This window comes from Candoia aspera, chromosome 1 (genome assembly GCF_035149785.1).
Source record: "Candoia aspera isolate rCanAsp1 chromosome 1, rCanAsp1.hap2, whole genome shotgun sequence".
In the NCBI taxonomy this organism is placed as follows: Eukaryota; Metazoa; Chordata; class Lepidosauria; order Squamata; family Boidae; genus Candoia; species Candoia aspera.
The window spans coordinates 236,376,051-236,447,421 of NC_086153.1; the positions used below are offsets into that span (position 1 = coordinate 236,376,051).

General features: G+C 40.5%; 1 protein-coding gene across 1 annotated transcript; it reads left to right on the top strand.

Annotated features, from left to right (window-relative positions):
* Positions 1–473: 473 nt before the first annotated feature.
* Positions 474–47,165, top strand: SYT12 (synaptotagmin 12). The gene is made up of 8 exons (XM_063292919.1): positions 474–645; positions 14,552–14,613; positions 15,108–15,301; positions 18,153–18,542; positions 38,750–38,965; positions 39,883–40,003; positions 42,491–42,624; positions 46,905–47,165. The coding sequence occupies exons 2-8, from the start codon at positions 14,580–14,582 to the stop codon at positions 47,076–47,078; spliced, it is 1,263 nt and encodes a 420-aa protein (XP_063148989.1). The 5' UTR covers positions 474–645; positions 14,552–14,579; the 3' UTR covers positions 47,079–47,165.
* Positions 47,166–71,371: the final 24,206 nt, after the last annotated feature.

Here is a 71,371-nt window from a genome sequence, read left to right on the forward strand (position 1 = left end):
GCATATGCGCTGCGCAGGCAAAGCGCCGGTTCCTACGCGCTCGGGTCGCTATTTTTAATGGTCGGGGCTCCGCCGGTGGCAAGTAGTTTTACCAAGGGCATCTTTTGGTGCAGGGACGGACCACGCGCCTGTGTTTCTCCAGCTTCCCCCTTTGACCTCGTGCATCTACCTCCTCAAGGGATCTCCTCCACAGAGCAGAGCGGAGGGTGCTCTGCTGACGCGCTGAGCGGTCTTTCCAGTCATTGCAGGGGGACGCGGTGGCGCTCCCGCAGTTAGCAAGGGCAGGCTTCAATTAATGCACCGAAGCCGCTGGCCAGCGCGAGGTTAGCTAAACCGCTGAGAGCGGCAGGAAAGAAAAGAAGGTGCCAACACATTTCCCCCGCGAACCGCCAGTCCTTGACTCCCTCTCTTGGAAGGGAGCCTACGGCTTCTTTCCCAGCTGGAGAAGACGGGGGGCGGGGTAACTCAAGCTGCCGCCGCCGCCGCTCCTCCATGGGAGGAGCCCCGCCAGAAGAATCGTGCCTCTGCCTCTTCTCTGGCCGTCGCCGGCGCAAAGGCAGCATGTCGGTGAGGGGCTGCTGAGAGCCCGAGCCGAGCTGCAGCAGAGTTTGCAGGTCATTAGTCCTGCACCAAACTCCAGGCGAGGTAAGTGGCGCGGCGGCGGCTGCTACTGCTGCTGGAGGCATTTGGGAACTACGCTCGGGTGGGAACTGGCGGTCGAGCTGGAGCAGCCAACCCGGCCGACAGAACCGTTTTCCTGGAGGAGCGGCTGCTTTGTAATGCAATCCATTCGGCACGCGCGCCGCTCTTTTGCACTTAGCAGCTCTTTAGTTTCGATGCCCGGGAAGGCTTTCGCGCTCCATGTGATCAGCGCCGCTGTGCTGCAGGCTGGTTTCTCCCGGACGGCTCTGATTCACGGACGACCCGGGCTCTGATGGGAGTGGAAGACAAGGAGACTGCAAAATGCGCGCCTTGGTTCCGTGTACCTGTGCCGGGGGGCAGAGGGGAGCAGGTTGCCGGGGGTGGCGGACCGAGCTGACCTTCCTTAGGAAGCGGAACTGTCCGGAGAAGTCCAGCTGGCCTAGCAGTGAGCTATCAGACGGCCATTGAGCGCGAGTAAGAAAGCTAGGAGAGGATTCGGAGCGGGGGAGCAGGTACGAGGATAGGCACTACAAGCAGCCAAGGACGGAGACTCGAAGAAGTGACCTTTGCAATCCCAGACTGGGATAAAGCCCGGGCAAGGGGTAAGATGTACCCTTTAAAAAGTTGTATTTTTTTGCAGCGCAAAGACCCTAGAATGTATAAACCCCCAAATCTCCCCGAGGTTATTGCACATTTCCGAAGGTCGGCAGAAGCTTTCCCCAGCCTCAGCTTCCTTTTTCAGTGAATCTCCGTTTCAGTGTTGTGAGCGAATGGGGTCGGAGTTGGCCGGCAGCTTAGCGTGCCCCGCAGGATGCTTTAGGCTGTCCACGCGCTCGGAAGCACAAAAGGTTTCTTTTTACGCGGCAAAACCGCTTCGTGTGCAGGAACGGTCTCCACGCAGATCTTTCCTGGAAGTTTTTTCCTCCTGCCCCGCAGGACGGCCAGGGAAAGCTTGCAAGCTTCGGTATGTGGGTCGGGGAGGGTAAGTTGCCAGGGATTAAAGTGGGATTTCCCTCCTTCGCCAACGGACGGGCGCTCCGGGGCATTTGGTGTTAGCGTAGCAGGAGCGAGGATACGGGAGCGGCTCGCTCCCAGCCATTTCGAGATCTCTGGTGGGGGGAGACGGCGGGGGGCGGGGGGCTGCGGACTGACGCTGAAAGAGGATGAAGGGCAGAAGAGATGGCCGCTCCTTTCGCTTGGCTTTTGGAACAGCTTCACTTCAGAGCTGCCTTGGGGTTAAGATGTTTCGAGTTTCTGGATACAGATAAAGTATCTTCGCTGAGCCCGGGTCATGTTGGAGTAGGACTCCCATAAATGACACTCAGCAGGCGCAGATAAAGACACTCGGGTTTATTTTCCCTCTAGAAGCATCTGAGTGTTTCATTTCCTTCCTTCCTAAGAAAACTGTCTGCTTTGTAGAAAATAGGATTCGTAATACACCTGAATAATGAAGGAATACATTTTGCATGTGTAAATCATGCTATTGATCGGCAGCAGCTTCAAGAAAGCTATTAGGTAGAATGTGAGATAGACTAACAATTTGCATGGGGAAATACAAGATCTATTCAGGATCCTCAGAGTGGAACAGAATTTATTTTACTAATTTGCTTCCAGTATTCCCACCCTCTGAAGATGCATTCATTAGCAATACTTATTTTTCCTTATTAGCACCTAGCCTTTCAGTTAGGTCATCACAGTGGGTAATATTATATTACCCTTTGTGTTACCCTTTGAGGATGAACACTAAAACTGGCTGAACAGAGATTTTAAAACACTTCTTCTAGTCATATTCCAAACTCTGTTTACTGTCCTGTATTGATTTTACAACACATGCATTAATATTCAGTAATATAAAATACAGTCAGAATCAGAGAATCTGTAGGGAACTATACTATACGATACTTTGGAAATTGTGGCCTTAGAGATGGAAACAATTTGTTTCTTCCCTCCTACAAAGTTTTATGAGAAATCCATGTCACTTCCCATAAATGACCTGTAAGTACCATTGCTACACATTTTCTACAGCTATTTTTTATAACTAGTGTTTCCACTATACACAGATCAAAATTATACCAATCCTTGTGGCATCAGAGTGCAAAGCGTAGGCTAAAGCAAGATTCATTTTATACCCACCATATTCCAGAATTGTTTTAATGCTATGTGAACAACAAAGGGCTGCAAACAGAGTAGTGTCCTAACAGCCAGGAACCACACTGAGACAAGGAATAGGTCTCTAGTGTTTTATTACTGCTACATTAGACGGAAAACCCTAACAAACTGAAGAAGCGTGGGAAAAACCCAGACATATAAACCCCAAGGTTAAGGCGGGCCCGATCTGTGTCTCTTTGAACGGCCGCCTAATTCCTCAGTGCTACGCATGCGCTTTACAGCCTGGATGGGAGCCCCCTGCTCGCCATCCTTACTCATGACAGTAGTTACATTAGAAAAAGGTAGCTGCATATTTTAATAGAGGTTTAAAAATTCTCCATATCACTTTAATTCAAGGGAGTCAAGTTACATACTACTGAAGCATGGTCTATACATTACTCAGTATGATGTTTGATCAGGATGAGTTTCTGCTTATTTTATAGTGAAAAAATGCATTATCGTGTCAGGTTATCTCCTTTCAGAACTGAGTTTGTTTCAGCATACCACATTTACCTCTTAGTTGCCATGAGATGGGCAACAGTATGCTGTCTTTCAAGGTGGTCCCTAGACCAGCCTTTCTCAACTTTTTGACCCTGGAGGAACCCTTGAAATATTTTTCAGGCCTCAGGGAACCCCTGCACATTCAGACTCAAATATAGGCCAAAGGTATAAAACTATTATATTTGTTTCATGTGTAGGCCTGTATATATGCATTAATAGTGTTCTTAAACTAAATAATTAAACTTACCTCTTTAATATGAAGTTGCCTAAATTTGAAATAATTTTTTAAATAAATCATGATTTCTCAGGGAACCCCTAGTGACTCTTGTGGAACCCTAGGGTTCCACAGAACCCTGGTTGAGAAACCCTGCAGTAGAAATCCTAGCTTGCATACACTTTGGTTGCAATTGTGGCCATTAACAAGTAATGCTGCAGGTAGCCTCAGTGTAACAAAAGCTGGTAACTTTGTTTACTCCTTATCTTTTTACTAAAAAGCATTCCATAAATTTTTTCCATGCAATTTTTACCTGAGGGACTGCCTCTTCCCTATTACATTAGCCCATTCCACCCGATCATGCAGAGAGGGCATGTTACAGACCCCATCTGCAAGAGAACTCCATTTGGCGGGGTCCAGGAAGTGGGCCTTCTATGCAGTAGCTCCCACTCTGTGGAACACGCTGCCCCCGGAGATGAGATTGGCCCCATCACTCCTGGCCTTCTGGAGGAGCCTGAAGACTTGGCTTTGCCGCCTTGCTTGGGGCGGAGAGGGGAATAGTTCCACAGGGGGATGGCTGGTATGTTAGACCACTCCTCCCACATACGGGCTGTATCAGATTCTTCTGCCACTTGGACTTTTTAACTCTTTTTTTACTCTTATTTTTATATTTATTTATTAAGAGTAATTCTATATTTATATATCGTATTTATATTGTCTGTTTGTTGTTTTAATTGATTATTTTATCGTGAACCATCCAGGTCCCCTGATGGGAGGAGATGGGTGGGGACAAATTAAATAAATAAATGAAAGCCTCCACAGTGGGTGGCTGAGGTCAGAATTTATGCCCCTGTCTGGTGACCATGGCCTATGGAAGATTGTGACTTGTAATTTAAGAGGATAAATGATAAAGAGCATGAATTAACAAATGAAAAGCAATAAATACAAATAGTTGTGCTATGGTCTAAGAGGAAAGGGAAAGGATGTGATGGATCTGAATGAAGAATTTTGATCTTCTGCAGTGGAGCTGATGAGTATATGTGGGGAATGAAGCTGCAGGTTGAATTAGGAATGAAAGGGTTAATATACAGTACATGTCAGAAAGTATGACTTGGAGTCATCTAGATTATTATAAATACATACACAAATAGGAATTTGTAGGTTATTAATAGTTGTGTGTTATACTCCAGTGAGTGATGATAATGGAAGAACTAAGGATGAGAATACGGAAAAATTGTGCAGCATTCTGAATGAATGCAAGAACGTACAGAAAAAAATTAGGTAACAGGAAGGGATTGGTGGGAATGAGATGAGAGAGCACAGTAAAAGTGATTGGGTTGCTTAGCACCCCAAGAATTAATGAGAATTAGGCTTGTTTGGTGAGCATCTGTTAGAAAAAGGTCTCATTTCAATACATGGTTTAAGCACAAGTCTGTTCATCTGTACACATAGAAAAAACAACAGTTTTTTTAAAATTGATTGTTTTGATTGTTTATGATGAATGATTTAGAGAATTAATGGAAGCTACAAGGATGACGAGAGACCATTATCTGGGATTGTCAAGAGGAGTTCCTAGGAAAAAATGGACATGAAAGAAGAGGAAAAAAATGAAAGAAGACTGACTGCAGGAAGAGGAAGAAAGCACAAAACCTGTATGAAAACATATTAGAAGATAAATTAATCTCCTGACAAAATGGAAAGTAGATGTAAGGAAAGAGGAAGTGGAAGTGAATGGAGTAAAAATAATTGTTACTGATGGCCATAAAATTGTGGAGCTACACTAATGGAAAGTATGAAAACGGGTGCTTGGTGGAATGATGAAATGAAGGAGGATCTGGGATGAGAAGAACTGTACTTATGAAAATTATTGCTGGAAAAAGTAAGAGAACAACATAGTCCAGTGTGTATAGATAGCAAAAGATAGTTACTGAGAATGTAGACAGAAAGACCAAGGAATACTTAAGATTAAAAGAGGCAGAGAAAATGTAGAGCAATTATGGTGGAAATTTTAAAATTATTTCACAAATGGGTAAAGGGAACTAAACAAGGAGACTCTAGAAGAGTGAATGGAATTAAAAAATAAAAATCATTTGGGATAAAACTGAGGTGAAGGAATGCTAGAGAAAGTATTTTAGAGATGTATATGGGAATTCATGTTGAAGAGTGTGCTTTCTTTGTTAATAGAAATGAGAGTTTGGCATGTCAGGAAAAAACATAAAAGTAAGTTGAATGCAATGGGGATGCGCTATTTAAGAAGTATCTGTGGTAAAACAAGATGTGATAGAGTCATATTTTAAGGGTGCTCGAAGAATGAGTGACCACTACAAAAGAAGAACATTGAGCATTAAGATGGCTTGATCATAATAGAGAAAATGAATGAGGATCAAATTGCAAGACAAATATTTGAAGGAAAAATGAACTGGTTAAGAGGAAAGGAAGAGCAGGAAAGCCTTTGTTGGATGGAGTTGAAAAGATCCTGAAAAAGGGAAAGGTAAGAATTTTAAAGAATAAAAGGCAGTGTTTGAATTGTACGTGGTTGTGATAGAATAAAAAATAGAGTGTAGTGAGGTATTATCTTACACCTTTCATTTGTTCTGCTTACTGTTTCTTACTTCTTTTCTGTGCTTTGCATGGTTGCCCAACCCAAAAGGGAATAGTGTGGTGATTATTTATATACATATGTTTGTAGGACCTCACTGTTCTGAGACATCAATTGAGAAAATTTCATTTGGTTTCAGGCTCTTTCAAGAATATTTAATCTAGGCTTTGTTCATCCTTTTTGAGCTTTAGTGCTGGGGAATTTTTGGGAAGATTTTGTAATGTCAGGCTCATAAATCTGCCAATGGAAGGCATGCATATAAATTACGTTTTCCATGGAAGTGTTTGTGTGTGAGATAAAGTGTTACCATTGGAATTTGGATTTTTTCATACTGATGCATGATACTAGTATCTTTTTAGGTTTGCTGTTTTACTAAAGCAATAAAAACTGGGACACAAGTAGTTTTGTGTGACATTAAATCTGGGGTTTAATCTGGGATGCCTACTGTAATTTTCACAGATGCTCATTCATCTACAAACATCTGCCTTGGTGACCAACTGGTACTTTTTGCCTTGCCAGACTTTTCATATTAATGTGTGTTTGGGTGTGTTTAGAATGAGGAGCTGCTGCAAAACAAAACACATATAATTTCCAAGGACGTCTTTGGATCCCAAATGGTCCTATAAGATTTCTTGAAGAGTAAGAATGGGTGGCAGGGTGGTGGTGGAGAATAGTCCATTTCTATGCTTTTGAGGATGCCCACATGCCCCCCAAGGGGCAAAGTTAGGCAAGAGTATTATGAAGTATTTTAGGAAAGTATTCTAGGAGAAGGAATGGCAAGTAATACTCTTTCAAATCAGTGCTTTGTGACTGATTGTGTTCCTATGGCACCCTTTTTTGTAAAGGAACAATCACTCCACCAGCAGCTATTTTATGTGCGAATTCCCTCCTTGTTCTCAACATTCCAGATGTGCCCACCTGTCCAGAAAGATTTGGGACATTTGCATTAAGGCAATCCTTCTGTGCACTCTGCTTTAAAATGTGGGATTCCTTTACATAGGGCTTTTCTTCACCCAGGTAGGAAAATTATTTTCTCTGACATGGGTGTTGAGTTTTGTTTATAATACACATGACACATACAGTATATTTGTTGTATTCTCTATACTGAAGGCTTCTGTCAGGGAAACTCTTCTCCCTAAACCCATATTCAGTCAGCCAGTGTAGTAATTTACAGCCCATGCATCAGGGATACTTTGTGTATTCCAGAGCTGATTTCTTTAATCAAAACTGCTTTTTTACAAGATTTTATAATAACCATGAAGATGATACTAGCCTTACCTCTTACCTGTCTCTCTGGGAAACTTGTATTACCCAGGCTCCAGATAGATGTTTTAGGACAACAGCTCCAGAGTTCCACTGACTGAGCTGGCTGGGAATCCTGTGTAAGGGAGAGGTCAACAGCATCAAAATGACAGGCATTTTTACATGCATTGCGTGCACATAAAAGGGGATGGGGCTTTGATCATCCTGGTTGTGCCCACCATTTTTAGACTATTAAGCCACTCTGCAGATGCCCCTGTCCACATGCATGTTTTTCCTTCATGCGGTATGTTTAGATACTGCCTCGAGCAGCTTTAATACTTTCAGGATTTCCTGAAGGATGATACAGATGTAGTTTTACCTTGGTTTTTTTTTTTTACTGCCATCATGTCATCTTCTGCTTAGAATATGCTCCAGAGTTGCTGATAGATTCTGTAGTCAAGAGGAGAATACCAGTGACACACCTCAGGTCTCACCAGAATTAGTTAAAAAGGGAGGCTGTGACATTACTGAGGACAGACTTCTTGTCTTCCTTTACATTTGTCTTCCTTTACATAAAGATTTAACCCTGGTTGTCCTTCTGTGTAGATCAGGAGTTGGAGCTTTAAAATCAAGTGAAGTTTATAGGCCAGAGTGAGTGAGTTCAGAACCTTCCTGTAATGATTTATATTTTTCCTGAAGGTCTTTCAAAGAATCCTAACTCCAATAGTATTATATCTTCATCATCTAGTGAGTTATGAATTAAAAATGCAGTGAAATATTTGGGAACAACGATGATCAAAATGTGTTGGCATTTAATAATAATAAATTAGGGTCTGCCACAAAATACTGACCTGTGTTTTGAGGAATAACTCACTGATGCTGCACTGTGTGGTCTTTTCATACATAAAGACAGCTTCTCGAGCTCCTATCTCTATAGCTTACTGGGGTTAGCTGAGACCTTCTCGTTCATCCTCATTCACAAGCTAGAGTTAAAATGGGTCCAGTGAGAAAATGTGTGTCTACATGCAGTCTTCAATCTTCCAGTTTTGCTTGATGGAAGCAATTGCCCCACCCCGCCACCCCAGTCAAAAATGCTCACTTCTCTGGAGCCAGCGGACATGTGGCAGTCACTACCATCACACAGAATTATCACCTGAGCCCTCTCTTCCTCTCTGCCCCCAATTTGCCTCTTTTCCCTTCACCTGGCAATTCAGTTGAGCTTCTGTTTCCCATCCCATGCTGTGCCTGCTGTTCTGTGCCTCTCTCCTTTGTTTCCTCTCACCTTCCTCCTGAATATCCATTTGCTCTCCCCGTCCTCTTGCTTGACCTCGTTCTACTCAGCTTGCTTTTTAAATATTACTTGAAGGCTGAAGAAGCTTCTGTTGAATCTTGATATACTCCTGTTTTAATCAGAGGTCTGATTGCTGTCCTTTTTTTTTTTTTTTCCCCTTTTGGGTGGGTACTTCTGCAAACCTTTGGGTCTCTTGAGCATTCTACCACATCCCTCTTGTGAGCACGCTAGGGTTGTTTTGGTTTCACAAGCATGAAATTGGGAAATAGAGGGAATAATAATTATTGAAGAGACACTTAGAATTTTGTGCTACGAGGAAGGATTATAGTTTCTAATAGCATAAGCTGTATTATAAATTATGCACTATAGCTAGGAATTCTGAAATTTGAAGTCCCGGCACACCAGGAGGACATCAGATTAGATAAGGCTGAACTAGGAGGAACTTAGTGGAAATGGCATGTAATGCATCAGTGCCCCTTCTGTGTGTAATCTCCCCTCATTTCCTGTATGTGATACTCACAAGAACACCACTGTTGCTACAATCTGACTGAGTATGGGTAAGAGCCACATTCAGGCTTATGCTATGACAATAAGAGTGATGAAATGTCAATATTTTTCCCCTCTGATGAATCCATAGATTGCCACCTGACAGCCCTTTTTAAAGTGACCCAAACCCTAGTGGGCAGAGACAGGCAAGAGGACCATGTAAGGGCCATTATGAAGCATTTTCTAGGCATCTGAAGGATACAGTGGCTCAGATTTGCTCAGCTTGATAGTAGCTGGGCAGGTTCAGAGGAGATGTTAATTTAATCAAGCTTGTGCTTTTTATTTTGAGATAAACTAAGTGGTCCATTGATTCAGGAACTCTTTGTTCTTTATATATATATTTTTTTCCTTGCCACCCATTTCAAAATGTTTATTATTTCTTTCCAGCAAATGGTGTGTGTTTTCTTCGGCTTCATTTAGCCCTTCCCGTCATCACTCTCTAGGCCAGAGCAACTCATAAGAAAACTAATGAGAATCTGTCTACAATCGCCTTTGTCTTCATTAGATTTTCATCACCCACCACTGGCTCCATCCGTGCTTTAGCGAAACTACTAGTGACAAATTGTCAGTACGCTATTAAATAATGTTGCTCCAGGATATGAAAACAGAACTTCGCCAACAACTCTCAGTTTCTGTTGGAAAGCCAGCTGGGATGTTTACATGAAGCCTTGGAACAGCAACAGAGAAAGATTCTTTTTTAAGGGAAAATAAAATAATGCATGAGCATATGAAATTATCTTATAATGCTTTCAATCATTTTCCCATGTAGCTCTGGAATGTCTCCTCTGACTGGCAGCTATTGGCACCAGGCTGACTAGGTGATGCTGTTAAGATCTTGTCCCACATCTGGAGGGTCTGGATGGGGAGGAACAGATTCAAGCTCAATCTTGACGAAACCAAGTGGCTGTGGGTATTTAGAATAGCCAGGACTGGAGATGTTCCATCTTTAGCCCTGAACACAGTTGCACTTGCCCCTTTGGAAGTAGTGTACAATTTGGGGGTCTTGGACTCACTGTCAGAGGCTTGTCCCAGAAGCCATAAAACTCTTCTGGTTCTTCTCCTCTGTCATGTATTGTACAGGAGGGAGGGGAGTGGATTAATTGCTGCTTGGGAACAGAGACATTGCCGACCGACCCAGCAAAGATGGGGCCAAACTGTTTTGGCTAGTGCCTTATCTGAAAAAGGACACCAGCCTGAGGAATGCAGCTGGGAATGAAGTCATAAAGACAAAAGCAGTTGTAAATATTAAATTTCAAACAAAAGGCAGGAAAACGGGGCAAGATAAGGGAGGGATCCAGGGAATCTGATTCACATGAGTCTTTGAATGGACAGGGACTGTATCTTAATAAATTCTTTCCTGAGACCTGAATGGCTTGCAGTGAGATTTCCTGCTATTGAGATATCTGACCCCACGATCCTCACACTCGCAGATCTTGCTCTAGGAGCAAGTGGCAGCTGTTTCTGGGAAGGCTTTCACACAGAACCTTGTAATACACCAATTGTGCCATTACCTGGGCTAGGAAGCCTTTAAGTCTTTGGTTTCTTTGCATTTGGGTATGCAATGCACTCTACATGGGACTACCATTGAAGACCACTCGGAAGCTGCAGCTGGTCCAGAATGCAGTGGCATGGGTGGCCATAGGGGTGCCATGATATGCCCATGTAACATCTCTGCTTCATAAGCTAAACTAGTTACTCCTGATACTTGTAATAAAGCCCTTCATGGCATACAGCCTGGTTATATGAGGACCATCTGTCTTCCATGATTTCTATCCATTGTGTATAATCAGGTAAGGTTGGCATGCTCCAGTTCCCATCCATTAAATAATGTCATCTAATGGGACCTATGCCTTCTCTGACATGTTTCCTGCCCTGTGGAAGAGCATCCATCCAGAAATGTGTTTGGTCTTACCCTGAACTTGTTTAAAAGAGCTCTTAGAATCTAGTTTTTTCTTCTGGCTCTGGACTAAAGTAGGTATGGACCTCTTGCGTGTATTATTGCTCATTTTAGAGCTTGAGATGTTTTTCTCCTATGCCTGTTCTTTTGTTTGTATTTTTTATTCGTTTTATATTGTATGCCCCCCAGAGTTGCAATGGAGTTGGGCAGCCTTATACATTTAATAAATAAACAAATAAACCACCATTTCAATACATGAATATATAATAAATATATTGATTAATTTGTGGAAATTTATATAAACACAAAAAGCATATGTTCTCTTTGTATCTGTATGGAGAATCTTGACTGTGTACTGAATTTGTATCTAACAGTGGTACTGTACGTGTTTGTCATCTCACTGTAATATGCCTGGATTGCACAGTATTTGTATTTATTTGGTAACTCAGTGTGTAAAGTAATCTAAATTTATGAAAACTTCAAAATTATCATTACCGAAAAGAGATACTTTTTGAGTTGGAAGTATATTTAATATTTATATTACAAAAAACCAGAATTGTACAAGGACATGCCACTAAGTCTCCTACTTCTTTTAATACTGTGATCCTCATGGTTTACACAAAATAGACTGCTACATAAAAAGATTGTGTAAACTGAAACCTGTGTTTAGACTTAAAATATCTTTTATTTGAACTTCAAGTTTTCTTCTCTTTTTGGAAGGTGGGAATGGGCATCTTGATGGCCTGAGCCTAGTCTTAAACAGTGACCATAATTCTAATTCAGAAGTATAGGAGCAGGACAGATGAGATGACATAGTGGTGTAGATTATAAAGGTGGTGGACCCAAACCAAAACTTCGTAACACCAAAATTAAACTGCTCCTTGGGGGAGACAGACCACATTGACCCTCCTGATCCAGATTCATCTGAATGCCTTCTTGCCAATATGCTGCAATGTTCAAGCAGTTGGGAACTGACAAGAGGCCCAAAGACTGTTTAAAAGCTTGGCTCCCATGAGAAAGGAGTAGAGACTGGAAAGGGTAATCTGATTTATCTAGGGGAGCTCTGAAGCCTCAATTGAATGCAAGGATTTGCCGGAGCATGCTGTTACTCGGAGCTGTCCATGGTCCTGTTAATCCAACTTGACTGGACTGATTGGCTGATTATGGCTGGCTCTATTACTTTCCATGAGAGTCTTCCTATGTATGGAATCTCACGTTCAGGATTGTAGCATGATATTCATCCACTTCTGTGAAGTCTCTGCTGTTCCATAATAAGTTGTGTGTGAAGCAGCCTGGGAAATTTTCCAAGATAGATCCAATTAGACTGGTTTACTTTGCCGGAAGTCTTAAGGGGGTGGGGGGGAGGGGAGAGAGAACAAAAGTGTGTGTGTGTGTACTGTACACAGACACAGACATACTGAGATTCAGGAATTTTAGGACACCCTTTTCCCAAGCTTCAGAATATGAAATTGACCATTTAACACTGATAAAAATCTTCATAGAAATTATTGGTATTAACTATTGGGAACTGCTCGAAAGATTATCAGCTAAACAGGAAGATCTCGGGCAAATCCTTACCAAACCGTTCATCAGCCAGACATGAAATGGAATAAGGTAGTGATTCTTCACCAGTAAACAAACAACGAGCCTTCGGGAATAAAAATAAAGCAGACCTTCCCCATTGGCAGGTTACTTAAAATGCTTTTGCAAGGTTTCAGCAATTCGTGACCTCTAATCCTGGATTATCTATTTGAGAATCAAATCTTAATGAAATATTGCCACAAAATATGTACCAGTGACTCATGGAATGCCAAAGACAGGACAGAGTCTTACATAAATTATCAGGACAGTAACTGAGATTTTAAACTGGTTTTGTCTATCAGCATTTCAGGACATACTGGTGCTTGGAAGAGTTTTATAATAGGTTTCAAGATTTAATTAATATGATTGCCACAGTTGCCAATGGAAACTGTTCCATATTAGCGTAAGGGAAAGAACCCTGGTGATAAACTCCATCAATTAAAGCAACTTGTACTAGCATTAGGAACTTAAAATAATACACACATTTTTTTCTCTTCCTCAAAGCTTTTCTGTATTTGTATGCTTGCCTTTTTTTTAAAGGATTACAAACCTCCCATTGGGAATCAAACTACACATTTTAAGTATGACATTGAATCTTTCCTCATTCCCCAATGGTTTTCACTGTTTGGTTACAGTCAGCTTGAAGTGTTTAACATAAGGCTGACTGTGTGAAATGAAACCTCTGTAGTCTGAATTCTCAGCAGCAACTGATCCATAATAGTCATGTCTACAGCAGAATTTTAAAATGCTCTCAAGATGCAGTTTAATCAACCTAGCTATTAACCAGTAGGGCTCCCCGTACATGCCTTTTTTCTGGCACAGATTTATAATACCTGCATGGCTGACAAAAATCAATTTTCTTCCAGCTCATATTTGGGAAAGCTGCAGTCTTTGAATTGTTGGCCATCACACATCCATTAAAGGACCAGTAACTTGTCTGGCAACAAGGTAGCAGCCCTCTTAATCATCTCACGTTTCTGTAAACAGTGGGTTGGATTGACTAAGGCTGCAATGCTATACATGTTTATTTGATGATAAGCCCCATCTGTTTCTGATGGACTGAAAGCAAATAATGCTTTGGTTACACTGATTTGAATTGCATTGAAGTTTAATAGATGATAAATCAATTCTATGTTAACTCATGACTAACTTAACCCATTAATTTTAAGAGTTTGAAGAGTAACCAGTCCAGTGTGAATCCAACCCAATCAATCTTAAATAAAATAGAATGAAATACAAGCAATAAATCAACATACGCACAGAGAGAGAGAGAGAACATCCAAACCTGTGCTTTATTATATGATTGTGTTGGAGTTTAGAATCCTAGAACTGGAGAAGTGAGACCATTTGGCCTTATGCTAGCTTAACAATAATGAGGGATCTCGTACTGGTCTAATACTGAATGGTTCTTTCACATAAGGAGTCTTTTTAGTAAGGAAGATATAGAGCCTATATAGAGCCAGTGTAGCACTGTGCTAGTAGCATAATGGGATGAGGAAATGGTAATGTGATTGAATATTACTGTTCACCTTCACATCTTCCTATCGCCTTCATGGGATGATGCATACATTAAAGGTAGGAGCAAAGGCCTTGGTTGACACTGCAGTTGCCAAAGTAGTATTAGAGGATTATGTCTCCCAGGAAAAAAGGCAGTTTAAATTTGCAAAGGGGTGCTTTCACAGTCTCATAAATGTGTGACAGATTGTGGTGGAATGATACTTCTTTTTTGTGATAATGACACTGGAAGAAGTATGGGGTCAACCAGAAAAAAGATCAATGGTCTTAAGTGACCCTACATATAGGGCAAGACTTGTGTGCTTTGTGGACAATCCTGCATGGTTGCAATACAATAATCCCTTTGCCTTGCCTTCTCTTCATATGTTCTTGCAGATAGCTGGTGTAATTTGAGGTAGTCACCATGGATAGTGACATTGCTGACCAGCAACTCAGTGGTGAGTATCTTGAATATTTAACGAACTGGTTCAGACATTATTTTGAAGTGTTAGTTAAGGTGAATTTCCCCTTGCTTGACAGGGTGAGGTGCCTTCTCTCTAACAAGCATTTTTGAAGTCAGCATCCAAAAATGAGGGAGAACCTACTTTATCCCAAGAATAAATTGGGTATTTAAATAGTATGCCATGTGATGGAGTCTTCAACTTCTGCCCATGTTTTTCTAGTTAATCATTTCAGCTCTAAAGGCCATGTTGTCATTCAGTTTTGAAAATAAAAACATATTTGGGCTTTGCCATATATTCAAGCTACTTTACAACAATTTTCAATAAAAAAAAAATCTCCTTACAATTGGGGCATATCAATTTCCCCCTTTTCCCAACAGTATTAATCCCAAAAAAGGCGTATGTGTGCTATTGTCATGAAATATTTCTGTGTGATGGAAAGGGGCTCTGGCGGGTGCATTTTTTCTGATAAGAACTTTGTTTTCTTCCAGTCATGAGAAATCCATCGGGGTGGGAAATAGGTGTTTATATTACTGGTGCTCTTGCTCTTCTGGGAATAGCTGGAGTAAACCTGTGGAAGTTATGGAAATCGGGTGGCTATCCTGCACCTTCTCCCTTTCCAAACTATGACTACAGATACCTAGAACAAAAGTATGGGTCCACATACTCTCAGATCAAGCAAAAGGTAAGGAACAGTTTATTGTGACAACAGTGTTAAGAAGCCCATCTGTTGCCACATTGATCTCTCATCTTTGCATATCATCAAACATCATTTAATAAACATCCCACTCTTAATTTTGCCTTCTATATTGCAAGTCAAGACAGTGGTGATTGTGATAACAAAACTGTATAAATTTTGAAAAAGATGGGTAGGTTTAACAAAAGAAAATTGTGCGATTATTTCAGCTAGGCGTAAAATGCAGTTGTGGGGGGACACAGCGTCTAGCATTGGTACCAAAGGCTGAAATCAGTTGCCATTTGGCACTTCCTTTCCCAGATCTCTCTCATGTGCTTCCTGAATTAATTTGTTTTTCTCCCTTAACTCTCCCCTCCTTTTTTTTTTCCAACACTGTAGCTGTTACATAGTGAATCCTTGATTTTTCCCTGTGAACTACCCTATGTGCGTTGGAAGAATGGTAATATATAAATGCAAGAAATCAATAGAAAAGGTAGAGGCTTTAAAACACAGCTGTTGTCTAAACAGAAAATACAGTCAGAAGAGACTTCCCAGGATTTTAACCTTTTAGCCACGGCCCTCTTCATTTGCTGATTTACTAGTAAAAGTATGCTGAACTGAGGTTTGACAAATAAGTTTGATCAATTCTAACTTGGTTTTCTGGCCATTTAACAATCTCCTTTCCAAATCTGCAAACCCAGCACTATGGAATGTGGGCTTGAATTCAGTGAAACAAGTCAATGACCATGGTCAGATTTCTTTTGGGTGTCTTCTCATAAATGCCTAACAAGTAATACAGCTATGTTACTGCATGGGCCTCCCTGCCCCCCAATTCATAGTTGAGTAATTTTTTTTTATTACAGTGAACCAAAATGCTTTAAAAGAAGCTTTGGAGCTTTTAATTGGGCAGGATGTTAAAAAAACATGGGATGGGGAAGAAACAAGAAAGTCCCAAATTAGACCAAACATTTCAGCCAAGAAGTCAGCAATTCAGAGTCCCATCTTAAAATGAAAGTTGTTGCTGGAAATGGAATCCATTTGTGAAATCCAGTCAAATAACTAAGATCTGAAAGACTATATTAATATTAAATACTAAATATTCCTGTTTGTTTGATCAGTGAAAATAATTTATCCTTCATTTCTTTTGTGACAGATTACACAGTCCTTTGGGAATAGGTTTTTGGGAATGTTACAAAGTACATTTCCTTCCAAAATCCAAGTTTTGGCTTTTTTTTTTTCCATAGTTACTTGGCTCATAAATGGATATAACATATGTTTTTATCTTCATACCCAATCCACAGGCAGGCAGGGAAGACTGATGGGAGAACGATGAGGCAGGAAGCAGAGGTTAAATGCAGTTTTGAAGCTTTCAGTAGGGTTATTAACATTGGCAAACAAAGGAAAACTTAAGGCCGCATATGTTGGATTATTGATCCTCAGTCAGAGCTAATATAGTGCATCACAGATGAGGGTTTAATAAGGTGAAACCATAATTCTAATTTCACATTAACTAGCACAGTCTAGATTGCCTGCCTGTATACGTGTGCACATGTGTGAAGGCAAGAGAGGTATTTTTATTTTGGAATCTGATTTTTAAAGCATTGTGTGGAAGTTGACTGGAGACTTCCTGCTGATGGCAGTGATTTTTGAATCAAATTAACAAGCACTAGAAAGAGTTGTATAGAGTCTAATAGTAAATTGGGCGTTTTGCATGTGGAAGGTCTCAATGTCAGTTCCTGTCATTGTCAGGATAGGTCTGGGAAAACCCTAGTCTAAATCTCTGAAGAGCTGCTGCCATTTAATGTAGACAGAACGGAGCTATTTGCATCCATCTGACTCTCAATAAGGTGTTTTCCTGTTAGTGCACTTTTAATTAGTACAGACTCTACGCAGTTTCAGACAGTTTAAATAACGTTGCATATATGCAGTTTCTGGTACAGATATGTTTTCTGAAGACTCTCACTTGTTTCCTCCTCTAGAATTTAAATTTAGAATCATTTTTGTCAAAACAATGTATAGATCTCTCCATAAATATTGATAGGATTAAATGCAGTCCATAAAGTTTATGTGTACCACAAAGAAATGGAAGGAATAAAACTGACTTCAGAATTGAAAACAGAAAAGAAATGTGTGTGGCCTGAAAATTCAGAGAAAAAAATGTAGACAAAGATGGGGGGGGGAAGCAATTGTGTCTTGCCTACAAAGGCTAATCTTAGTATATTTTTATTATTTAAGATGCCATCAAAATATTTGTTCTTTTTGTCACTCAGAGATCCTGTGAAGCTAGCTTTAGTTTACACTTTCCCCAAAAAGACAAGTCCAACTTTGATTGTGAATACAGTTTTAAAAATAAATTAGATTTAAGAGAATTGCCATGAGTCCTTTGACACTTTCACGGGACCAGAATTATCAATAAAATTGGCCGCACTCCAGTATCAATAGCATAGCTAACTTCTTGCCACTGCTATTTGTGATGATGTTGTAGTAATGCTAGTAGCAGTCCCTAAAATATAGTGATGCTTGAACCTGCACGCAGCTATGTAGTGAACATCTGCAAGACCTGACTTTTAATTCAGCTGTAATTTCCTTCAGTGACTCTTTGCATTGGAAAAATACCTGTTTTTAACTAACGGAATGTTTTCTGGAAGGAGAGGGTGGCAGTGGCAGCTTTCACAGTGTGAAAACTTATTTGCATGATATGTGGTATATTCTTGTCCACTTTGTTCTGAACATTGTCTTTCTGCCAGCCTATAATTATAAATAATTAGAATTGTATGTTCTACATTCAGCAGTGGGCATTCTAAAGTTCAGGTCAGCCATGGCCTCTGACTGGCTTTCTGTTCTTTCTTATTGTTTGCAGAGGAATACAAGCAATTTCCGAAAGGCAGGAGAAAGAATCTCTCCTGTCTGCAAGCAAAGCCTGAAAATGGATGATGCTTTCGAAAATATTAATGAGCTGGGCACCCTGGAGCTGATGAACAAAGACCTTGAGCTGACTCCCTATGGGCCACTGAAAAAATCAGTCTCCACTGACTCTTTAAGTTCTGTCTCCTCCATTGGGAATAACTTTGGCCAAGAGTTCACAGTGGGACAAATTGAAGTTAACATGGAATACAATGTGAATTCCAATACCTTGCATGTCACCTTGCTGCAGGGAAAAGATCTCATGGAGAAGGAAGAAGTCAATTTTGAATCCTGTTTTGTGCGCATCAGTTTACTGCCAGATGAGCAGATTGTTGGCATTTCTAGGGTAAGTTTCTCCAACACTCATACTTGGTGGCTAACAATTCCTCAGATTGCGTTTTGCTAGGCTTTTCAGTCATGCGTACAAGTGTTTAATCTTGAAGATATGGTGTTCTTCAACTAAATATATTTAGTTGTATAAATAGTTCCATCTTAGGATCTGTACAGATTTTGGCCCCCAGTTACAGTTAATTCCAGAATCTAGACAGATCTCTAAAGTTGAATTGATCTGAATTTCTTTAAGACAGAGAAAGGCTCCTTATTATTTGTCTATTGAACACAGCTCCTGCTATTTACATTGCCATTGCCTTCTTATATTTTCGCTCTAATTTCTATTCCTGGTGGTCTTCCATCCAAGTACTAATTAGACATAACCCTGGTGTGGGTACCAAATTATAATTAGCCCTGATCCTGCTTAGCTTCCAGCCCCAGACAAAATTGGCTGCATACTGCACCTGCTGAAACAGTTCCAGAAGTATATCATAAATAAAGTACTAAATCCTTTATACAGGTAGTCCTCACTTATTGATCATTTGTTCAGCGACCGTTCAAAGTTCCAGCTGTGCTGAACGAATAGTAGTTACAGCTGGTCCTCGAAGTCACAGCCATTGCAGCACCCCCATGGTCATATAATAAAAATTCAGGTGCTTGGCAGCCTGCCCACATATAAGATTAGAGGATACACTTCAGCATCCCCCACCTGCCTATCTCCCCCCCATCTCTGCCCACTTGGCCGCCATGCTCGCCGCCGCCCCTGCAAACCCCCACTGATCTTCGCCATCTTCTTCCTCCCACTGCTGATGAGGCACGCCCAGCCTGGCCCTTCACAAGGAAGCTGCTGGCTGTGCAAGGGTTTCCTGAGGCAGCGGAGCGTAGGGCGGCAGGGGTGCAGGTTGGAGTGCAGGGCGGCCACAAGGGCAGAGATGAGGGGGGAGATTTCTTCAATAGAATTATATTTTTTTAAAAAAGAGATGAGGGAGATAGGCGGGTGAGGGGAGTTGAAGCAGAGGTGAGCGCGGCAGGGAAGAAAAAGCGTGAGGTCCTCACCTAATGACCACAACCAGGACTATTGAAACTGCTGTTACTAAGCGGTGCGGTCACACAATGTTTTGCCTAATGACCGCATTGCGTAGCTATGGAAATTCTGGTCCCAGTTAGGTTTGTTAAGCGAGGACTACCTGTAATCCCAAATTTGCTCTCCTGTTTCAGTAGCATCAGCATGTCTTGATTGCTGAGATTAAATCTTATGCTGCTTATCAGTCTGAGACAGTGTCAAAAGTGTTGTAGCCAAAGGCTCAGCATTTGAGTGGTTGTGTAGCCCTTTCTCAATCTGGCTCCCTCCAGCTACATTGGGATTGCAACATAACGAAAGTTAGGCTACCTGGGAATTCCAGGAGTCGCCAGAGGACTTCTGGAGTGGGCCGAGACTTTTTCTGCTATCTTTCCCCGAATGGTGAATTGTAAGAATGATCTCCAAAGGAGTCACTGTGTTTTATTCATGTTCTTACCAGTGCAAGTACAGATGGATCAGGCTTAATTTTAAATCATTTTACTTTGAAGTTACTTTATCAAATAAACTTTTCCTTTTCTTTTAATTACACATTAAAAAAAAAAAAACATTCTTGCAACTGGTATAATGAGCCGTGGTTATTTTGCTATCCCATATTGGAGCTAGTTTTTAACATTAGCTGCCCCATATCCGCTTAAATGGTTGCATGTCATTTATTTATGGTGGCATATAGAATCACAGAATATTAACCAGGATGCCTTAAAGCAGACAGGAAAATGAGGATTAAACATGATCAATGAAGAGTTTCATTCCTAAACAAAACAGATAATGTTAAGTAAATACGGACAATATTTTCTAATAATATCAGCTGATGCAGGTTCATTGAATTCTCAGCTTTTTGCTTGAAAAGAACAAGACTTTCCCAGTTGATTATGAGCTAGGAAAATAGTTGAAGCTGAAAATTATAGCCCTTTTACACACACACATACACACACGCACTTTTTTCTTTTTGTTTCCATATATTCTCATAGTTCAAGAGATTATGAAAACCATATAACATGATACATTTGCTAAATAGGCCTGTGTTGTTAGCTGCTGAGTGTCCCAGAATCATCAAATGATACAGCAGATAATGATGCTTGAAGTTCAGCTGGATAGTTTTTCCCTTATCCAGTTCCTTGGCAGAATCCATCCTACTGGGTATTGGTCCAACCTGTTGGTCCCAATTACATTCAGGTACTAGGGGTACATTGGATTCAAGCAATCCCTGAAACCAGAGGCAAAGAGGAGTAATTTGGGGATATCTGGTAGGAAGTGGAATCTTCCCAGTCTGACTTTCATTTGGATCTAGATCTCCACGAAGTTCTGATTCCACTTGGAGCTCTGCTGCTTTAGGGCACAATGATAGCTCTGTGAAGGAAAATGCTTTTCTTGGCTAGTAAGGAATATAGTAAAGGGGAATGGTCTTCTCCAAGTGGCTTGTATTATTCTGCAAGTTACTCCAGCCCTTTTAATCTATTCTGCCATGCCTAGCATTGATTGTCCTTTTCATGTTAATACTGTAACCATTTACTTCACAGTTACTTAGATCCTAAAATCCTATGGTGCCTAGAGAAGCCTGCAGTGTTATCCAGAATGATTCCAGAATTCCCTGCAGGGATTCGATATCTGGGGAGTCCTCCATTAGAAGCTGTGATTGCCAGGAATCAGCATACTGTTGAAGCAACTGAAAATTATAGCCCTTTCTACATTTCTTGTGGTCTACCTACCATTTCATCATCTCATCATTCTCTGCAACCAGCATCTGTTTTGAACTGAAAGTAGTAGTGATTAGATTTCAGTGATCCTTCAAATGGCCCTTCAAAGGGGAGTGCATCTAATAATCAGCTGAGCAGAGCCAGCCCACTTCTCAGTATTTTAAAGATGGGACAAGATTGCTTTTAATAGGAATTTGGCCAAAGGCTTCTTCGTGTTTTCAGTCAGCAAATTCGTGGTAGAAATTTTTCCTATTTTAGGCTGGCTGTTAGCAATTTTAGCTTGCTGCATTAAGCAGTTTTTTGGCCTGATATATCTCATTTAACTTAGTGCTCCACTTAATAAGAATGTTTTATTCTGTTTTCTTCTACAGTCTTTTCTAATCCAGATTATAAAGAACCATTGCTTTAAAAGCCCTAAACTGATGTTGATTAAATTTGGCAAGCTCCATTCCATTCTATTTTGCCTGTCAATTTTGTCAGAATCTGCTCAGAAGCAAACAAAAAATAAAGCCTTTTGTGTTTAGGTAATAAGTTGATAAAGCTGTTTTTTAGTAATAATGCTCCAGATGCAAACACAATCAGGTTGGACAGTCTGCAGTTTGGCCAAGAATAAATCAGACCTTTGTAACCTTCTAGATCAGAATTCTGTGGTCTTTTTGCATCCCTACTTTAAAATTCGTGTTAAAGCTGAATTATTGTAACCATTTCCAGACAGGTCTGGTGAGGCAAAAAGAACAGTGTTGTGTCTTACAAAGTGGATGCTAGTTCTTAAAACATAGACTAAGCAGGGTTTTCTCAAATATAGATGTCAAGAAACTCAGATTGACAGTAGAAATGCATTTCTCTACTTTCCTTTTCCTGGGTATTGGGCTACATGAACATTTTTCCAAGTAATTATGCATGGAGGGGGCTATGATATCCAGAGGTTCATTTTTAAAAAACTCTAATGTTCTCTAGCACTCAGGTGTCCTTTGGACCAGCATTGTAGGAGCCCTACAGTCAGTCTTTCCACCTTCTGATCCTTGGTTACAGGACTCATTTCACTTCATTTAATTTCATTTACCATGGTTTACAGCTGGCTGAAAGTTCATCCCCACTATTTGGTGCAGCTCATTGATTAACTACAGGATTGGCTTTTTCTGGCTACCACTACATTGTTGCTAACAAACCTAAAAGAAACCATGGCTTCTTTGTTTCTCTTCATTCTTCCAGTGAGTAGAAGTCACTGGTGGAGTATGTGCAAAACTTTAAACAAGCTATTATCAGGAAGGAACCAGATGGGGGGTTTAGATTAATTTATGACAACCAATAAACCCTGGTGAATGTGTTAAGTGAATACACCAAGTGACACATAATCAGTTAATCACTTACAATAAGTGTCTTTCTATTTCTTATCATGTTAAGCTGAGTAAACATGTGAAGCAGGTTCACATATGTACAGCCACTGTAGTTCAGAAGTACTAGCTTATGGCTTAGCACAGTGGTGTTCATTTTTTTCTGGGTCAGAAACTACACTTGGACTTTGTGTACCTGGAGCTACAAGATGGACATGCCTGTCTCGTAAAAATAATGTTAGATTTCATCATAATAGGCAGATTTAATTGCACCCATTAAAGTTAGAAAACAGATAGGTGGAATCCTAAACAACATTTGGAGATGAAACATGGGCTTTTTGTATGTTCTATTTCTTCTACCCCTACCCTAATTGATCCTTCAGGAAAGGATTCTCTTGTTCTTATGAGCAGAATGATAATGATATGTATTGATCGTGAATCTAAGCCTTCTCTTTGTCCTCAGCTGAATAATGAGATCCATTTAAACAAACATCTTTGCAGTGGGTATTTTCTCATGCTCCCTCACTTTGTCTGTTTTAAGTAGGCTGCCTTGCAATCACTACATGCCTGCTTCACTAGCAGTACAAGTGACTGATTCAGGGCACTGTGAAAAAAACGTTTTTAGGACATCCGTCTTCAACTTTCTGAGGTTTAGGACCTATTTTTCACTCCAACTTTACCCTAGGCCAGGTATTCTTCATCTGGAGTGCTCAGGACATACATGTGCATTTGGCCTGAATGCCTGCTACAAAGCTATTTGTTTTCAAGGCTTGGACTTAATATTGCAGGGTCCAGGGTGATGTGGAAGCCAGCACTCACACCATGTGACAGCTTTACTGTGTGACAGCTTCGTTGTGGCATACCTTCATGCTCAACATTATCAAAGTGCTGTTGGCATGGCAGGTATACAGAGCGCACTGGAGAGTGTACATTTGGGAACCAACTTCTTAAATAATTTATGTAGTTAGATTGCCACTGTTGAGAGGCCATTTATGTCCAAATGGATTATAGTAGAGAGTCCCAAAGTTAAAGACCAATGCTCCAATGTAAGAAAAAGCAAAAAGGGTTGAACCAGCTCTCATAGTATAATTCTGCTTTGAAACAGTGTTGATCTGCAGCACGTGACATCTGGTGGAGCCACCATATTGTGAAAATGTTCTCTTTTTCATATCATTTCTGCAATGGGTCTGCTATTAAAGACATAATAATACAGGCTACTTTGTTGTTCTGATCATTTCACAACTTTACCATTTTCATGGAGATTATTTCCCAAAAAAATCAATTCATCTTTTTGTTCCATATTTAGAATAATGTAAGAACATAAGAATAGCAGTGCTGGATCAGTTGAATGCCATCATAGTCCAGAACATGGCCAAGGAGATGCCTCTGGGCCAGCAGGAGAGGGGGACTTGCCCCTTTCTTGCCATTGCTCCCTTGCAGTTGGTATTTGGGAGTATGCTCTCCTCAAGCCCAAAGGTAATATGGAATCTCCAAAAGTTAGAATCCTCAGTAGACCTGCCCTTTATGAATTTATCCAATCCTCTTTTAAATAATTTAAGTTAATGGCCCTTGCTGTGCCTTTCAGTAATTAATTTCATAGGTTGATTATACAGTACGGGAAGTACTTTGTTCTAAATCTCCTTTCAAACAGTTTCATTTGATGACCTCTGATCCTAGTGCTTTAAGAGAGGAAGAAAAACTTTTTCCTGTTCACTTTCTCCATGCCATGCATAGTTTTCATCATCTTATGCATCAGTAGCCTTTTTCTAACTCTATTGTCTCCTACTTGGTTGATTATCGAAGGTATCAACTATATATTTTATTTTGTGGAATTATACAATATGATCTCCCCATTAATTTCTAATATCAGATCTTAATATTTATTCTTTCCCAATTGTTACTTATTATTAAGATGTCATGCCTTTTTATTGTAGCATGCTTTGAACCTCTAATATCTCCTCATTTTTATCTACTGAATGGGCATACATCTGGATAACGTTAATATTGACAGGGTGTGCTAACTGTAATAGGATTTGATCCAATTCTAGCAAAAACTTTAAGAATAAACTCTGGATTTTCTTACCCACCATTCTTGCTACTCCATTATTGTTTGTATTTTTATTATTTCCATGGTAATATATTCTGATTTTATCATGTTAATCTGCCCAGATACAGTCCAATGCATTTCTTATTCTTAGTATGTAAATTTCTCCAACTCTTGAGCAGCATTCACAAGTTTTCCCACTTTGTATAACTTCGTAATGTTCCAGTTTACAATTTTCAGGACTGACCCAGAGATTCTTTGCATCCTCTGACCATCTCAGATATGCCAGGGACTGACAGCCCCTGAACACTGGTTCTTGAACCACTGATAGTTTTCCTGTTAAAATATAATACAATGATTTTCCATTCCCTTCTGCATTGCTGCTACATTACCATGTGAATGTATTTTATCTCCAACATCTGTGCATGCATGCAAACATACATACATATATTTATTTTTATCCCACCTTTATTTTTAGTTAACACAAGGCAGTGTATGTACCTACTGCTCCCATTTCCTATTTTCCCCACAACAACTATCCCAACAGGTGGGTTGGGATAGTGAGAGTGACTGGCCCAAGGTCACCCAGCTGGCTTTCATGTCTAAGGAAGGACTGGAACTCACAACCTCCTGGTTTCGAGCCTAGCACCTTAACCGCTATACCAAACATTGTATATGCCACTACATCTACTCCAGACTTCCCCTTGTAGTTGCTACTGGTAGAGCAACTGCCCTCTACCAGAGGTATGCTTATCTATTGGCAGCATTACTTGGCAGGTCATAGTGCTGTTCTTGGAGACGGAGAGAGAGATTTACTGTTAGTATATCCAGCTAGTGTCCAGAGCCCCTTATTTAACAAAATTTGTATCTCTGCTATTATATCTAATGGTCATAATATCATCCATAACCTGCTGGATGGTCCCAGGCAAAACCACTAAAAGTTGCAATGAGTTTTTGTATTACTTCAAACCTCCCAGTAATTTTGCACTTTTAAGTTGTCAGGGGTGCAAAGCAGTTTGTTTTAAGATATTTGAAATTTTTTTTTACTGAAATAGTGCTCTAAGTGACTTTTATAGACTGCTAACAGCAGAATGAGATACTTTCTAATAATGTACACTGGTGATTTACCTGGGCTTGTAGGGTTTATTTACTGTTAGTTGCTTCCTCTATGGTAAATCTGTGATGTTTTCCATTTCTTTGCCGTGTATGGCTGGCTAACAGTTTTACTGATCATTTGCAAAATCCATGCTCTGTAGGTCCCTGGTGTGGTGCCAGCTGCAGTTCTGTTTCTCTCTCTGGTAGTTCATTGCTGTCTTTACTTCTGCCCTATTCCCCTGTTGAAAATCATAGTTACCTCCCGCTGCAAGCAGACAAGAGGATTACAGGCAGAGCAATTTGTGTAAATGTTGTTTTTGGACAAGAGCTTGGCAGAAGTGGGGAGCATTTTGGAGCCTGGATGCAAAAAGCATAAGGACTTTAGAAATTTATTTTATTCTTTCACATTTGTTAATTTGGTTTTAAAATCTGGATTTTCCTGCATCTAAACTTAAACAGAACCACAGGAAGAAAGTTCCTGCTATGCGCAGGTGAACAATATACTGTGTTGCAAAATGCTATTTCCCATTTGCTTAGTTGCAGGCAGTGAGCCATGATCTTTTGTTTTTTATTTGGCCATTGCAGCAAACAAACGGATTTAGCTCCAGATGAATGGGCAAGCAACTGAAAACAACTCTTTGAATTGGAGAAAAAAATGAGGCTTACTAGGGAGTGGGAGTCATTGAACACAGTAAGACATATTTTCAACTAAACAGGCATAGAAAGTTGCTGATGCCAGATCAATGAGCAAGAAGCCTGGCGTTCCTGGAAGCCACCTGAAAAAGTCTCTTTTTGCCATAGAAACTTGCTGTTCTCAAAACAAATCTCATTTTCTGAATTGCACAAAAGGACATGTCACGTTCAGTTGCACAAATGGACATAAAATCTTGTTAAAAGTATTCAGTGGAAGAATGCCCTGTAGGGGAATAAAAGAGACTTACAATCTCTGAAGACAAACTCATTTCAATCATTAGCTCTGAGTAGCAGATGCTTTGCTTTGATGAGATTTACAAAGTCAGATAACATTTTGTTCCAAGGTTTGGAAAATGTGGCTATTAACTATACCAGCTATGTTGGACCTCCAGAGTCAGAAGCTCTGGCTCTTTAGTTACCAGTTGAGAAAGAGAGAGAGAGAGAACTGCATGGCAGCCTGTTTGTCACTGACCCCAATTCAAGGTGTTGTTTATATTGTATAATAACAGCTATCCTTGTATGAATCCTTCCCATGTCTTGAGATCTCCGGGGAACTTCTTTTCATTATATCATCACCAAACATGAAAGTTAGACTGGTGCTGATATTAATGTTTGCTAACCGCTCAAGGCAGTGTAACTTGCTTCAAAACAGGATAGGGGATAGGGAGCCTTTTTGCCGCTGGATGATGTTAAATCAGAGTTCCCAGCAATTCCAGCCAATCCAGTAGAAAAGTTGCTAGAAGCTGTAATTCAGATATTTGGTGAGCTTCTTATTTCTCATATACGTACAATTCATATATACAGTAAGTATAGTTCTTCCTGGGAATCGGCTTTGTGGGGGAGGGTCTCCCCCAAAAGATAAGTTCTTCACTAAATAATAGGATCAAGGGTTCCAAAAGCATGTGAAGTACAAAGTGATTTGATAAATATGTCATTATTGCTTTAGTTGCAAGAAAATGTTCTATATTTATGCTCTACACTTATCTATTACTGCGTTCGTAATTCACTGCCACTACTTGCTGTCTCCTCAGTGTCCTCTGACTAGTAATAAAGACTCATTAGTTATTTTTATTTAAAGCACTGGACTTTTAAGAAAATAAGCAACATTTGTAGATCATCCAACATTATGCAGATGTTAGTCTTCTTCATTATTGTTAAAGATCCCAAGCAGAGTTGTCTAGTAATCACATCGTCGTTATGGTATGTTATCCCAGCCTCTCTGATAAAGAACACATCCTGGGATAATACCAGTCCTAATTGTGGGATTCACTTGGCTTCGTTGTCTATGTTTTGAGTTGAGTCATTACACTTCTGGTCTTGTAAACCAAATTAGAAGATTGATTACAGGTTCATGGCCACTTTTGTGCTTCATGAATTCTACTCTCCCTTTCCATGTCAGTATTAATTCACCATAGCAAAGTCTTATACCTGTAGTGGTGCTTGCTATGATAGCTGAATCAATCAAAATTTGCAAACTAAATTGAAATTGTGGCTGCGGACTCTTTTTGTTGTCATTGAAATTTTGGTTCATATTCCACCTTTCTATATTGAGGACAATCAAGAAAGTTAAATTCACTGAGCCAGGGGAAGAAACCCTGGCCCAGCCCACTGGCATAATATGGTCTCACCTCCTCTGTATCATCACTACATTTAACTACTGTTCACCCCCACTCTAGTGTTAAGCTTGACTCCTGGCTTCCACAATGCTGCCCAGCCTTTTTATCAACTTTACATCCTGTTCACTGCACATCTCTTCAGCCAGTCCATGTCCTTGTTTAATGGTGGTATGCAGAAGAGGATGAGGTTTTATCTTTGGGGAATGCAAATATACTTTTCAAGTCTCCATCCTAGACTTCGGCCTCATCTACTCATCCACTGGCCTTGCTTCTTTTATAATCTTCTGCACTTCTATACAGCAGTGTGAGTGGTTTGGGGGGCTGCTCCCTGGACCTTTGCTGGAAGAATAACAGGGAAGAGGGTCCATCCACCTGGCCAGGGGTGGAGTGCTCCATTTGGAGCCTCCCCTCTTTTTTATTTACTGAGTTTCCTTTTACAGCAAGGAAAAAATTTGGTGTGGGATGTGTGGCAAAGCTAACCCTCACATTCTTGAAAGTAGAGGAGAAGCCAGGATGCCACATTGCCTGTATTTCTGGCAGGAAGAGGGAAACCCCAGAAGCTGAAGGAGTGTTAAAGGGGGAGTTCCTGCCAATAGGAAGCTGCTCGCCCCACATCTGCAGTGGAAATGCTAAAAACTGCCCTTGCAGCTTTCCATTTCGAGCAAGAGCTGATCCAAAAGTCAGTAGGCTCAGCTTCCCAAGCTCTAAATGTGGCCCACAGCAGGGTGGGTGCAGAGGCATTTTGTGTTTGTGTTAGAAGAAAGAACGCTTCTGCTAGCCTTGGATTCCAGAATATTCTGTTGTTGGCATATGAGGCTGCTTCCCCTCTATTCTTCCTGTGTGCTCAGTGCTTCATCAGTTGGTTTCCAAGAGTATTTTTTTTAATGGTAAAAGGTTATTCTAGTGTATTCTTACCTGAGATAAAGCCAAACTGAATGCATGGGGCTTAAGTTCTGAGTAAGAGGGCAAGGTCTCTGCAATCCTGTACTTTACTCCCTTTGGTGGGATTTTGGTAGACAGCTTGCTGAAGTTAGGCTTTTGAAGGTTCCTCCACCAAAGCGTGCTATGAATAATGTTGTAGTTCCAGGTCCAGAGCTACCAACCTGTTGCCTTGTGTGTTCCTGTCTTGTTGTTGTTGTTTATTCGTTTAGTCGCTTCCGACTCTTCGTGACTTCATGGACCAGCCCACGACAGAGCTTCCTGTCGGTCGTCGACACCCCCAGCTCCCCCAGGGACGAGTCTGTCACCTCTAGAATATCATCCATCCATCTTGCCCTTGGTCGGCCCCTCTTCCTTTTGCCCTCCACTCTCCCTAGCATCAGCATCTTCTCCAGGGTGTCCTGTCTTCTCATGATGTGGCCAAAGTATTTCAGTTTTGCCTTTAATATCATTCCCTCAAGTGAGCAGTCTGGCTTAATTTCCTGGAGGATGGACTGGTTTGATCTTCTTGCAGTCCAAGGCACTCTCAGAATTTTCCTCCAACACCACAGTTCAAAAGCATCGATCTTCCTTCGCTCAGCTTTCCTTATGGTCCAGCTCTCGCAGCCATATGTTACTACAGGGAACACCATTGCTTTAACTATGCGGACCTTTGTTGTCAGTGTGATGTCTCTGCTCTTGACTATTTTATCGAGATTTGTCATTGCTCTTCTCCCAAGGATTAAGCGTCCTCTGATTTCCTGACTGCAGTCAGCATCTGCAGTAATCTTTGCACCTAGGAATACAAAGTCTTTCTGTCTACATTATGGTAAAATATCAAATTAGAAGGCTTTAAGATTTGGAGAGCATATTATATGCTAGGGTGATTATTACAGATGGCTTGATTCCATCTAAATTCATTATTGTGATACACACAAGAAAAACTATTGTGCAGCACCACAAGGGTGAAATCTGATCTAATGCCTCGGTATGTGTGTGCCATAACATTTCCTGGCACCCCGCATGTCTTAATTCCACACCACATTGGTTCTGTCACTTTGCATACTTCTGGTTGTGCATCCAAGGCCCCTGCTGCAGTGTGGCTCTCTTCGACAGCTTCCAGAAGACTTTAAATTTCGGAAATCTGTTAAGGACTTCAGAGGGGATAGAAGCCATTTGATTTTTAGCACATTTATTTGTCACCACAGCTGAGAAATGCTTACATTGAGCCAGAGAGAAATAGTCAGTTCCCAGTATCATGCAATCCTTTGACAATTTACACATACTGTGGTTGCTGGGGAAACTAGAAGTTTCAAGTTCCTGAAGAATGGGTATCCGAGAGTCCAGGAATGAATAAATAATGTTTCAAAAGAAGTTAATCACCTCAATGGGGAAAGCCTCAGATAATTTAATAGGTTGAAGCATTCACTCTTTCATGATTATATCTTATTTAAGGTACCTAGACTGGCATAGAATCCCATGTTTTCCCAATCATGTTCCATATTCTGCACACTACAAGTCACCCTATTCCTCAGCTGTATTTTTCAGAAACAGGCCAGAGTATTCTCACTAAAGCAGGAAATTCCTGGCTAAAACTCTGTACAGTAATGGTTCTTCATTGTAATGCACAGTAGAAGTTCTCTAATATGAACTTGTCTAAAATCACTGAATTTATTGTAGAACATCTAAGAATCCACATGTGGCAATGAACAGAGTGAATAGGCATGGTGGGGAGATGACTACTTTTCTCATCACAAGAAGCAGAGATCAAGAGTGGAAAAAAGCCAGCCAAATAGGAGCCAGATTTACTACAATATTGTCAGAACTTGGAGGTAGTCCAGACAAGAAACCAAAACCATGAGTATTAACACTACCTTTATTGTAAGGTTACAGAAACAGAATCTTGCAGGTCTGAAAGCACTTCTCCCTTACTTTCAGTTTCCAAAAAACTAGGGAGGGTGTCTTCTGAGATGCTTCCCATGTCCCTTTTCCTTCTGTGGGTGAGATATCTTTTGCATGATGGTTGTCAAAGTGGTGGTTCTTCCTCTTGTCTACCAAGGTCATTCTCACAGCCCATTACAAGTATACTGGTAGAATATTTAGAAGGTTACTGTTTGGTAGCTGTGACCTGTTCTTCTAACATTGTGCTCAGCAAGTATAAAATAGATTTGAGTGGCGGCAAATTACTTCCCTCACTGCCTATTAGCACACCACTTTTGTACAATGTGGGAGACAAACATTTCAAGCAAATTGGTTTTCCACCATGATAAATGTTTCAAAGATGAACATTTGAGAGACCTATAAATTATCCTTTTATACTTATTCCATCTGTGTTACATTCTACAAGGGATGGGCTCAAATAATACACATCCATATTTATGTACAAATTATAACACTCACGTCCATAGCCTTGCTTCCAATTGTCATTCATAAGAATGTAATGCACTTTTTGTATTAACTTGGCCATTTAAACAAGGAAGGCATTCAGTTCCTGGTTCTGTAAGCTTCTTTTTAAAAATGTTCTATAGTCCACCTCCAGACCATAAATGTTCAAGAGAGCTGAAATACTTGAAAGGGGTGTTGCTGATGAGAAATAAGTACCAGTCTACAGTCTGAGTGTCCTTTATAGACTTGTGGCAGAGGATTTTCTTCTGCTTGTTGTGATCCAGTTACACACTAGTCACATCTCTGCAAGGGTATCCAAAGAGGAGAATGCAAGCTTAGGGTGGAACACTTGGATGTTGAAAGTGGAAGCAGACTTGGTAGTTTCCTTTTTATTTGATGTGCTTTCATTAGTCGTTTTCATTTTAGCATTCATATTTCTGTTACTATGTTATTAGCAGCAGTGAGCACTATTTTAATAGAAATATGAATAAATGACCATATTGTGCCTCTGCATGGCACTGAATAAAAATTACTTTTGCAGAACAAGATATGTCCTCTCAGAAATATTGTCTACGCTACAATTTCATATGCAATATTTAATATGCAAGGAGACAATACAGTGTTTGCTAAGCATACCTTACTGAGCTATGGTTCTCTTTCAGATATTTGCAGACATTCATTTCACGTAGGCCTTTAAAATGAATGAAAACAAATTCTCCCACAGCATAAGCTGGGCAGACCCTACTCTGGTACTGATTAGGAATTGAGTATATATGTAGTCAGTGCTTAAAGTTGTCATATTGCTCTTTTACCCACCTCCTTTCTCTTCCTTTTGCCCCCTAGTTTGCTTTGTTCAGAGCCCAGCATGCCCCCCTTCTTTGCACAGAGAAAAAAGGGTGAAAGGTCCCCTGTGCTGGCACCAAGTCATGTCTGACCCTTTGGGGGGATGCTGCTTTCACAACGTTTTCTCTGCAGATTATAGCGGGATGGTTTGCCATTGCCTTCCCCAGCAAGCTGGGTGCTCATTTTACTGACCTCGGAAGGTCAGTAAAATGAGCACCCAGCTTGCACAGAGAGACTATAATATATTCAGATTTTTTTAAAAATCTGCCATCTTTCTCAAGGTTCCTCCTCCTCTGTTTTTCCTGCTCCATACCCATCTGTGGATGATTGCCAATCTTGCAGGATTTTGTCTGAAATTGGGAAAGGTGCCATTTGAAATAGAAAGTTCATCTAGTCAATCTTGCTGTTGCAATGAGTCCTAGCCAAGAAAGTTTTAAATTCTTCCACCTTTATGGTCTTTTTTCTTTCTTTCCATAATTTCTTATAATTGTTCTGAAACATTTTGCATTCTGTCAAATAAAACGCCACATATTTCACTGTGTTTTTGGTACCTCACAGCCAGACTCTGTTTTTTTTCCCTTCAAAAAGTCTTCTGCTGGGGTTAAATATCTCGTTATTATCTTTGTTTTCTTGTCATTGATTTTATCTCCAGGGAATTCACCAAAGCCTTTGATTACTTTCATCAGCTGCTCTTATAGTGTTCTGTGGCTGCTTAAGGCAGTGCCCTCTTAAAGACTTGGATAGTGCGTAACAATAATATGTGGGAATTATTCCTTGATAGAAATAAAAGGAAAAGTAAAAAAGTCCCCCACCAGAAATGGGGTGGAGATACTAAGAATTTGGGAATGAGGTAATTATTGAAGATACATTTTCCTTTCAAATGTAGGATCTTACTGAGCAATTTATTTAGGGCTGGTTGGGATTTTTATCTTTTTCACCCATTTGGGTTTCTTCATAAGAGTTGTTTGATAGACAAGGTCAGATGAATTGGCTGTCAGTTATTATTCAATTTCTATATCCTGGCTTTTCCATAGGGCTCAGAGCTGGGACATTACATTTACTGATGTTTTGTAAAATTCCCAACGTTAATGTTACCCCACAGCCATTCTTAGCTTATTGATGCCCTTCCAAACAGTTTAGAATATATCGGTTCCATTTGGAGGATGCATTTCAGTTAGAATCTCGAATGGATTCTAGATTTGGCTATTGTAACAAGGCTTGCAGAAGTGATATTTCTGCACTTTCAGGCCACAGCTATTTTATGATCTAGTGCTAAATATGGTGTTTTTCCTCTTGGAAAATCTTCCAGATCAGTTTTGGAATCTCTACACTGATAATTCCTGCACTGTCATCTTGTGACAGCAGACCTGGATACACAGAGAAGATAATTCCCATTGCAATGTGACCTGCTGTTGAGAAATTATAAAAGTTTAATCTTTGCTTCATGGTAAACATTTGCTGGGTTCTCTGGGCTAATTCTGACTTTTTCAGGCACTAGTCTATGTCAAGCAGTTGGAGGCCCTACAGGAAACAGAATGGAAGAAGTGTAACCATGTTTCAGGCAGTACACTGGGCCCAGGAGTCTTCATTACAGAAATGCTCCATTTGAACATTGTAGGGGAGAGACATATGGGAGGTTGAGGGCTGTTACCAAACTCAGTGGCAAAGGTCTACAGGAAATATGGTGTGTGTTTGTGTGTGAAGGAGAGGGAGAGAGAGAAGTGTGGTAGTTCTGTGGATAGTAACCACACAAATTGTTTCCCCTTGATTTTTCCCTGAAGGTTCAGCTTTTGCTTCACTGAAGGGGAAACGGATGAAATGAGCAACCCAGTGTAGCTGAGTTGATTGCAGCTGCTCATGGAGATGGAGAAAGGGCTTGTGGGGCAGGAAGCTGTCTTGTGAATGGACCTTGTTTCCTGTACTTTCTTTCGAAGATCAAAAGGTTCACCTCCTCAGCAGAGCACTGCGGACTTAATCATTCTGTTCAGAGACCTCCCCCGCATCCAAGACCGGGAGGCAGTGGGGGCGGGGGGAAGAGCAGCAGCCAGAGGAGCAGGAGGAAGCCTCATTTAATCCGTGCATTTTTGGGGGCAGGCCAAAAGAAGCACCTCGTTTTAATCTAAATTCCCTTGGCATGTTGTGCCTCATGTTGATTGCAGTGGAAAGATAGAGAGGAAGAAGTGTTCCTCTCTTACTGGTGAGGGAAAAAGAGAGCTGTCTCTTTGTCTGAGGCATTCTTACCATTTTGAATATGTGGTTCTGATTCTGTTGAAATCTATTGTGTTCTCTTTGTAACATTTAGTCCTGTCTTTCCTCCCTGGTAGCCCTAATTCCATTCAGGGCTCCCCATCTTTTATTTGGACCACACTCCCTACAAGGGCAGTTGGACTAAGATCACACCCAGTGGGTTACATGCTGAAATAGGCACTTGAATCTGGGCCTCCACAGTCTAACACAAATTGCTACCCCAGGCTGCCGCTGAGCTAGGATCCAGCACTGTAACAGAAAGAACCATAAAAAGTTCTCTGTGTATGTATGGAGGCCTTTTTCCTCAGAGTAGGAGAAACTTAGATAAGAAGGACACCTCTGCAATATGCCCTCGCTTCTTTTTGTTTGTTTGTTTGTTTGTGAGAAACAGCAGTGGGCCCCTCTGGTGCTAGCAAAATGCCAGTGACTGTACTTGCTTATTATGTTTAATTAGGCTGACCATATGTATCGTTTTGAATGGGACAGTCCCATTTTTTAACATTTCCCGACCGCCTTGTCATTCTAATATAAATGTCCATTTTGTCCCTTTTTAAAAAAAAGTTGGAGCCATTATTGGGAAAAGCGGAAAAAAATTGAAATTGAAATTGAAAAGGGGGCTGACTTGGCAGTAGTTCTCAATCCAGTGGGAAACTTAGAGTGGAAACCGCAGGAACAGCTGATCGGCAGTGAGCAAGAGGAAGAGTCGCTGCCACCAATCACTGTGGTGGAAGACGGTCGGAAAAGCGCGCCCAGCGGAAAAGAAGCTGATTGGCTCTCAGGCCAAAATGGGAAGAAAATAAAATAAAAGGGTGTGCCAGAGAGAAACAGGTTGTCGGGGACAACCATTCACTAGACACCCGTCCCAGCTCACCGCCACCCTCAACTCTCCTGCGCTTCTTCAGCCTGCTGCCGCCTCCATTTAACCCTATGACGTTTTGCCATCCCAATGTCCCGTTTTTGTCTCAAGGAAATATGGTCAGCCTATATTTAATTGGTTGTATATCTCCCTAGTATACTATGCCTGACATTTTCCTCCTCTGTAGTTAATACAAAACTTGGACGTGCTTTAATTTGGGGAAATAATGCAGAAGGGAACTACTTAGTTTTGTCATCACAGGTCCTCAATCTCCCCTTCTGCATAACTGCTTTTGTGCAAAGGAAAAAGATTTCTGGAGAGTAGATTATGGATCATCCCCGAACACATCTAGGTTAGCCTTAAGAGATATTAAAAATTTATTTATTTAAATACTCAGTTTGAATCAAAGTACCCTGAAATCTTTTTTTTCCCAAAAACAGAGAGCTAACCCTGTGAATATACAACCACCAAAATGGAATTAATAGAAAGCGAGCAACTTAAAACAAATTAAAGAGCAGTAAAATGAAACCAAGAGCTACTAGAATGAAAGAGGACAGCTAGGGGAGAAGATCTTGCATAAACTCAAGAAAATCTCTCCCCATTGTTGCTTTGGGTTTCTTTAGAATTCTTGTAAGGGGGAATGGTGTCGAAACAGGGTTTTGCCATTTTTCATGCTTACATCAAACTAGAAGATCTGTTCATGTAATGCAGCTCTTCTCTCTGTTGTCTGCATCAAGAGACTGAAAACTCTGCCTGCTGAATTTACCAGAATTTTAATGATATAGGTGCCTTCTGCCAACACAGCTGGGCAACCTGAATAGAGAGCTCTTCTGCCAGTGCTCTTTTCAAAAGGTGATCCTGATTGGAATCAACTCCTGCTGTTTGCAGGGGGAGGAAGGTCCCATTGAGCAAATAGCAAGGGGGGAGGTGTAAAGAGTAAGGGAGATGACCTTGATGGATATATTCAAGAACTGCTACCTAGGCAAAAGGGACTCAAGCATTTTTGAAATCCAGAATTATGATATCCGGAAGCGGCTGAGACAAATGCCTCCCTAATTCACTGAAGTGTGAAGAGGAGGAGGAGGAGGTGGTGCAGGAGGAGGAGGAACAGCACAGGCAGGCTTGCAAGATTCTGTTCTTATAGCCAATCTCAACAAAAAGAGCTTTAGCCTTCCAGCAGAATCGATTTCCTGGTCTGGTCTACCCAGCGGGGCTGATAGGAGGGAAGAGAAGGGTTCCATTTTTAGGAAACATCCTCTTAAACTGCTTAGAGCCTGATTCTGATCATACTTATACAAACACACACACTATTTCTTCTTGTTTATAAATCATGCAAAGCCAGGCCATATGACAAGTGTCATCTCTACCTAAGCTCTTACGAGTGATATCAGCAGAGATCCTAGGTGGCTATCCTAGGAGGAAATTAATCCTGTGAACTGCTCCAGGCTGCTGACTATATTATGACAGCTCTAATGACCTTGTATGGTGTCTCCCTGAAGATAATGATGGGCTCTGCCTCCAGTAGCCATTCATTGACATAATTCTTCTAATTTTGGGAGCTGTTACTGCTTAAGTAGTGAAATTATGACTGACTAAATGCCAAGAGTTTGGAGAATAAGTGCAAGGAAAATGCTCTAATCAGCAAAATGTACACAACATGTTATTCACAGAGGGAACAGACAGAAGTCAATGCTATGGATTTTGCACAATGCCTAGGCCAAAAGTAGGGAATTTTCTCTAACCCGTCTGCCCCAGAACTGGAAAATGCTTTTGGATTAATAGAAAGTGGTGCTGCTGGCAACAGATGGTAGCTATAAACTAGATCTGTCAGTGTGGGGCCAGAAGTCAGAGAATCAGCAAGCAGTTAGAAAGTAATTAGCGTGGATCAACAGTGTGTACATAGAAATTCTGGCAGATGGAAGTACATATGTCCTGTAGATACCTGAGACAAATAGCTGAAGGTGGCAGAGCCTTAACTGATGGTTTAAGTCTTTCATAAAAGCCACCTTTTTCTTGCTTGAATTCCGAGGTTCACCCTGTAATGCAGGGTAACATGTAAAGTGGAACCGCAAAGATGATCCAAATATTACAGTCTGAAAAGATAAGGCAAATTTAGATACAGAGAGCTGTTGTGGTGTAGTAGGTAGCACAGAGTAAAGAGATGTGGTTCAAATCATCATTGATCCACAAAACCCACCTATTCACCTTAGGCCCGGCTATCACCTTTTCTCATTGGATTATTATGGGGGTAAAATAGGAACAAGGGAGAACACTGTGGCCATCCTTGAGAGAATCTGTATATTAGGCTTTGACGCGCATTAGCAAGATTGTGAATGCTCCCTCTGTTCTGGAAGCTGTGAAATGGAGCAGACATTCCAGTAAGTTTCCTTCTGGCTTCTGAGATTCATGGACATAAGGGTTAGAAACAGTGCAGTATGCAAGTATTTTAAAACAGAATTGTACTTGTCTGGGTTATTCTGCATCAAATAACAATTGTGCTTTTGTGCGGTAGGTCCATATATGTGATCACAATGCTGGAATATACTGTATACTGACAGGGTCCATTGCTATTTGATGGCCTTGCAACAGTAAGTCCTCACTGAACCTTCTCTATTCCAGTGCATTAGTGTTTCTGAGAGCTGAGGTTTCCGAGGAATCCCTTTTGCTGGCCTTCCGGCAACTGCGATCCCTGTAGCGTTCACACTGCTGCACATGGTATGTGCATAGATCTTTCATTTTACCCCACCGCAGAAGGGCTGGCTCAGTGTCTTCTGCCTTGCTCTCGGTTTAAGCACTCCCTGGAAGTCTCCTCAGCCCATGCTGTATTTGAAAAGCAGTGCAAATTCAAGATGTGCTGTTGCTGGGAAATGGGCTGTGATTTCCCTCTCTCCCCTCATTATTTTCTAGATTCTGGAGTAGCATGATTCTCATTAGATCAGGATTCAACAGTTCCATAGAGCAAGTTGCAATGCAGTGCAGAAACCCTGCAGTTTCGAATTGGGGGATCATTGCATCCAGAGGATTCATTGCCTCGTTTTAATAATTGTATCTCTGCTATGCGTGGGGATAAGGAACAGTCCCTGCAAAATGATGGCCAGTGGGCTTCTCCTGTGCCTCTGTGGATTTCCGTAGAGGCATTTGTGACTTTTGTTTATTAAAATTCTGTTTGGGGGATTCTTTAGTTTAGGGAACAAGAAGCACAGTGTGGGAAGACATCATTTATACATTTTCAGTTACGGTTTTGGGTAGCTCAAATTTATTTAGGTCTTCTGATCTATTAAGTGGCCACTATTTCATAAGAATTGTTTAAAACTTCTCTTTAAGAAGAAAGACGTACCTATTTCCCTTGCCGTGGGTGACTTTTTTTTAACTAGAATATTTTTAAAATTTTCTTCTGCATCCCCTTTCTCTGTGCAGATCCAAAGAAGTGCTTACTCGGTCTTCTTTGATGAGAAGTTTTCGATTCCCTTGGATCCTTCTACGCTGGAGGAAAACAGCTTGAGATTCTCTGTTTTCGGCATTGATGAGGATGAGAGAAACATCAGCACCGGTGTGGCTGAGCTGAAGTTGTCAGATTTGGATATCTTTGTCCGGCCTTTCAATGCCTGGCTTTACCTGCAGGACATGAATAAGGTAGAAATATTCTTGTGGTACATCCTTCCACTGGACACTGATTTGGAGTCCTAGAAGTAAGGCATATCATTTATGATCATTGCTGTTTTTGTTGTTATCGTACTTTTATTATCATGAAAGGGAAAAAGGCACTTGCAAGGTTTTTCTGCCTCAGGAGCCAAAATAACTTGGCTGTATTTCATCTCATGCCTTCTTTCAGGCAGCAATCTCTGAGCTTCCAGTCCTGCCATTGTTATCCTCAGTGAAAATGAGTTAGTGGTCACAAGAGCAATGGAAGAAAATCTCTATGCTGCTAGTCAGGCATCAGCTAAGCTTCTCATTTCTAAGCCCCTTGGATGAGGCTGTAGCTTTGTCAAGTTGCAGGATAGATTTCTAAGAACTAGATGAAACTGAAGCAGTTAAGGGAGCTTCTTCAGCCTCTTGGCAACTTTCTAGGCCAGGGTTTCTCAACTGGGGTTCCGTGGAACCCTAGGGTTCCATGAGAGGTCACTAGGAGTTCCCTGAGAGTCACAATTTATTTTAAAAATTATTTCAAATTTGGGCAACTTCACATCAAAGAGGTAAGTTTCATTCTTTATTTTCAGTTTAAGAACACTGTTGATGCATATATATAGGCCTACACATGGAACAAATATAATAATTTGGTTTTTGGGCCTATATTTGAGCCTGAATGTGCAGGGGTTCCCTGAGGCTTGAAAAATATTTTGAGTGGTCCTCCAGGGTCAAAAAATTGAGAAAGGCTGTTCTAGATTATCCAAATGCCAAGCTTCAGATTTTAGGGCACCTTTCTCAGTGGCATTCTAATGTTTTCCCCTTCATAGGACTCAGGAGAGAAGAAAATAGATTATGCCATTAGGTCCTGTGCAAGGCTAATAGGATAATGAGTAATGAACATTCTCCTCCTTTTTTACTTACAGGCAACCGATTCGGTGGGTGAAATCCTTCTGTGTCTTAGCTATTTACCCACAGCAGAGCGATTGACTGTAGTTGTGGTTAAAGCCAAGAATCTTGTGTGGACCAATAGAAAAATGACAGCAGGTCAGTAGGATCCCTCTTCCACCTCCCCTCCAGTGCTGGATAAATTGTAAACCTGATGCCTCAGCATTCACTGAATGGATGAGCAATGGCTGAAACTACAATCTGGTTCTCTTGCAAGTTGAGTAGAAAAGTTCAAATAATAATGTATTGTAATCTATTTTATCATATTTTCATTAAGGATTTAGTTTTCCTATAAAACCAGAAAGTTGAAAAAGTGACACACATACTAATGTTCTGAAATGCATTCTCTGTATTGTAGAAGTTTTGCTCGGTGTAAAAATACGATAAGCTCTACTGAACTGTTGTATCACAGAATCCCAAGAACCATGTTGCACATTTTGAAAGAGATGCAGGAATGTTATCTCCAGATCTTTATATTCTTTTTCAGATAGCAGTTGGGGTGTAATTTGGATGGAGTGGGAAGATTGCTAAGCTTGTTTCTTCTTCCCCACTGATAATTATCCAATGAAGCCCTGTCTCAGTAGCAAAAAACAGCCCAGCTACTGATCCTTGTGGGCAGACAGTGGCTTTTTTTCATCATTGGGAAAATATGCCCCAAATTCCTTCATATAGCTTCTCACATTGGTTAGGAAAAATGACAACTTGGTGGGACCTCCATTAAATTTTATTGAAAATTCTCAGATTCCACCTCTTGGCATACTGAATCCTGAGCTGCCATGTAAGGTGTCCCCCCAAGTTACTGACAGTCTACCCCTGTGGGCTAGGGATCTGTCCCTCTCATGTCTCCATCCCCGATCCACTGACAGACTCGCCAGGGAAATGGGAGAGGTTTGCTGATAAGTACTACCCTCTTGCTTCCCCGATTTCTCTAAGGACATGGATATGTTCTTCATCAGACACTCTTAAGGATTCCATTTTAGCTTCTATTACCCTCAGTCTCTGAGGGGTGAGTGAGTCATCTCTCACCTGCTCCTCACACATTCCACTTTTTGAAATCTTTGTGGATTCTCCCTCCGGAGTAATTGGCACTCGATATTTCCATGACAGCCCCGGTTGCAAATCGTCGATGTCATCCAAAACAATGAGTTCACCTGTCGATTCTACAGGAGCCGTCACCTCTCCCAGCGCCTCGCTGGACCCAGATTCATCCGAGTCAGACTCCGCATCTGTAGCCTCACAAGGGGCTTTTGTGATACCGGACAGTTCTGGGGAAATGTAATGACTTTCACTCCCGCTTATTGGTTCAGGACCTGTGCCAGTAGGTTTCCCAGAAACTTTGGTACCTTGTTCCACATCAGCCATCACTATGTGTAGTCCTTCTCAAGAATTGGTTCTTGGTAAGAGTTAGACTTTTAGATTCTCAGCTTTATGTAATGACTGCCTATTCAAATCAACAACCAGACTCGCATAGAGTTCTATGGAAATCCAATTTAATGATGAATAGTATGCAGAATCACAGACAAAGCTGAGAATACCAAAAGCGCAGGATTTCTCCCAATTAAACCACAAGCAATCCCAGACCCCACCCCCCACTGTCAGTAAAATTCCATTCCTCTGCAGGTGTTCAAAACGGTTGCTGGCAATCTTCGGGTAATGACCTTGGTCAGGCAACTTTAGTCCAAACATGAATTCCTTTTCACTCTCATCAGTAGCCTTCCTGCCTGGTATGAACTAACAGCAGCAGCTCCCTCCTGCCCAGCAACATGTGTCAGCACCAGCATGGCATCAGAACTGGTTACAATGTTTTAGGAACATTGGAACAGGAACCGTGACACTGAGATTGAAATTCACTCTAACCACTCAGTAAAAGCTTTGGGAAGTAGAAAGGATGGAGTGCAATGATCCCTGTTCCTCAGTTCTCCAAAGTAGATTTGTATGGCCAAAGGGAACAAACACAGTGGCTGAAAATCTCATTTCTCCCAGCTCAGTCATAAGGTATAGAATAGAACCCCTCCCCCCCAATCCTTAACTGTAGATTTATCACTGATTTTTCCAATAATGTAAGATTCAAGGCAGAAAAGATGGAGATTGGCAGAGGGATGGAGACATTCACCTTGTGTTGCCAAGTTTCTGTGGTCTTTTCCAGAAAGTGATCATAGCAGGACAGCCATTGAATATTCTGGAATGTCCCTCTAAGCATCAAGCTACTTAAATAGCCATTAGCAGAAATTTAAAACCTGTAGGAGGTTATTGTCTTCGAATGAATTAAGAAATGATCCGTTAGTTTCCAGTTTTAATTAATTGGATTTCTTTTGGTTGTGGTCAGCAAGCATGTGTATAGAATTTAACCCACTCTACCCTGAAGAGTCTGAGTAACTATAATGCTTTAAAATGGACCATAATGTGATTTTTCACCATATGGTAGCATATGTTCTATCTGTCCTTGATGTCCAGTGTAAAAAAGACAGAGGCAGTACATAGTAGCAGAAATCGCACCCATTAAAGTTAGTGCAGAGTTTCAAAGATAAAGTCAGCATGGTGAAAGCCATTTCCTTGGATCCATGGATTGTCTTCTTCTCCCTTCAGATCCTTTCGTCAAAGTATACTTGCTGCAAGATGGGAGGAAGATCAGCAAGAAAAAAACGGCAATAAAGAGAGATGATACGAATCCAGTGTTTAATGAGGCCATGATTTTTTCAGTGCCAGCAATTGTCCTGCAGGTAAGAGCCCTCTAGTTCAACTTATGCACATGGTGCCCTCCAATGAACCACTACCGTGCTATAGACACAGGCATCAAGCATGTACAGTGCAGCAACATCCTGGTGGTTCAGGGCATCCATCTGTAGCCCAAGCATTGCTGAGACATTTGGTGCTGCTGTGCAGGTGGTCTTGAAGGACACCACATTCTGTTCTTGCCTGTATCTATAACTTGCCTGGATTACATACTAGATTCTAGATGGATTTATATCTGTGTGACTGGTTCACATTTACATGTGAAAATACAAATGAGCTTGTCCTGAGTCATTACAGTCAGGACAAGCAATAGGTTTTTCCCCAGTGCTTGAGATGCTTTCAGCTGGAGATGCCAGGAACTGAATCTGGGACCTTGTATGTGCTCTCATGTGCTCAGCTAGACAGCTGTGCATTTTCTTCTCTTGAAACCATTTCAGCTTATGCTGAGTCAGGTGAATGGATGTGTGATCATAAGTTAATTTTTGGCATGTTGATTCAACTGTCTTACATGTAAGCCCACCCTACTAGACTTACATCAAACACAGACTGCTTAAGCAGAATCATTGTCATCAGCCTCAGAACTTGGAATAGTGGCTCCCTCTGTGTTTGCTCCAGGGTTTGAAGGACAAGAGCAGAATAAAATAGGTCTGTGCCATCTGCTGGGTTAGATGGTGGCTCTTGGTACTTTCTTAGCAATTGAAGCCAGATCATTGGAACAAAATGCTTATCTATAAAATGTAGCAGAAATGTTAAAAAATGAATTGGATTCAATTATTTTTTAATTTCATCTCAAAAACCTTACTTTGAAACTCTGTAAATAGTTGAGAAGTGGTTTTGCCGACAAACAATTTATAGACCTATTTGGGGCCATGGCAGATGTGAGCACAGGGTAGTTTATGCTATATCCTGTGCTGAATCCCCTGTTTATGTCAGTGATGAAGCTAGGTTTTGCAGGCACCACAGACTGAAATTAAAAGCAGCTTGTTGCAGTGTGCCCCAAATTAGGGGACTGTGATAAATACAGGCAAAAAGTGTTATTTCGCAAAAGTAAATAAACTAAAAAAGAATAGGTGTATAGCATTCACTTCTGCAGACATCTGCAGCCTTGGCTGAGTCCTGATGATTTCACAAGCTTTTCTTGATGGAAAATAGATTCTGCCTTGAAGGATTTGGCATAAAAGCAGAGGTTTTCAAATTAAATCCTGAAGAAAGAAAGTTGACATATGAGATGTAAACAGAATCACCATGTCACTTGGTAGGCTGAATATATAATTCTATTTGCTTTTCAATCATTCAATATCTTTTGTGCTGGAATCTAATGTACCCTATCTAATCTTCAAATGAAAAGATATGAGGAAGTTTTATTCAGCAGTGGCATGGAGACAAGTACTGTAAAAGGATGGGATGTCATAATGACCAAGAAGAGGCTTACTGTTCTTGTTATCCCTCTTTTTCTTGAGGATGAGATGATCAGAAGGGCTAGGACAAAGGTTCTGGAACAAGCATTCACAAAAATAAGCAGAATGGGAACAATGATAAAAATGTATTGTACATAAATCTGCAGGTTGCCTGAAGAACTGTTAGGACTTCATCTGCAAACAGAGCAAAGACTAGCTTGGAATAAGGATGCAGTTGCTAATCGCTATTGAAATGTTAAGGTCATACACTTCAGTTTATAATACAGCAGCAGAACTTTTCCCAAATAATAGGATTTGTGTGGAAGACATATTTTGGCGTGTACTAAGAAATTTGTCCAAGATGAAGCTGCTAAAACTTGACCTGTTCAGATGAATGCCTTTCATTTCTCTCATGCAGTTTTTCAAGCCCAGCATACCTTCAGTTTCAAATGCCTTTTTCCATATTTCCCTTCCCTTCCCTTTTCTGTCCCTCCCATTCCTGATACGTCTTCAACTTCCCCCAAACCCCAGAAACCAGGACTGTAGGTTGAGGGCTTTATTTAAATCACAGGTGAGCAATCTTTGGTGGGATAAGAGCTGAACTTGGTTTTTGAATGCAGTAGTCAGATTCAGGATAAAAAACATACAAAAAAGTTACATAATTGGTTTGGTTTCTTTTTAAAAAGTGTAAGCTATCCCTGTATCACAGCAATGGCTTCTGATAAGATGCTAGGCATGGCTCCTTCCCTTTGTCTTGATGGAGCTCTGTGGTGCAACATTATAGACTGTGCAGTTCATTTTCCACTGCATGGCTGCTGGCTTTTCAGAATACCTTAGGACAAAACAGAAAACTGAGCTTTATAAATGTAATGAAACCATATCCATTGTTTATCATACAGCTTTATCCTTTTTTTTTCACTCAGGCATATGAAATATCTCTCCATAAGAAGCTTAGTATTTAAGTTACTGCTAGGGGTATCTGTGGGAAGGTCAAAAAATGAAGCTGGTGACCAGCTGTGCAATCAAAGCCACACATAAGCTGCATGTAAAAAGGGGTGGGGCCTTGATCATGTGGTCATGGACATCATTTTGACCTTTTGGATCCCCCTCTGGACATCCCGGTTACTGCTTCTGAGGCAAATATTGTCATTCTTTGGCAGCCCTTCAAGGTGGTCCAGACAGGAAACCAAAGCCATGAGTACTAACACTACCTTTATTGTAAGGTTACACTAACAGAATCCTGCAAGACTGAAAGCCCTTCTCTCCTCCCCTGCCTTTAAATTTCAGAGAACTGGGGAGGGTCTCTTCGGAGATGCTTTCTCCACCCCATCCCTCCTTTGGATTTGGCTCTCTCTCATCAGACCGTTGTCTAGGCTGTGGCTCTTCCTCCTGTGTCCCAAGGTCATTCTCACAGCCCATTACATTCTTGTAAGAAACAGTGTGTTTCTTGGTTGATATAATCTTAAAGAACAGAAGTTATGATTTGTGTCATTACATCCAGAACATAGGAAACAATGTCCTAATGTTTTTTAACTTCTGAAACATCACGATTTGTTTATTATTTGGAGCTTTCTGGTTTGAAACTTGGAGAGCTGCATTACCTGCTCTGCATTTTTAACCTATCTACCTATGTGGTTGCTAGAAGTTGAAAACAACTTGATGGCAGATAATCAATTTTAACCTGAATTAGTTATAATAGCCAAGAGGTTACAATCTGATATTGCACATAAAAGCCTGGCAGGCAGGTGGGCAGGCAGATGGACAGACAGAAGTATAGATAGATTCAAGTTTCAATGAGACTTAATTATAATAGGACATACAAATTTCTAACGTGGAGTCTTCTCATAAAATCCTAAAATGTTACAAAAGTCTCCGGTAATCTTGAAAGGATAACCAAATGAATTATACCTCATGTTCTGTGCCAATTTCCTCTGAATAGACGCCCTGCAAAAGTGTTGACTTCCCATTACTAATTACAGCCATTGGCTTTGTTAGTCCATCAGCAGCAGAATAGCTCCAAACTGTTGAGGACAACCACTTAAGGAAATTTTGCTGTACTTTTTGTCTTTTTATTTGGTCTCTGTTTTATATGGGTTGCAGCTCCATGAGTTGAACTGGTCGTTCCACTGCTTAGTAGCTCTCACAGTCAGGAAATTCTTCCTTATTTTGAGTTTGGATCTCCTCCTGAAAGCTTCCTCCAACTAGTTCCTCTTGTCCTGTCTTCAGGCACTATGCAGAATAAATCCACACCCTTTTCCCTGTGATAGTCCTTCGAGTATTGGGAGGCTGCTATTATGCCTCCCCTCAGTCTTCTCTTCTTTAGGCTAAACATACCCAGTACCACATTTGCCCATGATGTTGTGGGGCTTTCATGGCTCTTGAAAAGCTGAAGTGATGATCTGGGCAACATCTGTGCCAAAAGAAACATTGTGAAGATGGTTTTGCTGCAGTTCCTTTAGCGCTGTGGGCAGGTCATGTCCCATTGGTGGGAAATCTCAGCACCGGCATTCTGGAATTCCTCCCTGCCTCCTGCCATCAGAACACAGTGGTATTTCCCCCTCATCACAAAAAGCAAACATGACAAGGAGAGAATGAGGTGGGGTGGCTGTTGGTGGCTGTTTTTTGTGCCAATGGGATGACTGAGCACAGGAATGAGGATACCAGGCCAGCACTGCAGAGCTGTTGCAAAGGGTAAGATGGGCAAGTCTCAGGACTCCAGGCAAGTGCCTTGAATTCCTTTTCAACCTTCTAATTGCATTATTTTATTCAAACTAATCTATATAATTGGCTGTAGTCTGTCAATTGAAGATGGCACAATTCCAATGCACTGTGTGCATCAATGTTGCTAATCATAATTTTTGATTTTACAGGAACTGTCTCTTCGGGTGACTGTCGCAGAATGCTGTGAAGATGGGAAAGCTGAAAATATTGGCCATGTTGTCATAGGCCCGGCTGCAGGAGGCATGGGCATCACTCACTGGAATCAAATGTTGGCCACCTTGAGGAAACCTGTATCCATGTGGCACCCACTTCGACAGAGCTAAAGGCATACTTGCACCTCACTAAAAATAATCCAACATGGTGCCTAAATATTTCCAGGAGGCCAATGCTGTTGGAACAATCAATTTGTAAGACCCTAAGAGTTAAAAAAAATTTTTTTTCTAAATATTCTTCACAAAGCAGAATAGCAGTGACAAATGATGATGATGATGATGATTGGTTGCCAAATGAGACTGCCCAAGCCTTGGGAAAGGATCATAGCTAAACTATAAGAGAAGACATATGTACAGATGGGTGCCTGGTAGCTTGTGGACGAATAAGGTAGTCTTTTGATTCCGTCATTCTAACATCACCAGCTTGGAGAACCAGTCATTCTTGAAGTTCTTTTACACGGAGAACCAGTCACTTTTGAAGTTCCTTTACACTGAGTCTTGCAGTTCCACATTATTTTCCTCTATTCAAGACGACTTGAAAGTTTATGGTATTTTATGCACTTGCCATCACCTGTGTTTTGGACATGTTGACTTGGAAGTCAGATTCCTTGGACTGATTGGGTCCTGCTTTGATATAACTGTGTTTGGATCGCAATTTTGTACTTCATTCCTTGTCACATTTGTTGGGAATCAAGTCCTGATGATTTCAGATAAATTTGGGCAAATTACTTTCAAGTAAAGTTGCTTGAGTCACATATTTTGCAACCATAGTCATATGTGTCTTTATCATGGTTGAGATTCTAGTAATGTTACCCTGTTTGTCTGTTCTAGAGAAGAAACCTAAAAGCCTCATATCTGAATAAATATACAATAGAGGGAACTTTTTCAAAGAAAGATGTGCATCATTAGATATGTGAAGAGGACTACTTCTTGCTATAAAAGCTCAACAAACCTGGTTTGAAGATTCATGAATCTTTCTTCTCTCTTTGAACTATGGTAAAAATGTAATCCCATAGAGCACAGCATCGTCATAGGAAGCACCTCTGCCCATCCAAAACCTACCTGGGCTCTGGTGTAATCCTATTTAATTCCAGTAGCAGCATTATCAACACATAGGATGCAATATTGTGCTTATCTACTGAGAACTCAGTTCACTGGGCCTTACTTCTAAAGACATATAAACAGTACAGAATTGAACAACCAATGGACTTTTCCTTCCTCTTTTCACCAGTTATGAGCAAATGGAGACCACCCTACCTATAGAGCGCAAATGTATTTATTCAGTTGATCTCTGCTTGACCTCGAAAGCAGTTCAGGTCATGCAGGGCAGAGGAAGAGAGGAAGTGATGGGGATACAGGTGTATCATGCATGACGGGTCCATCCTTAGAATAGTAAATTTGGCTAGGTGATTTGTAATTCAAGGCCACATCAGTCATAGGATACTAAGTATTTGTATTTTGAGAAATAAGGAATGGCAGCTTGTAAAATAAAAATGAAATTGATGAAAACAAAGGCTCTGTAATTCAAATGGGACCTTAATTGAGAGTTTGTCTATAAGTAATTCATTTCCCCCCATGGCTTATTATCTGTTTTCATCTTTTATCATAAGCAAAATTAACATGAATAAATTCAGCTGAACGTACCACAGAAAATATATCGCATCTCAGCAAATGCTAGTTGGGGAATCAGCAAAACTGATTAATCTTTTGATGGATGGGGGTGGGAGAAATCATTTATTTTTTTAAGTAATGAGTAGTAGTTTGCCAATCAGCAGGATGAAACTATGTGAATAGTTTTTTCAATAGAAGTTCAAGGGATGAAATATCAGCATAATTTTTCTGGCCAATTCTGCCATTAAATTTGAGCCAGAAAGCTTGGCTTGCAGAGCACCTGCAAGAACTGGCTTTTTTGCTAGGCTGTACACAATTTTTAAAAAGCAATAAAATATCAAGCCCTACAGACTAAAAAACATTATTTGGTATTTTGACCTCACATATTAGCATTTTTAGAAGTAATCCTATTAGAATGTACAATTTAATAACTGCTCCAATTAAAGCACTTACAGTATTAGCTTATGTTTGGTCTGATGAAGGTTAGAAGGCACTTCTTTATTATTTGTTGCCTTTTTCTTTTCTCTTTTTTTCTTTTTCTTACCTTTTTCTTTTTTTCTGCACCTTTTGAACTTTTCTTTTTTTCTTCTAGTTTAGTTTGTACTAATTTTTACTATATTTAAAAATTTCAGTAAAATTATTAACCACACCAAACAGGCAATGAGGAACCAGGTGATCCTTGTTCAGGACAGTGGAAGAAAATACTGCCCCCGGATCCCCCTTAGGGTGGCTGATCTGTAAACTCCCCAGCCCTATTCAGGGGGTAGCAAAACGTCTGCTTCACCCACACATACCTGCCTGTAGGAAAGCAACAAGGACTAGTAAGAAAAATAGTAGGGCTACGATGTCCTATTTATCGAATGCTTTCCACAGGTCTTTTATTTTCTCAGCTGAATTTGGTTTTAATCTTCCCTTCTGTTTTATTTCTGCTGCTTTGTTGATTTAATTCAGATTATTTTGTTGTGATTATTTTATTGTTTTAATTAGCAAAGCCTAATGGGATTCAGACAGTGGAGCAGAGTGCACAAAATTCACACTCAGGTCGTGCAGCTCACTGAGGTCAGTAAACCTTTTCTTCAGTCCTGTCCTCCTCTGGCTGTAGCAGAGTATCCAGGATGAGCACATACTCACAAACTGCAAAACTATTCTTGCCCTTGAGATGCACAAACTCAGTGAATTCAGCTGGCCTTCATTCTGGCCAAGTGCTAAAGCTTCTCCTATGACCATTGTTGGTTGTGCAAAAGGATCGTTAAGTAACTGATTTGCTTTATTAAAAGAAGTGGGAAATATTCTCTCCTCCATCTATGCAAACTTACTGAAACACAACTCTGTTGGATCTTAGTGAAAAATAAAAATTGACTCATGGTGGAGTTTATTAAGCTTGAAGCGAAAAAGGATGTGCAGTATACTAACTTTTTACCCTCTTTTAAAGTTACAAATAAAGCAACTCTTCTCTCCATAGCCTAACTTTTATCTATACACAATAATCATCTTTTCAGTCCTAGTTCAGCAAAAAGTCCATTAGGAGTTACCAGAAATATCAAACAAATAGTTTATCCCTAGTCAAATAGTCCAGCTTTATATTCCTTCTTTTTGCTCTGCACAATCGTGACCTTTAAATCATTCCAATGGCATCACAGGATTTTATCTTTCCTTAATCTTTGGCATTCAAGAGGAGTCTTCAAAGCTTTCACCAGCCTACTCTGTAAATCCCATAAAGAGGCATCATCCGGGATTTCTTGTCACAGATGTCCAGATCCTTTTCTTGATTTGTCTTGTATTTCCATTTTGGTAATCTCAATTTTCTTGTCTTCCATGCCTTCAAACTCTATAATGTCTACATCAGGTAAAAGTTTTTAAAAGTTTTTCTCATCATCTTCTAAAAGTTCATCCATTGAAATCTGTATCCTTTCTGAAATATTAGTTATTACATCAACAAATATTAGTTATTACATCAAAAAAACTCAAGAAAAAGTTACAGCTGACTTAGCTATTTTAACTCTTTTCTGCCTGGCCCTTTAGTTCCCTCTAGTGTCCATTTGCAACCTTCATCAAGCCTCAGTGTTTAATTGGGATTTAGTTCCATTTCAGTTGTTTCCCCACAAGTATATTATTTAATTATATACTTGTTTTTCAAATCTTACAGCAGAAGTAACCAGTATTCCAAATCGCTCTGGTCTCCCAATCCATTTAAAACTTTCTTAAATCAAAATCCTTTTTTTTTTTTTTGCTTTTTGCCAATTGTATATTATTTTAAGTTCTTAATTTCTGTTTAACATTTCTTAAATCTGAAGAAGAAGGTAAAACTTAGCAGGTGTCAAATTAAGCTCAACATTTTGAAGGTCTCTAATATCCGTGAAGTGGTTAAAGTGAACATTTCCCAATGTGATTAGAAAGTGAGTCTGGCTGGCTTAGTGTCCTTCTGAAAGGCTCCGCCGCTGCTGAGAGCAAAGTTGTCATCATCTCCCTTGGCTCCTGGAGCTCAAACCCATGGAAGACCACTATTTTACAGTCTCCTTGTGAGGAGCTGCCATTCAGAGCACTTGTGAGCGATCTCCCAATCACTCCTTCTCCAGAGAGGTTTGAAGGATTGGTCTACTTGCTGGTCTTCCGTTCTTCACAGTGGTAGTCCTCTCCACTTGTTCACAGAGACCACTTCAGTCAGCCATGATTCACATCGGGAGCCATCTGGTTCCTCATTCCTACATCCGATTGTCTTCATTTCAGCTGGGATAAAAGAGGAGCCTCTCGGTTTACCTTTTGTTATACCCAAGCAGAAAATTAAAAAAACAACCTTTCTATGATCATTTTATTTTACTCTGGTTTTATTGACAAAAGTAGCTGGATAATCTGGGTAATCATTATGTGCCAATCATTTATTGCATTTGAGGCCTTGTGCTTATCAACTGGCCTGGGATCTGGGGCAGGCATAATGTGTAAATAAGACCTAATATAATAGAATTTGTACTTAGAACTTAGTATCTAAGTTGCAGACCTCAATATATTTTACCCCTTTAAAATGAAATAGTTGGGAGAGCTCCACAGACAAATCTCCACTTTCAAAGTAAAGAGAAACAGGAAAAATATAAAATGTCACTATTAAAATACATTGCCCTTTCTGGGATTACCAACAACTATTTTTAAATTATGAGCAATATAGTTCAGGCAATCAAAATAATGGTCCCTTGCCATGAGGTTACTCACAAATGTTAACCAAGGAAATACGTCATCATGACAAAAGTGTGTGCAAGGTGTATGACATTATTACGAACATTTTATTATCATGACGTTAAGTCTGCAATCCACTTAATTGGATGGAATGTATTACAGCTGCATATTCACATAAACCTTTCATTCAGACAATGAGACGGCCCTTGAACCTCCCATTTGCTTTTCATTGGCTGGATTCACACACTTCATTGTCATAAATTTGTTAACAGTATTTTATTGAATATAATTACCTGAGTTACTGAGTTACCAGATGAACCATCAAACAGCACAATACACCCTAATCAAGGAACTATTAACTCAGTCCATCAACCAAGCAGCAAACAACAGCCCAATCAAGGAACTCCCAAGATGAGAACAGCACCTCCACCAACACAAGCTGGACAAACCATGGTGTATAAACTGAGAGCAAGGCCCACTCCCTGTTCACACTGAAGATGTTGCCTAGTCTGGCAATGAAATGTCTGCAAGAAAACAACAAGGCTCAGAGAGCACCAAGGACTCCTCACTAAAATATGTCATCAGGAATTTTTCCCTACCGATTTTCTTTTTGCTTTTGTACATTCTAGTGTCCTTGTTTGTGTGCATATTTGTGCTTCAAGAAGACAAATGATACAAAGGAGTAGCATTTTCTTCCTTGTCATGCCCTTAGATATGTGGATGTAGGATTGTGTTCATTATCTGGTTCAACTTGCTTTCAAGTAGAGAGCTATTACTAATGGCAAGGAATTAAATGTAACCCAATTAGAAAGAACATGGGCTTTTCATACATGCTTAGTAATAACGTATTTGAACAAATATTATAGTTTTACCTTGCCAGGTGTGCAGAGAGTGATTGTCTTCTAAGCTGGGTTGCTGCAGTGCAGAACATCCAAAAAAGGAAACAGATCATCTATACAGCATCTTCCAGCAAAACGGATACCCCCTCAACTTTATCAAAAAGTGCCTGACCATTCAACCCACTACAACCCGACCAACAGAAGCTATGAAAAGGATAACACTGCCATACATCAGAAACACCTCAGAAATTACCAACAGACTGTTACAACCACACGGCATCACCGTAGCACATAAACCAACTAAACTCTTCAAAACATCCTAAGTAACCCAAAAGACCCAGTAGCCCAAGAAGAAAAAACAGGAGTCATCTACAACATAGAGTGTAAGGACTGTAGCAGCCACTATGTAGGACAGACAGGCAGAAGACTAGCAGAGCGCATCCACGAACACCAACTAGCAGTCAGAAGACATGATGAAAACTCCTTAATCTCCCAACATATGGACAGACTCAACCATACTTTCAACTGGGAAACTGTGAGCATCCTAAACCAAGCCAAATCCAAAAACGCTAGAGAATTCCTGGAAGCCTGCAACTCAGACAAAACATCCATCAACAGACACATAGAGGTAAACAGCATTTACATACCATTCAAAAGACACAATAGAGAAGCCAAAAGACCAGAACAGCAATCAACACCCAGGTATGAAAAGATTAACATTAGGATTAACACCAGATGAACAATCAAACAGCACAATACACCCTAATCAAGGAACTATTAACTCAATCAACCAAGCAGCAAACAACAGCCCAATCAAGGAACCCCCAAAGAGAGGACAACACCTCCACCAACACAAGCTGGACAAGCCATGGTATATAAACAGAGAGCAAGGCCCACTCCCTTTTCACACTGAAGATGTTGCCTAGTCTGGCAATGAAACATCTGCAAGAAAACAAGGCTCCGAGAGCACCAAGGACTCCTCAGTTCAACCCTGAGCTAGAAATATTCACTTTGATTGGTACATACTTTAGTATATGGCTGGCAAAAACTCACTAGTTCAAAGTTGCCATAATGTCAGATAGTATTCTTAATAGAAATCCTACCATAAAAAATCTCATGGTTACTGAAAACATTGTGGATGATGTATTTGCACTCAGTAATCTCTTCTTTATTATTAATTTTAAAATTTGTAAAATGTGAAACTGTATATCTGTGCATGTATTATTTCTAGTTTAATAATCTAAAAAAATGTATGAACACACACACAGGGTAAGAAAACATCTTAACTTCACAAACCATTTCTGCACTGTTCTGTTGCGTTTTCAAGGCAATCTTTCATCTTTTTGACCCTAGTGTAGTATTTTTGTGAATCTGTGATTAGTTGGCTGGGTGTCTAATTTGCAGTCAATTTAAAATCTCAACAGTGGTACATGTAAGAGGTAGAGTAATTTTCCATTATCTATATCAAGCTCTAGCACACAATGATTTCCCCCTGCCTCCATTGATGTTTGCAACCCTGCCCATCATATGACATCAAAAGCATGCTAGTGGTCACACATGGCAAAATCCCCCAGGCTCTGCCCACCCGTGGAAAACCATTTTTTTTCTATCCTCCCTTGCATCAGGAAACTTAGGTTTCACTGAGGTCATCCTGTCTTTGTGGCCATTCACTTTGACTAGATAATCAGCCTGCCCTGCTCCCTGCCTCCTACTTCTGTTTCACTTAGCCCAGGTCAAAAGATAGCCCAACTTTGAATCAGGATTTGCTGGATACCACACAGAGTTTGCTAGACTGTCTCCCTGGTGAATTCAAGCAATTTGTCTCTCTCTCCTTGTGATGGAGAGCCAGGCTCTTTTTTTAATTCATGGACCACTGAAAGCTCTGGGGCTAACCTTACAACTGGCAACTTTGAAGCAGAGAATGTGAGTGCTGGTTGCCTGGCATTTGCTGAGGTCTCCCTGTGAGCTCCAGAACAAAGCCTTGCTAAATATGGTCAGAATTCATGAGTGGTGAGGAAGAAATGGGGGAATCATGGAAGGGACTGGAAAGGCATCCAGAATGGATTTAAAAATGAAACTAATGGTGGTTTGGCAGAGCTCATTACCATCTATGTAAACAAACTCGTGGCCAACGAGGCAGTGAAATGTACTCTTAAGCTCCCTCCCTCCCAAAATACATACTTACCTACATTTTACAAGCAAGATTTCCCTGAGGCAAACCTTTAATTCTTCTTTCACTTGACAAATATTTGCAGATAGCTTGCTTTTTGATGGATATGCCATGTATTTTATAACACAGAGACATGGCATCTGACTTCTCCAGAAAATATGGCTCTTCCCTTGTTACAAAATAATGGTGAGGGTTCCCCACCCCAAAGGGTGTGAATTCTGGAAAGGTTGCTATCTCTTGTAGCCCAGACAACTAACCCTTTACCAAAGCAGAGGCCAAGCCAGTATGGAACAAGGTGGCATTCAATAAAGGTAATGTAAGCATCTCCTGTGAATAGTATCTAGGGAACAGACTATTTTAGCCCAGAGAGAAGCTGCTGCTGACAGTTTAAAGTTCTTTTCAATGATTAGTTTATACAGACAATGAATCTCTTGGGAAACAGATTTCATACAGCACTCGAAAATGTTTTCTTGAAATAATGCTAGATAGGAAACCAGGAATGGATGCTTTAAACAAGCCACTCTGCTTTGGGTGTCTAGGATACAAATCCCGCATTGCTGACAGCAGTTCTGGGATCAGTTGCTGGAAGCAGTAGCACCATTCCAAGTATCGGGACCTGGAAAAAAAAAACCGAGGGGGGGGGTCGGGGGCTGTGTTCTGTTTTGTGATCGATTATCCATTCTTGTTTCTAGAGAACAAGCAAGTCCGTGAGCAAAATCCTCCACCTCTGTTTATGTGCTTGTTAATAACCGGACTGTCTGGGACGTTTCAGTCTGGATTCTTGTGCTCGGCAGGAGGTTGGACTTGATGCCCTAAACGATCTCTTCCATCTCTGTCATTCTCTTATTGTTTATGGGCAGCGTATTTGACCTGAGGGAGCCTTTACTACTGACATATTGCTAAGGCCTGTACTCTGAAGCATTGATGTGCTGGTGGGTCACAATATCACATGCTTCTTCTGAACATGCAATAAATCAATGAGTGCACAGTATGTTACGTTCTTGCAGTGAAGCATATTAGTATAGCCTTACTAGCATTTGATATGCACAGCTGGGCTGGTGCAAGCAGGCATTCCTGTCCCATTTTCCTTCCAAATACTTCTCCAGACTGCCCTCTCCCTAAATGCTCTGCAATGAAACCAGCAGATTGGGGTAATCTTAGGCAAAGAAATTTTTCAAGGAGAAAACCTATGTGGTCACTGAGGGTCATCACTGACTTGCTGGCACATAGTCAGTTGTCAGAGAGACCCTCTATAAATGGTAGAAGTTCTCTCTGGTAGAGGAAGGGGATCTCTGCCAAAGTTGAAGGATTTTCTCCCCCTCCCCATGTTCCCTCTGCACTGCAATCTACCCAATTTACTGCTGCCCCATCTCCAGTAATACAAAAGCAGCAATACAAAAGCTGGATGACAAAATCAGTAGATTTATTGGAATGCTTTGAGTTTTGGACTCATTTGTTTACAATAATAAAATGGCATAGATAATGGTGTAGGTCGACGATACAAATTCTGCAAGTAAAAGTGCATCCAGGATAGGATTTTTGAATGAATTTAGTAGAGAAAAAATAGTTGTCAGCTTTGGGTGGGGGGAGAGAGAGAGAGAGAGAGAGACAGGGCTGCAACTGGGGGGGGGGGGGCAAGCAGGGCACTGCGCTGGGGAGGTGCCAAAATGGGCGTGGAATCCATGTTTGCCCCAGGTGACACAGACCCTAGTTGCGGCCCTGGAGAGAGGTTAGGTTGTCCCACCAGGTTGGTGGTGTACCTAGTAAAATAAAAGCAGGGTTTCCATTCCCTTTAAGTGATTTCACTACATTTATAGTCTAACCACTCCAGAATGGATTGAAACAGGAGCAGAGGAGCTGCCTTCTGACGAGGATTGTTCCTCTAGTCCTCTGTAGTCACCTCTGGTCAGGCTGCCAAAGATTTCCTAGTTGGGAGGCAGAAAGATCAGCTGCTCCTAACACTTCTCAACTGGAAATGAATCAGGCATATCAAGTCTCAGCTCTACCACGTATTCCTTCCCATGGTTGACCATTGCTTTGACCCCAACCCCAATATTTTTTGCTTTTTGTACAGTCTTCTAAATATAAAGGCCCTTGCAGAGGAGTCAGGATGCTGAATAAAACAAAAGGGAAGTATTAAAAATCATTTTAACATACGCTATACATATTATTTGGCATGTCCAGTAATGCTTTATTTATTCATTCAATTTGGATGCTGCCGAACTCCAACTGACTGGGCAACTCACAACAATAACATAAAAACAACAAAATACAGAGAATTAACCAGAACAAGTATAAAAATAACTACAGAATAATTACATGACGGTAATCCAAAGAACAAAGCAAATGTAAAACATCACAAAAGAGAGTCCCATGCTCACTCTTAAGTGTGCAGGGAACTGTTTGGCAAGACAGAACCAGTGTGGTGCAGTGGTAAAGGTGCTGAATGGCACTGAGGAGACCTGGGTTCTAGTTCATCTCCAGCCATGGGAGCTCGGCCAGTCACACTCTCGAAGTCCAATCTACCTCACAGGGTTGCAGATGTGGGGAAAAATAGGAGAAGGGCGTACTGTGTACACCCTGTGGCTCCTATGTGAAAGGTGATATATAGCTTGCATATATCAAGAAATTTATATTTTATTCCTATTTTCTTGTTTCTATTACCATTTGATTATTGACTGATTATGTGCCATCAAGTCAGTATCAACTCTTAGTGCCATATAAATAGCTTTTTGTCCAGGAGGATGTGTCCCTAACCTAGCCAGGTCTTCTAATGGTGCACCCATCGCTGCTGTAATTGAGTCCATCCACCTTGCTGCTGATCATCCTCTTCTTTCCTTTTACTTTTCTCAGCATTATAGACTTTTCCAGAAAGTTAGGTCTTCGCATGATGTGTCTGAAGTATGATAAATTTGAGCCTGGTCATTTGTGCCTCAAGTGAGAATTCTGGACTGATTATTGATGATCTGTTTGTTTTCTAAGCGATCCATGTGTTCTCAAGAGTCTTCTCCAACACCAAAGTACGAAAATGTCAATATTCTTTCTATCGTGCTTTTTCAAAGTCCACTGTTACCATTACATATATTCATTTCTCTGCTCATGACTCCACCCTTCACCCCCAACCCTCTTGCCCTTTAACAATTAATACTTGTCAAGTGGATTAAATCATGTATATGCAAACAACAAAAAAACCTTTCAGTCTTCAGTAGATAAGAATTCATAAATCTTCCCTGGCTGTCTCACTTCAGTATAGATAGCCTTATTGTGATAAAAGAAATCTTCACAACTGAGACAACTTTTTACTGAAGGCCATGATGAAGTATGGTGGGTGGGCCAATGGTTCCAATAAATCTCTTTATGGATTAGTAACAACTTTGGATATATTTAGTTAACTCAGAAGCTCCTTTTTCTTAGTTGCTTATTCAGGGTGGCAGTTCAGAATCTATTGGATGATCTCAAGAAACCTGCAGTGTATCAGCAAGTGATCACATATCTGACTCCCAGTTGTCTAACAACAGCAACAACTGTAAAGGGGCTTTTTTGCTCTTAAATTAAGTGCTGAATAAGAATGCTAAAGAGAAAATTGGGAATGGATTTCTTTGTGAAAGAACTTATTGGTTTGAGTCTGGGTTTCTGATGACAAATTCTAAGTTGAGCATGTGCTCAATGTCTTGTGAACACCCACCCACATGAGCCCCTATGTTGATCTGGCTCTGGTTGGTGCTGCTCAGAGTTATAGTAAAGTAAATCCCAGATGCTAAAATCTACCTGCCCTTGGTGTTGGCACATCCTTGCAGTCAGTATATTCACTTTATGTGCCACCCCTGCACCCATATAACCATTCTGATAAACCCCTTCAATGGATCTCCCACCTATGCCTGATGCTGAACTGTAATGGCATGGTATTGCAGGAGCCATCCCATCCCCCTCTTTCCAAAAATACAAGGACATTCTCTCTTCTTCCATCTGAACAGATGGTCATGAATAATAAGTGAGTTTCCTGAGAGATGTTGCTAGTTACCAGACATGGGACTCCCTCTCATTCTTATAGAAAAATATGAAATACAAATGCCTCTGTTTCAGATCTGCCTATTTATATGGAGAAGGGAACCGCATCCAACTCACAGGCCTTTTCCAGTTGCCAAGGTGCAACTAGGCCAGATTTAGCTAGGAGTTTTCTAACATGGAAGCCTTGAAGGAACATGCACAAAAGGGTTCTCACAGGTCAAATTCTCTCCAGAATCAGAATGGAGAGAAAAGCTAGTGTTACGTAATGATTGTCATATCAAAATAGAGGGGATTCCTCCAATCCCTACTTGACCATGGGGTTGTGAAGATAAAATTGGGGAGGCATGGATACTACCTTGGGGTTCTAAAAAAAAGGAAGGAAGGAGGGAGGGAGGGAGGGAGGGAGGGAGGGAGGGAGGGAAGGATTTAGATAATTATAAATGAAAACTGATCCAATATAATTTGAGCATTATAATCTTACAATTAGACATTATTGTACCATCTTATGCCACAGTCCATCTCAGGAAAAGGTTGTGGTTACATGAAGCATACAAAACCTCTTTTTCCAATTATAAAGTTTTTGAAGACAGTTTAAATCTTTGAACACTGAATGTGAAGAGGAAGTATGCATATTTCTCATTTTGTATATTGAGTAGATTTACTTTTAAAACAAGATCCATGAAACAATAACATTTTATATTTTTATCTTACTACTAAATGTCAAAAACATCTATTTGTAAACTAGAATGCTAAGGAAGCTTCTGAATAAAATTCTGTACCAAGGAGGCTTAGAAAATTGCTCTACCAAGCAAATCTAATTTTTCTCCCTAGAAGGAATTAAATTGCTTCAATATATGCTGAAATGCTTAGTTTGCATAAATGCTCCCAACATGCATTCTTTACAACTCAGTCTTAAATAAGTTCATTTGGATAAAAGTCCCACTGGTTACATTTGGACTTGCTTACTAGCAAGTATGTTTGTGATAGCAAATTAGGATATTTAAAAATATGCACACGAAGTATGATGTGGGAGAACAGGTATATGAAACTCATAAATAATCTGAGTTATTGAGAAACAGGATGGCCACCTACTTTTTTTGTACTGTGATGTTTGTTTAGTGCTCAAGAGGAGACACCTCAACTGCTTTCACAGGTTCAGTTGCACCGTACCTTTGTGTTGTACCTGGGGCTAGTATGGACAGAACAATGGGCTACTCCTAGTATGGTGATGGGTGTCTTTCCTGTAAAGTTTCAAGCTTACCATGTCTAGACTGACTAATGCCATTGATTCAGGTCATGTGCACACATCAGGCCTCCTGCCTCAGAGCTGGCAAGAAATGATGCTGCCCTAAATTTTGCTAGCCCCACAGTGCACCCTTAATGCATTCCTGAAAAGGGTCTGAGCTGCCCTGCTGTCCACACAGCTTTAACACCACGCAACATTCAAAGGGCCCTTGGTGATGATTCCCTCAGTTGAAATTCCTGCTTTGTCTAACCATGTGAAAAACCTCCTCCAGCTGGCAGGCACAGCACTCTGGTTACTCCATGAACTACATTTTGTTTCTTTTTTCTTTTCTGTCATCTTTGACTGATTGAACTTTTTTCTTTATTTCTTGAAACCATGGCTTGACTGGTCAGCTCTTTGACCCATTGACTTCTAGGCTGCAATTAAGAATGAGAGTTTTATATTTCTTGGCTGCCAGCTAGTGGCCACCTGGATATGTGCATTTGCTGGACAAGTGCTGTTGAAGAGCAATAGTTTGAAAAAGAGGGTGAACTGTGTGGGAGCTTGCAAACTATTATAAGAATCCTACAAACATTAGGTTAGGAGAAGAAAGGAGGAGTCAGGGCTTCTGAAAGCTCCAGCCCCTGGAAAGGGAATTCCCTGCCTGGCGTGCTTTCAAAATACAAGGGTAAAGTTCTTTCAGTTACGAGTCCAATTACTTGCTTTAAGCCAGGGACCCAGTATCAAGCTTTACACTCTGTAGATCAACCAGTTGACAGTGAAGCCATTAGTGGACAGCTAGGACCACTGAATGGAGCAGAGCTTAACAAAGTGAAAGATGCATGCACAGAAAAAGAACATTATCTAAAATAGCATTAATGAACACGTTAGAGAAATATAGGTTATTGATCCTACACATTCAGCCCACCCAAGCATAAAAAATCACACACTTAGACAAAGTAGGTTCAAAAGTAAAAAGAGTCTTACTGATTTATTTGGTCCAGTTACATCCATTTCAGTAGAAAAATGATGATTCTTGTTTTCCTTTCTTTTCCCTAACTGAATTAAACTCTTAGCCCTCATTGCTGCTAAAAGCTGCATGGAAGAAGGGGGAAACTTCTTCCCTAGGCCCACCGTATGGCCCAAGAGACGGGAAGAGCTGCAGCCTCATGCTGCTTCCCAGATGGTGAAGAAGGACAAAGGAATGTGGGAGGGACAATGAACAGCTTCCTCCAGAAGCACATAGATAATTTGCATCCTAGAACGAACTCATCCACATGCTAATGAGGCATGCTGATTTGCTGGGACCTCGAACAGACAGGAAGACCAATTGGGAGAGGCTCAGAAGCCAGGATCCTGGTCTCCCCCATAGCCAAAAGAGGGCTGGGGAAAATCAGGGACTGGAAGGGGATGGTCCCACAGGAAAATGGCAGAACCAATTGGAGCTACAGGTTTGCTAACACAGAATACCTCATTTAATAAAATAAAATAAATAAATTTCAGCTGCTTCTCCCCCTCACATCATCATGTCTTACAAGGTTCACATGCCCAAAGCAAGGATCTGACCAGAACAGCTTGAGCCCATCCCAAGAAACTAATCTGAGTAAATGCCTCAGGCAGGCCTCTCCCTAATTCACAATTCACATGAAGATAAAGTGAGGGAGGGGGGAAGCACATTCAGGCTTGCAAGATCCCGTTACTATAGCTGTTTCAATAAAAGTAACCCTGATCTATATGGCATTGGTTTCTTAGCCTAGTCTACCTTCTAGGGCTGACTTAACCAGGTCTAACCCTGCTTAGCTTTTTTTCCTGACCAGCCAGAGTTGGCTAAGCACTGCCACCTGAGCTGAGTCATTTCATTTAAATTATGTATTTATCTGAAATTCTTTAGATTGCCTTTTAGGGCGAGAACACTCCTGGCAGCTTACGTAAGTACAATCTGATAAACAGCAACTATTAATACAACCTGCTGTTGATAAATTCAGAAAGTACAGGAGTGCCCTGCAAATACCCCACCTTGATCACATCTTGAGATGAAAAGATGAATGCCTCCCGCCACCTCACTCCCCGGCTCCAACTCAAAAGTCTTCCCATGTGAGCAAGTCATCCAGTGCAAATCTGCTTTTTCTCTATGGACAGTCATTATCTGTAAGTGCTTAGTTATTTTCCACACAATCAGCGTGGAACATGGACTTGTATTTTTTGCAAACCCAACCCTTCTTTTCTTGGCAATGTTCTAGGATTTCATTCCACTTCTTCCAAATGGCATCATTTGAACTTTTTTTTTTTTTGCATCCTGGGGAGAAAAGCTATTAGATTTATCAGTGGGACATAAATTAAGATAGAGTTGATTGTAGTACATAATTGCCAACAATGGGGCAGACTGCGGGTGCAGGAGGAGTGTAATGAGTCAATATTAAAGATGAACTGAGGCCTTATACCAGAAAAGGAAGACAAGGAGCGAGACAGCCAGCGAGGGTATGTTTAAATGCCTGGTCTGGTATTGCTAATTGGAATATGATGAGTTCAGAAAGATGCAATGGGTTCCAGTTTAAACTGCACATTTGCTTTAAGATGTTTAAATAAGCCTATGAAACTGGCTTCCCCAGTCTGGAATCCTCCTGTTTTGGCTCACAGCTCCAAAGATCCCTGCTGCAGATCCCCAGGGCTGCAACCCTCTGGAAGACCACGAGAAGTTGGCAGAGATATAGGGTTCTGTGTCTCTTTGCTGCCCTCTCATGGTCATCCAGAATTTTGCAGCCCAGATGTGATAGCTCTATTCCTGACCATTTTGAGCACAGGGAATTGTGGGAATGACTTACTTAACAGTATTATGTAAGCAGATCAATTTTGATTGGGACAGGATTACAAAGCAGCGGCTTTGGGACCATGGGATAATTTCTGTGCAGTCTTGTCTGTTCACACACACAGTGCCCTCTTACTAGAAACCTAAGACACTGGGAACTCAGCAGCTTTGCCTAGTTCTATGTGAGAATGGGCTGCTGTGGGTACTTAGTGGAAGCAACTCTGAATATGGTCAATGATGCCCTTGTGTGATGAATACTCATCTGATTCTAGATTGACTGCAGGTATCAAATCTATATAGGATAAAGACAGAATTAAACTGGATAAACTATGGGAGATAAAGAAAACCTAGTAGGTACAGAAATAAGTATACAAGCGGGGGTGGGGGATATATTTGACCAGTAATCCATTCTAGTCTGCCGCAATTTTATGTAATTGAGCATCATCATACCAGCCAGTGACCTGCCCTGTGTTGATTGCTGAGTATAGTTATCAGGAAAATTTAAACTGATCTAAAATGAACAGGCATCTGGGGACAAGGTTCGGGAAAAATTCTTCATGGCTTCAAGGGTGTCCCAGGCCTGTATTCAGGCTGCAGAAATCAAGACAATCACTAAAAGCAGCAAAGAGATGCCAAAAACTAACTCCATGTAGCAACCCTGAGTTTTGCTGCCCAGATCTGGTAGAACTGTTTTTCGTTTTTTTTAACTCAGGCACAGATTTATTAGCACAGATTAACTAAACATCAAGAGAATTATTGTTCTCCTTCAATTTACTATTGTTGTGCCTTGTATCTTGCTTCTGATTGCTTACATTTTTGACAATAGGCATTGTTAATAATGATTCTTCATCTCTGAAATACTTCAGCACATCATGATACCTTAACCATTAACAGCTCAGAAAGCAGAGCAAACTAAGTAGCGTTGGCTGGTCCTGTGCATTCTGTCGATTAAGCAATGCCATTTAGCAAGACCCAGTTAGCAGGCTCCTCTGTTGCAGCATCTCCCCAAAGATTCATCCAGCTCCACCTTGCCTGCCTTTGAGCAATCTTGGGTTAAGGTCTTTGGGCCAGCCTCTTTCAGTTGTTGGTGAGGTGGTAGGACGTTATATTTTCTTTTGGACAAAGGCTGCTTTTATGTGCTTTTTTTTACTTGTGAAGCTGCCAGAGTCAGCAGAGTTGGGTGACCAATAAATGCAATCAATCAATGAATCAAACAACAAGCAAACAAACACTAATACAGGCCTGTTCAAAGACACCTTAAAAACAGAATTATCCATTTTAAAAGGATGGTAACCATTTTTAAACACCCACCTGATAAATATCCATCCCTACCTCCTGCCTGCCTCACCATTTTAGGACATCAAGCAAACAAAGTGAGCCATGTTTAATTGCACTAAATGCAAACTATCTGAGTTGTTAGGGTGACCAAAAGCATTTATTTCTGTCAGTGCATTTGAGTAGTGGACATTGGCAAACATGGCACAGAATGAAATACTTTTTCTTCTGAAGGCCTGCATAGCTGAGTCCAAAGAAAATCCTGCAAAAAGGGCAATCCCTTTTCGTTCTCTGTAACTGTAATCTCCTGACAGATTTAAAATAAATAAATAAATAAACTCAGGTGTGTCTTTGGGAGGGTAATTGCCTTGGCTGGGTGGGTACTGCCTATTTTATGAATATTTGCTTAAGGTTTCAGCAATGTTGTCTACTGGGTTTTAATTTTTAAAAAACTGTACCATTATGGTTTACTATCTTCAGTTGCCTTATTGCTTAAGGCGGGTTAACATTAAATACAGTAAACAAGCTTGCAGGTTTGCAGACTGAGAAGAATTTTCCTCAAGAGAAAGAAGGGAATTTTCTCAGATAAGAAATTTTCTCAAATCAGAGGGCAGCCCTCTGTGGGAAAAAGAAGCGGAGGGCAGCCCATTTTGCTAGCTTTTCAATGGTGAGGTTTCTCTGTTGATCTTCCCTGAATTTCCCTGCATTTTTTCTTCCAGATTGTCCCAGAGACAATCAGCAGTACCTTGTAGGCAGATCAAGTCAGACTGCAGGCAGTGGACAAGTTTTGCTTCATATGTGTGCATGTCGGTTTAAAGTCATTACATCTTCAAAACATTAATGTGACAGGATGCCACCTGTTAATTTTTCTGCAAGTTGCCAGGTAAATATTCTATCCCCCGCTTGCAGTCTAAGTCTGAGCAAGGTTGCCGATCTGTTGCTTTGCATGGATGAATGAATGAGGGAGCCAGCCAACTCGTTCAGTCATTGGCTCATTGCCCCATTTCTGTCAGCAGGTGCTTAAAGGGCAAGAAGGAAAGCAAAGCCTGGGCCTCTATTTTGGCCTGCTCCCCTCTGAATGGTGACCCTAACCCTTTGGGGCCAATCCAGCTAAGTCAGATGAGTAGAGTTTCCTTGATTTCTTCCCATTTTCCCCTTCCATGTTATATCTGAGATGTTATACCTGCAATCAGGAAAATATCACTGTAATGCCTGGAAAATTTTAGGTCCTTTATGAGATATTACCATTATCATTGTAATAGTAATAAACCACCATTTCTTCTTTACATATTTACAAATATTGTATACTAGAGAGAGCTGTACAACTTGAAACAAAATACCATTACCTACTTACATCTGTACCTACTCAAGAAATTGTAAGGAACCTATCCTGGTAGGTGTAAGATGCAGTGTAAATACTGGCCCTTCAAAAACTTGCCAGATCCTCTACGCCAAGTATGATGTGACCTGGATCTCCTAAAAGTTATAGTTGCTTCAAAAGTTAATCAAGCTACCCTCATTAGAGCCAACTTGGATCCCTCTTAAATCTTGCCTTCCACTTTGTAGCCTGCATTTGCTCTAAAACGTGTCACATTGTGATTTTCTAAACTGAGTACATTTATTTTATGTAAGTCATAATTATGGTAGTTTTCTTTTAAAGAAATCCAATTAATTTTATTATTGCAGACTCAGGTTATTCATAAGTCACATATGCTAAATCCAAGTGCAGCCAAGGTTGAAGCCACACTGTTATTATCATCATCACAGAAATATGAAGCCAGTTTTTTGGATGATAAAACATCAACACCACTTTAATTTCAAGTCAATGAACGAAAAGGAAAGCCAGTAATTCTATGAGTTCAGAAAGGTTAACTGACTCAAGGTTAACATATCAGCTGATGATGAAAGCACAGGTTTTTTTGTGGATCCTCAAGGACACATTGCCTGGCAAGAAAAATATGGCCAAGTACTTTTGAGCCCAAGGCTGCACAATTTCTGCTACAACTACTTTAGAACCAAGGACATCTGTGTCACATAAGTGTAGAAGCTACAATCATTGTTAATAAACTACTGTATTTTTTTGCAATCTGTTCACATAATGAAGTAAAAATCAAAATCATAGTTCCATAAGTAATATGTGTAGTGGTTTCTTCCTATATATTTTAGCAAATCTATGAACAAGGACAATAATATTGCAAGCCCTCTTGAAAACAGACAGCTAACTTTTCTCAATTCAAGTTTAGTTTTGCAGAATAAAATAAATGCAACTATTTTCATAATTGCTTGGTTCTGTAAATTAACAACTTCCATTCAAAACACCTCAAAAAAGCATCAAACATTATTGGACCCTGAGGAAAAACAATGTATCTATAGATTCTGTAGCCCTAAGTTAAGTCTTCTACCATAGCACACATCTCTGCAGAAGACTGGTTAAATTCCACATTTGCAATGAAAAGAATCATGGATTGCAGAGTTGGGAGTTTTCTTCTTGAGATCTTGAGAACTGCAGCCAATCAGAACAGTACCTGTGAGTTATTAGATCAAAGATGAACAAAAACATCTGGCTTTATAGCAGGTTGGAGATGCCACAATGATGTTGCATAAAAGAATGAGGCCTAAGTTTCCCATCCATTTTTGTCCCATGTTTGTGGAGATTGTAAGGTTGAAAAAGGAAGTCAGAGGCCTCTATGCTTTCATCCCACCTTTAAAATTTGAAAAGGTTATAAACAGCCCAAATCATGTCAGTGATTTGGATACCAAACTGGGCTATCTGAAAGGTGAAAATGTTGGGAATAGAAGCAATTTGCTGTTCGGAGACCTGACACTTTTCATCCCTACTCCTTTTTGCACCAATAACAAAATATTGCTGAAAATTGTCCATTTTGCTGCTGAATTTCAGCAGTGTGATCCAGGGATGCTGAGGTGGTAGGTGGGTGTCATCCGTGACTTGCCCACTCCTGTGCTAAATGAACAACTGTATTTGACAACAGGAGGCAGCTGGATATGAACGCTGTGAAATATGCCAGAACCACATCTCTCTATTAATGCTGCAGTAATTTTCTAAATAGATCTTTGAGTTCTGGGTCCAAATTCTTTCACTGCACCAATTTATTTCTCTTCCTGATGCACTAAGCAGCTATTGTGTGTCTGGATCTGCTCCAAATCCCACTGACCACTGCCCAGAATATTTATGGAGTTGGGTGGCCTTCCAAACTTGACAAATAAATGAGTAAGAACTACAAGACTAACAGTGATGAACCCAGGTATTACTGGATTCCAGCTCTCACCAAACCCAGGCAGCAATGGTCACAGATGTGGGAATTCTGGACAGCCACTCTCCCTTCCATCAAGCTCAAAAGAGCATGCTGTTATCATAATGGGGTGTAGATGCTCATATTATGTGTAATTTTGTTTTACAACTTATATAATGATCAGAGAAGCACAGTAATATTCTCTACACGTGGTATGCTTTGCCAACACCCACCCTACTTAAAAGGAGCAATGCCCATTTGGACTTCTATAGTTTGGTTCCAATAGTGGACTAAAATATGTTGCTTCATAGATTTTATAATGGCTTGCTGAGAAAAAAGGGCTGTGTCTTTTGAAAGAAGGGCTATTAGTCTTCTTTATGTATCTTCAAAGCAAACTGCAGTGTTCTTCTTTGAGGCAAGCTGGGAAGAGACAAGACATTCCTGGAGATAAAAAGGCAAGGAAAGGCATAAAGAAATGTGAATCAAAATAGCCAATTGTGGGTTTCATTTAGATTTTTCTCTGCTTGAATGTATGCTTGTATCATGGAAGTCATCCATCCATCCATCTGACTATAACCATCACACTATCACTTTTGGGGATAAGCAAGGCCAAAAAAGAGTAGTAAGTAGAAGACAAAAAAATTAAATGGAGATTTTTTTTTTAAAAAAGGAAATCTAATTAAATGTAGTTTACACCAAACTATTAACTATGCTTCTCTATACTTTTCAATGTTCAAAGCCATTCTTGTTTCTGTCACATAGATACACTGATTAATGCAGTGCCTTTTGTTCTTTAAATTTCTCACCTGTGTCTTCTCAGGTTTCCATTACTTTCATTCAACCGCAATTTTCTCAGTCGTTCCTTCTTATTTAAACCATTCATTTTCTTTCATATGTTTGTTTTGTGATTCAGTTCTCATTCGCTCTTTTGATATGACTAACCCACCTCAATCTAGTTCTTTCATACTGGTCGCTCACTTTTGCATTCAATCCACATTTATCACCCACTCAGGATTGAGTTCTGGTTTTAGTATGCACAGTACTAAAGTACCCTATTCCAACTGCGTTCAGCTTACTGCTGTGTTTTGCCTGACATACCCAACTCCACTTCCATGTAACAATGTGGGCAGAAGGAACCTCTTTTACACAGCCATTTTTGCTTCTTTCAAAAACATTTATTCCTCCCAACACTACTTTTCTATTAACATTTGCACATCTCAACATTTCTCCAGCCATTTTCCCATCTGTAGAAAACTATCAGGGCACACCATTTATGTTCAATTTGCAATTGTTCATACCCATTTTTATAAACCCTACATTCATCTTCATTACATTAATTTTCCTACTCCTTACTACATCATATAATCTATCTAATATTAACCTCACAATTCTTAGCCACCTGCAAACAAAAATACACATTTACATTCCCAACCAACATGCCTCTAAAATTACCACCAATCTTCCTTATACATTTATCCATAAATATATTAAATAAACAATGGGACATCACAATCCTTGTCTTACTCCCTGTTCAATGTTGAACCACTGGCTGAGCATTCCATTTATTCTCACGCATGCTTTAGTTCCATTATACACTGCTTTTATGGCATTCAGTAACCAACTTCGTATTTGTACAAAACATTTCATAATTCAAGCCTATTCACATCATCATATGGTTTCTCTAAATCAACTAAAGTTTAATAAACTTTCTACCTCACATTCATACATTTCTCAGTTAACTACTGAAGAGCAAATATCTTGTCTACCCTTCCTGGCATAAAGCTGCATGACACTTCCCTAATTTTGCTCATTATCACCTCAGGACTTTTTTCAGTCAAAATTCTGCCAAACACTTTTATAGAACCTTTACAAAAAAAAAACCCTGTGATTTTTGCATTCATTTTAGCACCTTCAGAGAATAATGAAATGCTTCCATTCCTTGGGCACAGATGCAGTCTTCACACAAATATTTAAGAAGATACACAGCCACTCCATAAGAAAACCACATCCATATTTTAAATTCTCCAGTTACTCCATCTCCATCTATAGCCTTATCATTGTTAACATTCTCCCAGTATCTAGGACTCCCATTTTTTCTTTCTTTTTATTTGGACACTAACATTCATTTCAATTCCACTCTTCAATATATCACTATATGAATCTCTATAATCCTTTAATATTTTCTCACTCTAGGTTCATTCCGAAAGAAGAAAGTGCAAAAGCTGGTTTGCAGCTAAACCTCAAAAAAACCAAGATTATGGCAACCAGCTTGATTGATAACTGGCAAATAGAGGGAGAAAATGTAGAAGCAGTGAAAGACTTTGTATTCCTAGGTGCAAAGATTACTGCAGATGCTGACTGCAGTCAGGAAATCAGAAGACGCTTAATCCTTGGAAGAAGAGCAATGACAAATCTCGATAAAATAGTTAAGAGCAGAGACATCACACTGACAACAAAGGCCCGCATAGTTAAACCAATGGTGTTCCCTGTAGTAACATATGGCTGCGAGAGCTGGACCATAAGGAAGGCTGAGCGAAGGAAGATCGATGCTTTTGAACTGTGGTGTTGGAGGAAAATTCTGAGAGTGCCTTGGACTGCAAGAAGATCCAACCAGTCCATCCTCCAGGAAATAAAGCCAGACTGCTCACTTGAGGGAATGATATTAAAGGCCAAACTGAAATACTTTGGCCACATAATGAGAAGACAGGACACCCTGGAGAAGATGCTGATGCTAGGGAGAGTGGAAGGCAAAAGGAAGAGGGGCCGACCAAGGGCAAGATGGACGGATGATATTCTAGAGGTGACGGACTCGTCCCTGGGGGAGCTGGGGGTGTTGACGACCGACAGGAAGCTCTGGCGTGGGCTGGTCCATGAAGTCACGAAGAGTCGGAAGCGACTAAACGAATAAACAACAACAACAGGTTCATTCCAATTCAGTTTATCACTTTCATTTTTAATTCATTCACTCTGCTGGATTCTTCTTGTTTAGCCCTTTTCACCTACTTCTAAAACAATGTTTTGCTTTAATGAAAATCCCTCTGTATTTTCTTTGCCTCTATCTTAATTGTTCCTTTGGTTTTATATTCTTTGCTACCATATTCTTTTGTCTGTACACATCATAAAATATACTTCACCCTCATTTTTGCAGCAATCATTCTCTTATATTAATTTTTTTTGTTCATCATCTACCCCCTTTCACCATCATTCCAAGCATCCTTTTCAATACTCATTAGTGTAACTGCATACATTTCTGTAGCATTTGTAACATTATACTGGTATTCTTTTCCAAGTAACATCCATATTCTCTTGGCTTTTGTCTACTTTCTATTAATTCTCCTGGGAAATTAATCAATGTACTAATGATTTTTCATACAGGACTTAGACTTCTTCCTGTACTCATTCTACTTCCACTCATTTGTTTCCCTTCTCCCATTTGCATTCCCCCACCACCCACAAGATCCACTCTTGACACTATTATAGTCTCTCCCACAGTCAGAAGCAACTATTACCCTTATATCCTTCACAAAGCCTCTCAGTCTTTTATCATACATAATTAAAACCATCATCCACAAGGATTGCTTTTCCACGTGCACAGAAAAATACATATTAAACCACATATTTGAAACAGGACTTCCTCTAAGCAAATGCTCACAAAACAATCACAGTCCTTATTCATTTTTTGGGTCTCCAAGCAGCCCATTAACTTTTACTGCACTCTCTCATCTTGATTCAGAATCATGCACAGTTTTCCCCCAGTCTCATCCTTGGCTCCTCCAATATAAGCATTCATGGAGAATACTGTGTAATTATGATCAAACTATTAATTTCTTCTTGCATATGCACCAACATTCTATATAATACCAATTCATACTTTGCCATATATTGTAGTTTTTTCATAATTAAACCTACCCCTTCACTTTCTCACATGTATTCATTTATCAGCTCTACTCCACAAGATCAGTCCACCTTCATTCAGATCTATAACATCCTTTCCCTTCCTTTCACTTTCACAAACATATTACAGTCACTCATGCCTTGGTTATCTACATGG

Bases quoted from the DNA above. Each gene is read 5' to 3' on its own strand.
- SYT12 (XM_063292919.1), top strand. From the start codon at position 14,580: ATGGATAGTGACATTGCTGACCAGCAACTCAGTG. The intron at 14,614-15,107 runs GTGAGTATCTTG...GTTTTCTTCCAG, and splicing joins TGCTGACCAGCAACTCAGTG to TCATGAGAAATCCATCGGGG. The intron at 42,625-46,904 runs GTAAGAGCCCTC...TTGATTTTACAG, and splicing joins TGCCAGCAATTGTCCTGCAG to GAACTGTCTCTTCGGGTGAC.